Source organism: Rutilus rutilus (genome assembly GCF_951802725.1).
Source record: "Rutilus rutilus genome assembly, chromosome: 9".
In the NCBI taxonomy this organism is placed as follows: domain Eukaryota; kingdom Metazoa; phylum Chordata; class Actinopteri; order Cypriniformes; family Leuciscidae; genus Rutilus; species Rutilus rutilus.
In genome coordinates this window covers 17,337,109-17,399,549 of record NC_140223.1, presented here as the reverse complement: position 1 = coordinate 17,399,549, position 62,441 = coordinate 17,337,109, and the positions used below count along the sequence as shown (strand labels likewise).

Below are 62,441 nucleotides of genomic sequence, written 5' to 3'. Positions count from 1 at the left end.
GAAACGTTATCCAAATGAACAAAAACATAATTGGGTAGATAAAAATAACGCTAACAATTTTGCGATTAATATGGACTGTTTAACGTGACGAAATAAATGCAGCATCCTTTTTTCGGTTCCCCTGAGGCCACGCTAATATGTCTCCTCAAAGACGCTTTAAGGCTATCCAGTAACTTCTGATATGCTCGCCCTATTTGCAAGCTGCTGTCCCTCTGCTCTGCGAAATAAGCACCTTTCCCCCACAAAAAATAGCCAACTCAGAAGCCCTGACAGACAGGACAGTAAACACCTACCCTATAGGCTTGTTCGACTTGAACCGGCGCTGCACAGACCGATCGGTGAATGACATCAAAGTACCGCGAGAGCGAATAGAAAGTAGACGGCTCCTTATGCTTTTGAATTGCTCTCGCGGTACTTTGATGTCATAAACCGATCGGTCTGTGCAGCGCCGGTTGCCGGTTCAAGTCGAACAAGCCTTATATCATCGGCTTGCGTGAGATCCGCGTGCAATACCCCACCGCGTTGTGGCCTATAGGCCTACTGTCTGGCCCTGGTTGAGCATGCTAGTACCGTGGCTAAAACGCAGATTTAAGTGTGGTCGATACAGTGAAACGCGAAAGGCTCATTAAATCTGTAGGTTATGGTGATACAAGGCTCGATCGTCACAAAAAAAATATATAAATGCATTTAGAAGGACTGTAATGTTTTCAACTAGCAATTGTATTGCTTACTTATAAAATGAATCTGTGTAGGCTTTTGAATTAATAGGCTCGTTGTTATAATAATTTTCTGTAACAGTTTTTTTTTTTTTTTTGAGAAATTGACAAAAAAAGTTTAGTAGCCTATCCACTTAATAGAGGTATTTATTAATAATGATACTGATAAGTTAAGATGATTAATTATAAATATCATTATAAATGTATGTATTATTCTTCCTAATGACTTTTCTTTTCTTTTCCCTTCTTTTTGCTTATGTGCTTTTCAGAAGACAGACCCCAGTTTTGCAGTTTTTCCGGCTGTCAGGTGACTGATACAATGGTAAGTGACAACTGACCGGACAAAACAGCTCTGAGGACAAATCGCTCCTGCTGATGTTAAATACAAGATATGACCACAGCAAAGTTTTATTGTATTTCTCTTTACAAGGTTATCTAAAAACGATCTCATCATGCAACTTCAAGTCTCATTCAAGTTCATAAACTCCTTGTCCACTTCATGTCTATTGTCAGCACTAATCGTTACTCCAAATTATCGTCTTCTGGACCTCGTCCACGTTCATCGGCCTCCCGTGCAGTTACCCATTTTTGCACAAATAATGGGAAGAATTCAGGGAATGTGATCTTGGAGAAATGGTCCAGGCGTCTGCTGCTGGTGTGTTGGCCTTGTTCCATCTCTGGAGTGCAAGCGAGGTCCTTCATCACCCCCTCCTCTCATTCAGACCCTCTAAAAGTGAAGCATTAAGACTCAGTATGGCAGCTTCCTGCTCTCCCCTTTAACTTGTACACAGAGAAAACAGGATGCGTGCTGAAAAACACCAGCAGGCAGTAGATTATAGATAATGAGAGTGTATGTGTTAACGATGAGGATGTTTTGAACGGTGTCCTGACTCCTGCGATCATATTTGATGTCTGAATGTTGTTTGATTGTGATTTTGCAAATGAATCATACAAGCCTGTTAAAATGTCCAAGTCATCGTAACATCTTCAGCTTGTCATATAAATTATGTTTAAAACAAACTTGTTAGCTGGACATTCCGTGTGCATTTTACAGGGCTGCTTGAATATATTTAAATGTTCTTTGTGAAGCATCAGGGCCTTTGTAAACACAATGTTGCTAATGGAATTATATGCGCACACGCAGACATTTCTGTTCAGACTTGTGCATTTGTTTCATCTGTGGAAAAGTGTGTGTTTGGTTTATATAAAGTTTTGAGTTCTGAGCTCTTTCCCCGTTGACTAGTATAGCATGAATTTGCAGCATAACAGTCTTCAGGGCAAATCCAGACAGGACCCAGTGTTGACCTGCAATGCATACGTTCACGCACTAGTAGCAGTGGAATCCAAACACAATTTTGGTTTAATTTCCCCTGCAGTGATAAATCCTATAGTGTTTTTCCTCATGCATGGCTTTGATCATTTAACACAAGCATAACTAATGAAATTAATTATGTTTTTTTTTTTTTGTTGAATAAACTAAACATGAAACAAAAAACCCAGATGTTTTTCAAATTAGTGAAGGTCTGCTTAGACTTGTTGCATAACCCACACCAAAGCAGCACATATTTTGTCCGCCCCACAAAATATGCAATGTCAATGCCAGAGTTCATTTTGGCGCTGAGCACATTGAAGATGAATTATTAACTTATGTACACAGTCTTCCTTGATTGGTTTCTGAGAAATAACAGAATACTTGAGCAGAATTGGATTCAATTCTGTGTAGATTAATCACCATTTGAATAATAATTGAATAATTGAAGTGTGATGATTTCATTAGGATCAAGTTTGTAATACTGTAAGTCTCAATGACCTGCTCCTGATAACCGTTTTATCATTTATTGTTATTAAAAACATACTCAATGCAGTGGTGAGGCCAGAAATTTTAAAGTGAGTGGACCTTGGTGAAATAGGGTGTCCAGTTAAATTACATTATTTAAAAAAAATAAGATTAGTTCATTTATTGTCATCCAATAGTTTCAAGAAAACAACACAATCCATTCATAAAATAAGGCTTATAGCCTTTCCCTGGCCACGGATTTGAGTCTAGCGTTGAACTGTCTCAGTCAAACCACTGCCTGCTGCTGCTTCTGATTGCTTTTAGAGGGAAAAGCTGCCCATAACTGCTGGTCTAGGATCAGTTTTCTCCAGAGCATGTTGGCTTTTTGACAAATGATCCAGTATGTATCTGTATTTGGCCTCTGAAGAGCATCAAAGGTTTCTATTTACTAAAGTTATTTCTATTTACGTGTTTTTGCAGTGTTAAGCAATGTAGCCAATCACAGACATGTCTGTTGATTTCTCTAACGCATGGCCAATCAGAAGTGTTTAAATTAGAATCACTCACCACTCAAAACCATTTTTTTTTTTGTCCAGTGCTGAGTTCTGCACATTTGCAAATCTTCATTATAATAAAGTGTAGACATTATGTAAATAAGAGATTTATTGTGCAGTGTTGACAGCTTCACTGATTATAATGGAAATTCGTGAGATGGCGCCATCACGATGAACTAAGATGAGTGACAGCTTATTAGTGATTATAAAGGGACCACTCTTTGTGCGCTTTCTATGCGATGTAATCAATCCAGAATTTGAATAAAACTTTTGTTTTTCATTTTTGTACAAATTGCAAATTTCAGAAGTGATATCCGCTAAATGAATGTATTTTAACGATTATTATTGTTATGTATGCATGATTTTATCTAATTTCCCACAATTTTTTTTTAATTTGTGTCACATTTGATCGGGTGGACCAGCCGTCAATCTCAGTAGGCGAGTTCCACCCTGGCCCTTATGTAGCATCGCTCAAATCAATGTGTTTTTCAGAAATCTTTGGAATCATTTGGCGGTGTTCTCGAAAGCTTTGCAGACAGGGACAGACATAGTGAAAGTGGACACATCCTGTTGTCCCTGCTCCAAAAAACAAGCTAAAATCGAAAGTATTGATGCATGCTGGTCTTCATTTTTGTGCAATGCATCAGATGAATCCAGTATGTCAGACTGAGTGGAGTTGCTAAAATCTTTTTCTCTGAGGATGTAGGAAAATCCATTTTAAAGTTGAATTGTGCTATTAATGGTCCATTGTACAAGTAGCAAGACTTCCCCTTACAGATTTTCATATAATAGTGTTTATTTTCAGCTTGCATGTTCAATGGGAAGCAATTTTATTGCTTGTAGTTTCTGCAACCTAGCAAAAGTTTATGTCCGGAAAATATTTTCTAGCATCTAACAAACGCGTCAGTCCTGCTCAGTGAAGCACTGTGTTATATTCAAGGCTGTTGATTTCTTGTAAATGCCTGGATAATCATCCAAGACACATCCCATATTTATTCTACTGTCATCAAGCCATAACAGACAGGTTTATTGTAGTTACATTCTGAGTAAAAAGTGTCGTGAAATAACGAAAATGCAGAATTGACAACACTGACGTCAACATGACTTAGTCGCAGGCTTTCATTGATTCTATGAATTATTACTAATAATCCTGCTTTAATCCTTTGTTTATCATACTTCTGTATATAGGCCTACAAACAAAATATGTATGCTTATCTTTGTGTATATATTATGTCTATAATCTATGTGATAGATCTATATAATTGCAATATATATGCATTATGACTTGCATTATGGCTGATTAAATCAGCAATAAAAATTCTCATATCAATAAAAAATTGTATTGATCTGCTTTTTCATTCTGTTCATAATACCCAAGTGATATTGAATTTCAAAATCCTACATTTTATGTTGTGTTGAGTTTACCAAATACATTATTTATTTAAATATAAAAAAATCGCAATGTTCACTGTAGCAGTTATTGAACCACATGGTGTTGTCATAATAACAGAAAATAATCACGATTCAGACAAGCACTTAAGCATTCCCATCATGCAAAAACTCTTTTATATAAGCGAAAATAGACACAGTTAATAGTAGAATTTAGTGCGAATGTAAAATACCTCTTGACGAACAAGCCGTGCGACTTTGGAAAATACCCATTAATATTAGTGTTATATCAGTGATTTGACCTAATACATTTTTTGTTGATGGCTTTTTGGTTCACATTTTCAGTGTGCAAAGAAGTATATAGCCTACATTTGCATGTGTTTTGGAAAGCAAATACCCATTTGCAATGTCCAATGATACTACAGTAATAACAAGGAAATGATACAGCCATCACAGACATGTATCTGTGGATAAATAAGCCTGAGACAAACTCATAGTGAAATTGGGTTCGTCTCCGTGTTTTATTCTATTGGATGAACACAATATAGCATCTTAAAAATGTGACTGCCAGGAAATATGTTTATTTAGTCTTTCCCTTTTGCACACCCACACAGACAGGAATTGGAAAGGATACATAATTCCATATAATTTGATAAAGGTGTAGGCTTATCCATAACACAAGGTCCATATGAATGAAATTAATGAATACAATAAAATAATTCAAAGAATGCAAGCATTTGGAAATAAATATTAACAGCTGTCTGGCACAGTTACTGATTGTAAGGCTCAGGGAAGGAGGAGGCTGGAACTGGCGAACATTCAACAAAACTTTAAGAATAATATAAATATAAACAACAACAAAAAAGAAAAGCAGCAGCCCCTCACGGATGTGTGCAGCATAAACTAAAATAAAAAAACTTTTTTTGTCTGGTCCTCTCTCATCTTCCACTGTCATCACTCCTCCCTTTATCTTTCCGGAGCTCCTCCGTGAGACTCGAGACCAGTACATTTCAGTTATTCATGTTTTGTCAAATATTACTTACAGATGTCTCTGAAGTGAGATTGCATTTCTGGTATCGAATTCATTCTGTCATCCCTCCGTGTTGATATTGGAAGCATTACTATATGGTGTTAGTGTTATCATTTCAAATGATTGCAGGTCTGCCCTCTCGAGAAAAGACCGGGAAAATTGCTTGAGAAAAGAACGGGAAAATTGCTTGGGAAAATTCTTGGAGATCTGAGTCAGTCTGTATAGTAGCCTATAAAAAGGAGTCAGATCACTAGAGGTCAGACCAGAATGCTACCACATCTTAGTGACGTTACTAATGCTGACAAAATGAAACCAAAAGCACAAGTGCTGCACACCTTTTCCTGCTACGTGTTTTGATTAAATGTGATGTTTATTTTGTTTAGTTGAAAGCAAAACTGCAATTTATGTATATTACGCTAAATCATTGAATGCTTTCCTGTCTGTCTACTGGAAATTTTTCCCAGTGAGCAGCTAATTTCAATAGTAAAACCATTAAAACTAAGAATGATTCCAGACAACATGCATCATCCTTTCCTCTACTGTATATGCAGGATATTCAAACATGCGCACCTGTCAAATCCTTCTGCATTGACTCATCACTCCTGTAGAAATGACATCACTCAAACCGTTTAGAGAATCCCCTTCAATTCTTTTTAATTTTCTATTATTTTGTGTAATCTTGGCATCTTGAGATTTAATGAGGAAAAAAAATCCTCAGGAAAATAAACAGGAAGTTAAGTGATTTTGAAGCCGGTGGTTTGTTTTGGCATTACTTCACTAAGTAATTGGCTTATTAAAGCTCTTTTGCATCTGATAGAGCAGGAATAACAGAAACCAGAGTAAAGATACTGGAAATTCCCCCTCAAAACAGCGGATTTTCGTTCGTTTTTTTTTTTTTTTTCACATAAACAAAACAATACACAATAGGGACGCCTAGAAAAGAGCGAGCTTCAGGTTGTTTCAAACTTTTCCCCTGCATGACAAAAGAAAAGAAACCCTGGTATTTTAATGAAAAGCAGCTTACTGGTTTCATGACTGTTCTGCAATTTCAGCTGAGACAAAGCACTTGCCGTGAAATAGAAAACTAATTTCGGCAAACAATTCTATTCTATTCAAAACAGTCTGAGACCGCATTGAAAGTTTCATGATTTTGAAAACAAAGAAACTAATGCAAAATTAATTTAAAAAAAAATTCTGTCACAGTTGTGTTCTGTCCGAGTCTTGTTTTCTTTAGTCACATGTCTTTCTTTGTTCTGTTTACCCGCGTCTCATTTGTATCTATGGTTACTCTCGTTATCAGTTTGTCACACCTGTTTATTCATTATTGTCATTTGTATCATCTGTGTTACATTAATCAGTGTACATCTGTGTTTGTATTTAGTGCCATTCTGTTCAGTCAGTCCTTGTCCGATCTCCGTCGTATTTAGTGTGCGTGTACCTGCTGCCTGTCTTTGATGTAGGCTACCCGTATGATTTATATTGTTAATGAAAGTTTGCATTGGAACTTTTAATTCTCCTTCGTCTTCTTCTGCCTGCACCACACCGTGACAATTTCACTATTGCTTAAGTTACTATACAAAAGTAATTAATTACTAGCTGCTAATTACACTTTCAAGTGTAATTAGATTACTGTACTAATTACTCTCTCTAACAAGTATTGCATTATTTATTACTAATTACTTTCTGAATCCCATATAAAGTCCCTCATTAACCATACTCGTAACCTAGAGCGGAAAAACTAATTTAGAGGTGTTTAGAATCATGTGGAAAGACAGTATGTCCCGTTAGGGCTGAGCTTCTCCACAAGCTCATAGAAAATAACTAAAACAATCAAAGGCTATTAACAAATAACCTCTTGAACTAAATATGTCAACTGTTATATAATAGTAATGACTTTATGAATTTCTTCACTGAGAAAATTGAAAGCATTCAGCCTCAATTATTTATCACCCCTAAAGAACAATTGCAGTGCTTTACAACTATAGGACAGGAAGAGCTAAATAAACGTATCATTGCATCTAAACCAACAATATGTTTTTTTATATCCAATACCCACTAAATTACTGAAAGAGTTGTTACCTGTAGCAGAAGAGCTCTGGGTGCCAAGACCATTCAAGCTGGCCGTTATTAATCCTCTCATTAAGAAACCACAACTAGATCCAAATGAATTGTCAAATTACAGACCCATTTTAAATCTTCCATTTATGACAGGATTCGGGCCCCTTCATAGCACAGAAACTGTGCTTGTTAAAATTACAAAACTTATTTCTAGCTTCTGATCAATGCTGCATCTACTTGCTAGTGTTGCATTCGACACCCATTAATTCTCTTCTATAAGACTGAGCTATTACTAATTCATCCAAAAACCTGTACGCAGAATCTCTTAGAATACAATTTGCATCTAGAAGGATGTACTGTTACTTCATCCTCTAGTTAAAGACCTGGTTGTTATATTAGCAAATTGTCTTGCGAAAATCATATTTCATGTTACAAAAATAGCCTTTTCCACAGAAACATTGCTATGCTACGGAACATGCTATCTGTTTCTGATGCAGAAAAGCTAGTTCATGCATTCATGACCTCTAGACTGGATTATTGTAATGCATTAGGTGGTTGTCCTGCATCCTCAATAAACAAGCTATGGTCAGTCCAAAATGCAGCTGCTAGAGTTCTTACTTTTGGACTTTTGGTAGTACCTAGGATATCTAAGTCCACTAAAGGAGGGAGACCTTTTTGGCTCTTAAACTCTGGAATAGCCTTCCTGATAATGTTCAAAGCTCAGAGACACTCTAACCAGTTTAAATCTAGATGAATGACACATTTCTTTTACCAAACATTCACATAATGCATCTCATAACCTTGTACTCCAGTTATATCAGATCAAAAGCACATGACTATCTATTTCTTGAAATGTTATGAACATCAGCTACGCTAATTATTTTCCATTTGCTTTTCTGTTTTATCTCGGGATGCCCATCCAGAGGTAGCTAAAGATTACGCAAGCTCCAGTTTGGATCCAGCCTCTTAAGAAGACTTTAGATGCCCCAACACCTGTGAAGAGATGACGCCAACTCCTACGAGGACTTCAGATGATGCAAACTCTGAATCAACAAACACAACTGCAAACTAGCAAAATATTCCATATATTGTATTCATTATGATCACAACTTGTTATAACTGCTTTAAAGCTACAATATGTCATTCTTTTCGCCGCTAGGGGTCGCTAACCTCTTACAATAACAAAGGCATAGATTGATGACGCAGTGAATAAGCGGAATCATGGAACTTGTCGTCATGCAGATGGATCTAATAATGTTTATGGATGACTGAATACATTCATGTTTTTTAACATGAATGTTAACGATTGCTAATGAGAGACAGATATCAGCGCCATACGCGAGTCCCGCGGATATTATGAATGAGGACATTTCATTCTACCAAACTCATACAGGTCAGTTGTATTTGAGTGTGTTGAAAGTTATAATGTTATTCTGTGTTAGTTTGTTGGCTGTATGAGACTAGCAGTAAGCTAGATCAACATTAGAATAATAAACTGATCATATTTTAACATTTCATCATGTTGAACTATATAACATTGATTCGTTTTATGTACATTTGCTCACCTGTATAATAAAGTACATGCAAGAGCGACGTCTCTGTCAAGTCGAAGTTTGTCGCGGACGTGGAACTCTCGGCATCTCGAAAACGCTATGCATATTGATCCTCGTTTTATTTCTCATTTTGGCCCAAAGTCTGCTTGCCGTGGTCCATAATGTTTGAACGAAACAACAACAGCGTGCCGCTAGACGTTACGCACTACTTTGTCCACATCTGTCGCCATGGTTACTATGGCAGTACAAGCGGAAAACAGGGATAACGCGGATATTACGTCATTGACAGGCGACAAGTGAACAGGGACGGGTACTATTTAAAATTGTGAATTTCTCTGAATGTACAAATTCTTGGAAACATTTAGGAGAATGTAAGTACACAATTGAAAGAAATATATAACACTGTGCAAGTGGTTTTGGGATATTTTGATACAAAATTCTTACATATTGTACCTTTAATGAGCTCATTGCTTCTGCCTAAATGAATACATGATGTTATCTGCATGATTTGTATTATCTTAGAACTGTACATTGTGGACGTTACTTTGACACTGTCACCTCTGATAACAGATTACTCACAATTGTAATGTAGAAATATGCATTTTCTGTAAAGGTGCTTTGAAACAATATGTATTGTGAAAAGCGTTATAAATAAATGTGAATTGAATTTAACTGAATTGAAATCAACCTCGACCAATTGAACATTACAAGGATAGACATGGAACTGCTCTTTTAAATCTTTCAAATAATATACAATTTAAGAAATTATTCTTGAACTGACCAAAGTATTTAAATGGAGAAGGTTACATTAATAACTATTTAACATTAGACATTACATTTTGATGTTAAATACACAATTTTTTTTAAATTAAATTTCTCTCTATAGTCTATAGGCTACAGTATTTAATGCAATTCCATCAGAAGTAACTGTAATTAAATGACAGAAAAATTCTTTCAAAGGAAAAGTAATTCAATTACTCTTTGTTCAGTAAGTTGCTCAGATATTCTTGCTTCCATTGAAGCTCAACATCCACTTTGGATCGTTCTTAAATCCTGCTGGAGAACATGAAACAAAATGTCAACATGTAAACAGAAACACGTCTAATTGTAATATTGCTCATAGAAGTTACTAGCCTGGTAATACCAAACTCTGCTACTTCGCTTTGCTTCGTAGACAGAGTCTGGCATGGCATAATTGAAAAGCGTTTTCTTTCTCGCGGGGAGGTGCTTGTCTGAAGTTTAAAATCATTGGTTCCCGTAAGCCAATCACATAACGTTTGGTTATGGCGTGTGTTATGCGCATAAGTCAGCCGCATCTAACTTCCACTGTAAACACATGTAGTATGATGCGAAAACAAAACCATCGAGCGAAATACCGGAGTGAACATGGCTGTGAACGACCTTTGCAGATTATGTGAAGTAAATCTACGCATCCACGGTACAATCAGTGTCTTCGTCACGGCTCTCAGTCCGCCCTCTGTTCGTTGATTGGCCAGCTGTTTTCAGGCCGGAGGAAAACGGAAAGCTATCTCTCAGACTGAGTACAGAACAGGGGGGCAGGGATTTGTATTATTTTGAAGGTACCCCCGGCCGCCGCCATTGGCTTGCGGAACCCCACCTGCTGTTAGCATCCCATTGACTCCCATTCATTTTGGCGTCACTTTGACAGCGAATAACTTCACATCTGAGGCGTTTAAAGACTCCATTTGTCCATTATTTATTTCTAAAGAAACACAAAAATGTATAAAAGGCTCCATTACCTTGTAGCTTACGTTATGGCCCTGTAGAAGCAGTTTTTGTAAAAGTAGGCTAACGATTGCGTCACAGCCACGCGACTCTCTGTCGCACAGTAGGAAATTACCGTATGGACAGGAGGAGAAGCTTGCGGGCAATCGGGAGGACGTCGAGGCAAAATGACAAAGTAATTAATCAGAACACCTACAAAAAGGTTCTCCTGCTCCAAGATCATGGACAGCTCCTACTCACGCTCTCCGTCTCTGCGAGTTTCGGAAGGTAATGATTCAGATTGATCTTGGCACAGCCACTAGAATACAGACGGTTTGCTCACGTCACATCTACGTCGTCGAGCTCAGTTTGAGTCTGCGCAGTACGCTGGACCCCCAGGAAGTAAGAGTTTCTAATTGGCTTCACTTTGTCTCCGTTGAATCCAATGGGGTCGCTGTGTCCATTTCTTTTACTGTCTATGGTACAGAAGCGAAATGAAATTGAGCGGAAGCAGAGCCCGTCTACGGAGAGCCTGCCCACTCCCTATTAAGCCCTATTGTACCGAATTTTGGTTGTAGTACCACCAGAGTTCCACTGGGGGCGCTCGCCATGAGTGCAAAATGAATGGGAGTCAATGGGGCTAGACGGCTAAATTTGTCTCTTTCACCAGATTGCAGTTGAGAAATCTCAGATGTGATTGTAGATTTTGCAAGTTCAACATGGGTTTTAGGTCGAAAGTTGAATGAACGAGTACTTATGTCGTTTTGATTTCTTACAGGTTGAGTTGTTGTTGCCCATAACACGCTAGCATTCTGCTAATGACGTCAGCATTCTGACGTCATTGACATTTTGAAAGACTTTTTAAAGCAAATAAGTGACTCTAAAAAATCTAACACCCAGCAATGTGTAATTTCTTTGCATCTCCTTTCGAATACAACATTCAAATTACTAGACAAAAAATTATATCCTGAGAAAAGTGGATTTTGAGGGGTATACCGCCATAGACCTCCATTCATTCTGCACTCGTCCTGTGAGCGCCCTCATATGGAATCAGAGTGGAACTGCAACCAGTTCAGAAGCCGGAAGTGTAGTGAGAGTGAAACTTCTCGCCATATTAGACATTCTCTGGCGGAAGTAAGAAGTCTGACGTAGTCAGGCTAAGAAGTTACTGCCCTGGGCAAGAAACTGTTTTTGTGTCTGGATTTTCATGTTTTGACAGCTCTGAAAAGCAAGGCGGAGATTGATTGATCTGATTAATACATTGAGAAATGATTTATAGGTTAGATAACTTCAATTTAATAAAATATAAATCAATCAATCCTACATTGTAAAAAAATTATCGAAGTTGTAAATAAAACAAAGATTTGTCATGATCCCAGCCTGTGTTCCCCTGTCTTGTGTGAGGACTTTCGTGCTATTTCCTGTCTTGTGCCATGTTCAGTTTTTCATGTTGATTAGTCTCCCCAGGTGTGGCCTGTTACAGTAGTTCCCTTGGTTACCCTTGTGTGTTCCCATGACAATTAGCCACTCTGTTAACACTGTTATCTTGTTAACCTTGTATTCCCTTTACCCCAGTGTTTCTCTTGTTCCTTGTCTAGCGTTGCCGATATATCGTGTGCGTTTGTTGTTCATGTGCCTGGATTTATCTTGTTCCTTGTTTGGTATTATTTCAGTTATCCTGTTTCAATAAATGTTTACTGAACTTGGATCCAACGCCTCTTGTCTGCAGTAGCCACGTTACAAGATTATTGGAGAACATCTTACAAGTCTTTCTACTTCAGAATTTCACTTTGAATTAAATGTGCTACTTGCTGTTGCTTTGTGAAATATACTAGCAATTTCTTGAGGGAAATTTGTTTCCACACCAAAACAACAATAAAACAAAACATGTAAATCCCCTCCGCTATTCATGCGTTTAAGAGAAGGGAAATTAGATAAGCCATTTTCCCCAAATGTTTAATCATTGGAAACTGTTTTGCTCCCTGCCTGTTTTCTCACAATGCTCTCACGAGTCAGCGGAAGGTGGCATTTGCATGGAAGGAAAAGGCATTTTCTAACTTTTTCCCAACACCTTCATCCCTTCCTTTCATCTACGCCACAAAAAAAGTTGAAATCATAATGTAAAATTCTAAGATGGCCAATTGTTTACATCATAATTATAGAAGTATATATTATTATTATTATGTGTCTCAATGAAGTTCACACATTTGGTCTCTTTCTTGACAACAGAGCAGCACAGAGTCACATGACCAGGACACACATACGGGCCTTCAATAATTTCAGTAATTAAATGGTGTCAGCAGAGTCCCGTCAACCTGTTCTGCACTAATGAGACGTTCATCCCTCTTTTAGGCATGTGGTAATTAAAAGCTGGTTGTTTTCCAGTTTTTAAGGGCACATTCTCCACACCACCATCTGTCAAAAATATACTTTGGCGTTTCTTTCGCGGTGCCTCTTTTTTTCTGTTTTCTAATTGGATAGGAGATCAATTTGTACATTTCCATTCTCCACACACCTCTGCCTTATTTAGTTTCAGTTTTGCGTTTGCTGTTGCCTTAGATTATATTTGTCACCTGTCTGGTTTCACTAAGGTCATTAGGTATGAGGCAATTGTGCAATTAGTGTCATGCACAGGTAAACATCACATGCAGTTGAACCTGTCGAGCAACAGATGAGTGCCTCTTTCATTGACTGATATTGCATCCCTATTGCATTTTCCTCTTTTATTTGGAGAAGGGCTTTTTCACCTTTAATGGACAGAATAATGGACACTTCTCACAGATCCCTTGCCTTTATTTTTTTCAGCATGACTTTCCATGACTGTGTCTTTTATATCTCTATAGATGTTAACCTTATTTTTCAATGCAAGTAGTCATTTTCTTTGAATGCGCAAGACTTCCGATTCATTATTTGCTATACGTAAATAGCTAGAAGGCAAGGCAAGGCAAGGCAAGTTTATTTATATAGCACATTTCATACACAATGGTAATTCAAAGTGCTTTACATAAAAGGAATTAAAATAATTAAAAGAAATAAGAATAATTAAAACAGTTTAGAATAAAAAAATTAATAAAAATACAGTACAAATAGTCGGACGAACAGTGGCACAGTGCTCATTCAGTAAATGCACTGCTAAACAGATGTGTTTTGAGTCTGGATTTGAATGTGATACTATGAAGCACATCTGATCTCTTCTGGAAGCTGGTTCCAGCTGCGCCTGGCATAATAGCTAAAAGTAGACTCACCATGCTTAGAGTGAACCCTTGGTATTTCTATCTGATGTGATCCTGATGATCTGAGTGATCTGTTGGGTTTATATTCAGTGAGCCTATCTGTCTATGTATTGAGGTCCTAGGCCATTGAATGATTTATATACCAGTAATAATACTTTAAAATCAATCCTAAATGTAACTGGGAGCCAGTGTAAAGACCTGAGGACTGGTGTGATATGTTCATATTTCCTGGTTCTGCTCAGAATCCTGGCGGCAGCATTCTGTATGAGCTGCTTATGGTATTTTTGGGAAGGCCAATGAGGAGTCCATAATCCACCCTGCTGGTGATGAAATCATGAGTTTCAAGAGAGAATCAAGTTTCTCTAAGTCTTGACTGGAAACACAGCATCTAATTCTTGCAATATTTTTCAGATGATTTAGTTATTGCTTTGACATACTGAAACTAAGGCCTGACTAGAGTCACACCAAGATTCCTGACTTGATTTTTAGTTGTTTGACCCCTAGAGTGAAGGTATGAATTCACCTTGAGAACTTCATCTTTGTTTCAAAATGCAATGAATTCAGTTTTGTCTTTGTTTAACTGAAGAATGTTTTGGCACATCCAACTGTTTACTTCATCAGTGCATTGGCGCAGGGAGTCAATGGGGCTGTAATCGTTAGGCGATAGGGCTAAGTAGATCTGTGTCTCGTCTTCATAGCTGTGCAGTAACAAGAATAACAAAGTGCAGTAAACTGTAAAGCTATTTGTGCTACAAACCAGTGTGTTTAATTTTACGGTAATAAATTAAAATAATATAACTATTATCAGTTTACAATGTAATGCAGCATAAAGGAGTGTATTTGTACCGGTAAAATAACTGGAAGTGAAATGGTAAGGTGAGTATTTTACTGGAAGTAAAATGACACCGGGAAACCTTTTCACACTTCGCCCACTCTTACGTTAAAATGAGATGGATAAAGTGGCATTTCAACTCAGAACATTGGCAAAATACCCAGGTAGACCAAAATGAGTTGTTAGTCATTGTGACTCGACAGGTTCACCTTCTACACCTTAAAAAAAATCCCCTTGAGAGTGGCATCGGTTAGATAACGCTAAAAGTTAGGGGTTTGACCATGTTGTCGTGTTTTGTTCGAGCTTGGAATATCCCAAGAAAACAAAAACATTTGCACAAAAGACTTTTGACCATAATTTCTGCATTCCAACATAATGGTCAATGTCCGAAAGACAGGAAATATGTCCTTTCCCCTTGGCACGGTGCCTATACATAACAAGCTTTCACTTTCACAATTTTAACGATTTTATTTAAAGCACATTCTTTTTGTGTTGATATTTCGCAAAAATGGGAATCGTAGACTGTAGGTTGGTGTTTTCTTAGTCTCCTGTCTCTGTACATATCATGTATTGTATTATGATAATGACCTTTGTGGTGTGTCCTGTTTAGCGTCTATCAATCATCCAAACTACTTTCATTTCCAAGCTTAGGTGAAAACAGAAAGAGGTATGGGTTACAGGAATTAAACTGGATGGAAAGAACAGAAGAGTTTTCAACAGGTAAACTGTTGGTGGCTGTCCCTAGTTCCAAACAATGGCTGGTTCTTTGTGCAATTAGATTAAAGTTTCATTTCATGTTTTGCGGGCTGAACCAGTAGGTCTATGTTCAACAAGGCCATTGTAGTAGTTTCACTGAATTACTGAGTTGATAAGGATCTACTCTCCATGAGACAAATCCCTGTGTCATACACTGAGGGAATTTACTATGTCGTTTTTATGGAATGACTCACATCTGGCTGAAAAGTAAATAATGTAATGCCAAGTTTGACAGGACATGAGGATTGAGAGATCTTATAGAAAACAGGTTGTTTTATAATTCTTTGTTAAATAATACATGACTACAGTTATGCACAAGCATTTTTAATCATACATAATAACTAGTTTTCTATTAACCGCAAAAATATCACATTAGAATTTAAACTCCACAGGAACATCACATCACATGCATCACTAGCTTACCTTAAAAAGCCAATTTAATACTAATTAAATATTAGTATTATATGTAATATTATAAACACATTTAAAACGTGCAAATAAAGTTAAATAAATATAACTAAATAATTACATAATTTTCATTTTCATGCATAATCAGGGAAGTAACCTATATGCTTAAATATAATATGATATAATTGTTCAATATAATATAAAATATAAAATACATTGGTCAAATGTTGTATTTAAAGACATTGTCAGGTTTTTGATAGAGAATTGAGCTACTGATAGCAGTGTAATGCAGTTATTAATGCAGTTATTAGAGAGAGATAGAGAGAAAGAAATTAAGCATGTATGAATTACCTCCGTCTGTGCGTCTCTCAACAGTGTTCGGCAGCAGCGTCTCTTCTAATAGCGAATCTGTAAGTTTATCTGCTTCAAGAACAGCGCCGTTATTACATTGCTAGTGAAAAATGTCATAGCTTTTAAGTTGCTGATCATTCGTACGAATTCGTACGAATTGGTCGTGAGATGGCGTTGATTTACCTGATAAAATCGTCAGAGCAGCGCTGACAACACGTTTCTGTCCGAGTGTGTGTGCATCTGAGTGGGAGAGAGAGAAAGAGTAGGTCTATTTCGATAAAATGTCATTTTGTGGCAAAAAGCATGGAAATAATTTGTCTTTCGTTCAGGTCAGTGTCGTTGTGGGTTTTAATTATGTGGGCTGTAAGGACCTTTGAGATAACTGAAATCATTTTGCGAAGTGATATGGAACTAATGCGGTCAAGAGCTGCCTACTACTTTAGCCGTGCGTTTCCCTGAAAATATAATATAATATAATATAGCCTACAATGATTTATATCTGAATTTTCTCCCATATTCCTGGGACATTCCTGATGGTCATAATAAAGACTCTTTATCTGTAGCCTATGACGCACCAAAAAAACAGCCGTTTGACGAACCATTTCACTTTGAAAACAGTTAGTAAAGCAATACGTCAGGATTAATGTAAACAAAGGATGTGATTTTGAGAGCATTGCTTTTCTTTCAGATAAATATCTGGAACAAACAGTTTCTGAGCAATGCAGACCTTCGGGAAGCACTGTGTGGGTGTTGCCAACATTTTCAATTATTTATATCCAGCATGTTGTAAGACAGAACGTGTTGTGTATGGCACAAGAGCTGAGTATAGAATACAAAGGAATATAGAGATTAATTGCTCATTTTGTGCCAATACAGGTAGTGTGTTTCAAAATTGAAATGAGTAAAGAAGTCTTCACTCTTAAAGGGATAGTTCACCCAAAAATGAAAATTCTGTCACTCATCCTCATGACATACCAATCCCGTAGGACTTTCATTCATCTTTAGAACACAAATGAAGATATTTTTCATGAAATCTGAGAGATTTATGGCCCTCCATTTACAGCTACGCAACTACCACTGTGATGCTTCAAAAAGTTCATAAAGAGATCATGAAACTTATCCATATGAATTGAGCGGTTTAGTCCAGATTTTCTGAAGAGACATGATCACTTTATATGATGAACAGATTGAATTTAGGCTTTTATTCGCACATTCACGGATTGACAGAATTTTCACAGAAACTATCCCTTTAAAAATAAAGGTTCTTTATGGGCATTGATGGTACCATAAAGAACCTTTAATATCCACGGAACCAACAAGGTTATGTGGAAAAAGGTTCTTTGGATTATTAAAAAGTTTTTCACACTAAGAAAAAAAAAAGAGGTTATTTTAAGAACTGTTCACTTAATGGTTCTTTGCTGCAACAAAAATGGTTCTTCAATGGCATCACTGCGAAAACCTCCTTTTGGAACCTTTATTTGTATAAATGTAACCTATGTCAAGCCCCATGTGGAGTGAGATTGCACATTTAAAGATGACGGGCAGAAATATACACTGAGTCAGAGTGGTCAGATGAGGTTTCAATGGAGTTTCCAAAGCTGAATTCTTCTTCTTCCCAATTGTTTGTGCTTTGAGAATAAACCACAAACGTGAGGAAACTGCTCTACACCTGTGAACCCTGAAGGAGGTGAAACGTGTTTTTTCCTTTTTTTGAAAGGAGTGTACAACCATTTATAGTAATGCTCTTCTCCATTATGCCGGAACAATTATGTTGACTTGGACAGCTATTATTGTTGCACTGCGAGTGACAACCTGCAGATTGTGGTAAACATGAATTGCTTAATTTAGTGAGTAATTACACTTGTTTGGATATATGCCAGTCTCTAACCTGCATCACATCATAGATGTTTCCCTCTGCAACCTGTGTATTTACAAATATTCCACTTGGCAACCAACCATCCTTGAATTTTCCACATTTAATGAATGTTTGGACCACAGGATTTTTAATACAATATTAACCAAATCTTGTTTTAAAATCAGCTAGGGACTGTTTTGTAATTTTAGCTCTCTGTTATATTAATGCAAAATATGATGTGCAAATGGCATATCTGACTTGTGCATGTGTCCTCATCATGAAAATATGCAAAAACATCATGAAAGTCCCCACATCCCCATGCGGCGTAATGTCCCAAGCGCAAACTGGTCAGTTGACATTTCATCGACATGCTGACTTTTTTTCAGCAAGTGAATTCTTAACATAAGATTCCCCAGTACTTTTAGCAACTATAAAGTTGTTCTTGAAGCAACTATAATGCAACATGAAATGTCATTGTTTGGAATTAAAATCTCCGTTTACAAATTCCCTTTGCAAAACGTTCCAGGAGACAGTTAGTGTGTGTACAAGGGAATTAAATTAGGCCTCTAATCATATCACTGGTGATAATAATGGCTTCCAATGGGAATGTATTCTTAATTAAGTCCACCGGGAATGAATAAGTTCACAGAGTTCACAGAGAACTGCCAACTTCACAACTGTAAAACTGCATTTTGCCTGAGGAAATGCAACAATGAAGTTTTATTAGAGCATATTACACAAATGTAATAAAATTAACAGCTTTAAAATGATTAAGCTTTACTGCAGGACCAAGATTGAATATAAAAATAGCAAATGTATTCCTTCAAGACCTCACATAGCCTTGTTTTGCGTAAACCAACAACACATGTCAAAACTCATTATTATAACTCACATGTCAATAACAATTCCTTATAAGCATGCAGTGAAAAGCATGCCAAGAGGTATTATGTAAGTATTTTAATGCCTTTATTAATTAATAAAGGCATTAATTAATGCCTTATTATGCCTATAATTAATACTTTGTCAACATTTTGTCCATTACTAGAAATTCTGAGTGGGCTTGTGTTTGAACCTTTTTCTTTTCTTTTTTTTTTTTTATAAAAAAGTTTTGGTTGTTGTTGTTGTTGTTCTCTTCCTTTACATTTTGATCTTTTAAACACATGTGACCACACCTGGCAGTGATTGTATTTTTATGCTCCAGTTTTGATAACTGGCACAAAATGTCTTTAAATGTCTAAGACGGTGGATGATTTTGATCTGCCAAATTCATTCCTCTTTTTTTTTTTGGGATGAATGTCATGGAAGGTGGCAGAGTTTCTTGTCCACACATGTCATCCATTCAAAGTATTTGCATGTGGATATGAGATTTTAGAAACAAAACAATGTGATCCTTTCTGTCGAAATAGTTTGATCATAATACATTTCTAGTGATATATTTAAGTTTGCCTTGCCTGACACCATTTTGGATATTTTTTAAAACATAAGCCTAGAGTTAACTGTCTACCAGCAGGTTGTTTCGTTCAATAAACATTCCCACATGACTAGATGATGATCTTGTGCTGAACAAGTATCCTTTCATCATCTGTAAACTAGAGTTTCCCCAGTAATTTGTCTTTAAAGCAACTACCAGTACTCAGCAACAGACCAAGCTCGCAGATCAGCAGTCACACATTCCCATGACAGTCTTGTTTGATAACTAACGCAAACAGGCAAAAGTACAAAAGACTCTGGCGCCATCCAGTGTATTAAAAAGACTCTGTCGACATCCAGTGTATAAGAAAATGTCAGAGCCATTTTTGCCCTCAAATTGTTTATTAATTTGTGCGGAGACCGACTGTCAGATACAATATACAATTTTACAACTATACGTGTGAGCGTTCGATGGTGACAAAAATAATCTAAAATCTGATATAAAAGTAATGCATTGAGATAAGCATAAATACAAATAAATGAAATAGGCTAAATAAAAACAAACACACGTCCTATTTGTTATAAATTAGGCTAAATGTGATTATTATGAACAAACACATGCTATAGCCTACTACAAATAGCGTATACGTGTTTGTTCATAAATAATCACGAGTCATTGTGTAGTAGCATATAGTGATGAGAAATAAAACTCATTTCACCTAATCGACTCTTTTGAACAATTTCGCAGAACCAGTTCAAAAAACTGATTCATTTCCTACGTTACGTGATTACGCCATCACGCTACACACTCCACAGACACTCTAAAAAAAAAAAGGTTTTCTTTTAATGCTATTATGAACGTAATAGATAATAGTTTAATACATTGTGATCTCTATGTGTGTTGTTATTGTTCTGTTATGCAATACATTTTTTTTTTTTTTAATACACAATAGACATATAATGCACGCTTAATAAACAAACAACAGCTGGTCCAAAACGCAGCAGCTAGAGTTCTTACTAGAACCAGGAAGTATGACCATTATCAGTCCGGTTCTGTCAACACTGCATTGGCTCCCTATTAAACATCGTATACATTTTTAAATATTGCTGATAACTTACAAAGCGCTAAATAGTTTAGCTCCCCAGTAGCCTACTTGAGCGAGCTCTTAACTCATTAATCCTTCACGGCCAGTTGATAATACCTAGAATATCAAAATCGACTGCTGCTGGTAGATCCTTTTCCTATTTAGCACCAACACTTTGGAACATTGTCCAGGAAGCAGACACACTCTGTCAGTTCAAATCTAGACTAAAAGCACTTCTCTTTGACCTAGCATACACATAACACATTATAGACTTCTATAATTCAATGTTAGGCTGCATAGATTAGGTCAGCTGGAACCGGGAACACTTCCCATGAATCCTGATGTACTTGTTACATCATAAGAAGGATGGCGTCTACGCTAATATTAGTCTCTCTGTTTATCCCGAGGTTTACCGCAGTCCGCCGTATCCAGGCCATATCCAGATCTGATGAAGGACCTGCGCCTGGACGCGACAACAACGCAGTCCTGAAGTGTCAACTAGTCTCTCCCCTGTGAAGGCCTCCTTCCCTTCCCTTTACCTCTGTAGGCTACAGATAAAACGTTGTCGGGATAATTACGGTTCACGTGGCTACACGGAAGTGATAAATAATTCTTTATTATAATTTTTAAGGCCAGACAAGTAGTTTGTTGAGGGTTGGTTTGTAAAGAAGGACTACACGCCTGTGCACATATTCAAACGCGCATACCTATAGACTAAACACGTGATGCGTCTGCGTTCTCTCAGCGTTTTTGAGGTTTGCGCAGAGATAACCTTTTTTTTTTTAAATGTCAAAGCTTGCACCTTGGAATCTATTTCAGGGTTTGCGTTCTCGAGCCACCAGACACTGTTTTGTGCAGATGAGCGGGCCGGAGCGCGCTGAGTGTTTTCTGTTAAATGGTGCCGTGTTAGCGGCCCCTAAGTTAATAACTAATGATCTTTGCGACGGAAGTGAATCAATCAATCAATCAAAACTAACTTTAGCTGGACAATAACTTTATTCTAGAGCTGCTGTAAAGCCCAAAACTATCCCTGTTACTGTAATTTCCTATTATCTCTGTAAAACTGCTTTGAAACAATCTATATTGTTAAAAGCACTATATAAATGAAGGCGACTTGACCTGACTTGACATAATAAATGCATATTTTATAGCTTATGTCATGACCCAAACTTGTTGTCTTCGCACTTGATCACTTTTCTACTTACATGATGTATTTTTTTTTCCTACTATGGAAGTCATTGTGGTCCAGCAACTGTCTGGTTACCGACATTCTTCAAAATATGTTCATGTGTGTTCAGCAGAAGAAAGAAATTCCAACAGGTTTGAAACAACTTGAGGGTGAGTAAATGATGACAGAATTTTAATTTTTAAAGTGAACTACTTTAATAATCTAATTCATGGAATTATTAAATAATAACCCCATAATAAAGAATAACACAAGTAACAACATGCCACTTAGGCCCATCTGTGCTAATTCTGAAGGGGTCATTCTACAAGGGTATAATTGAATCTTTTTACTTAAAAAATAAAAATGATAACTTTTACTCCACAAATCTAAAAACATGAATGTGTCCACAAATCCCTCATTAACAAATAGACACAAAAAACTTTGATAGCCTATTCAACATGTCATAATCATATTTTCCAGAGACACAAAATTAGATAAATTAACCTCAAAACTGTTTCGACTGACTAAATCTCACAAATGTTGATATTCAGACGAAATGACAACATTAAAAAGTCGCGTAGGTCAAAAAATATATATAAAAAATAAGGTCGTGGCTTAATGAACATGGAAAATGTGGGCCCCGTGGTCAAACCAGTTGAGAACCACTGTCCTACAAAATCGGGTCACGTCAGTTCCTGAACGCGATGAATGACGGGATACGTTTTAGCCTCAAATTCCCCTCCGAAGCGGCGGGTAATAGATGTGAGCGTTGTACTCATAGGTTGTACCAGAGAATGTGGTTGTACTGCGCTTTACCATTTTTAGACGTCTATGTTTTTAGACCTGGGACAATCTTGCACTAACTTCCTGTTGTGTGCACGCGCTGTCAGTGACCAAGACCACATGTATGGGTATTTGGACAGGTCCACTGCTGTTTATTACGTTTTTAGTTTTATTTTCAAGAATATTTATTGTCACTTCCTGCGTCCGAATTCAGTTGCAACAATGACGTATCTCTTAAACATAAGCTAAAAATAATTGTTTTGTCTACAAAAGTTTTTGCACGTTTAAATGTTTTTTTAAAAACCATTTCTACTTCCTAGTGTGTTGATAAAATGTGAATATATTCACGCCGTAAAAATACTTTTAACTACTTTTTATTTAAAATATTTTTGCATTTTGTTCTTGGCTCATTACAAGTCGTTCGAACAGGAACGGCTCTCAGTTCAATCACTGTTACCGATTCAGTCCAATTCATAAATGAATCATTCAACCGTTCAGACGTGGAGTCATTGAAAAGATTCGACTCAAAAGAATCGGATTTCGTTATTGCAGTGGGCGTTGTAATCTGTGTACACACAGAGCGTGTGTTATTCTTTCTGAGCAAGCACAAGAAACAGCAGCGGCGCGTGCAAACATCCCGTTAACATTTAGCAACTTTTAAAATCTGATTTTTGATGTCGTGACTTCTTAGTTTTCATCCGTTTTTGCTCTCATTTATCTGGATATGGTATAAATGTTTAAAAGCTGTCGACATAACGATATAAAATGGGTTCGTCGAGCTCCACCCTTTTAAAAATCCCGAACGTCGAGGAGTTGGTGCAAGAAACGGGCTGTGAGTTGTGTTTTATTACACTGGCGTTGGTTGTTGTCACGCTTGAACGAGTTAACAACGATATAAAATAAAAATCATATCTGCACATTTGTTGCCGTTTATACTAACATTCAGGTGCATATGTTTGCTAAGATAAAAGTATCTCAAAGTTTGGGTATAAATTCGGGTGCATGTGCAAAAACTGTCCTAGATTGACAATGACAGGTGTTTAGCTCATGAGACTTTACTTCACAGTTGCAAACCACTGCTAAACAAATACACACTGGGTATTGCACAAATAGTGTATATGTCGAGCAATTTAGAAATAAAAATGCATCAATGAATGTCAGTGAGGTTTGTTAATAGAGGAGAATTGATTAAATGGTCAATTCAATTTGTATACGGTCCATTGGAATTGATGCACTCCTTCGTTGTTTGTTGAGTCATGATGCTACAGGGCTTCAGTGAAACATAATTCATAATATGTGATTTCTCTTTTCCAGTCTCGCCTGCCCACATTATTCGTCTGTATGATCGCTTCAAAGTTCTGGATAAAGAAGGACGAGGTTATCTCTGGTGAGCCTGATGTTTAGACTGATGTCTTGTCATGACACTACCTCAGTTAAGGTTTCACTTGTAACTTTAATATTTGCCTGTTCCTCCTGTCTCATTCTCACATAGTCCTCAGGATTTTGGAGCCATAAAGGAGCTGGCAATGAACCCCATAAGAGACAGAATAATAAGTGCCTTCTTCTCCCCAGGGTGAGCGAATCTTGGCATAAGCTACAAAGTAATATTTTAGAGGATTGCAAATAATTGATGTTAACATTGAAGTGTTGAATGTTGGAATCTAACATTAAGCACTATTAACTGTCAAACACAAGGCCTGAACTGTCTATTTAAGTATGATTTTCATGCTGAGCTATTATTACGGTAGGCTATAATTTATTTCAGATATCACCACCCTTAAACAACTTATAAAAACTGCCTTTTGTTTAGACTGTTAAATCTAGTTTGTTATCTGGAAATCAGTTCTGAAAGACGGCATGCCGCATGTGTAAATACAATTCTCAAAAAGCTCTTTTTCAGTTACCAAAATCATAAACAGTGATTGTATCTTGTTCATATAAACATTTATGTCATTCTCAGAAAGGAAACAGTGGACTTTAACACTTTTGTGAGGATCCTGGCGCATTTCCGGCCTGCTGACAAGAACCGACCCAAAGACCCCAATTCTCCTGAGCCCATTAATAGCAGGAGCAACAAACTCAGATGTATGTTTGCTTTCGCTTTTACCTGGTAGATTAACCACATCCTCTCAGTAAAAGAACAGATGATGTTACTATAGAGATAATGTACACTCAGATGGTCAATAATGGAGATATATCATCATGAAAGGGGTTCTTTTATGATAATGACCATCTGACAGTGCAATATCCTGTTTATTACACTGCTGTTCACCAAATAAATAAATAAATCGACGTGAAATATTAATTTGAGTTGAAATGATCTTCACATTCTTTTCAATCTTACCTGGTTCTTTATTCCTGTAGTTGCGTTTCAGTTGTATGACCAGGACAAGGATGGCAAGATTTCCAGAGATGAGCTTTTAAAGGTCAGTAGTTTCTTCATTCTGCTGTCTTCTCACAAACTGATTATGACTGACAGCAGACTGATTGACAGGTTCTCCGGGACATGCTAGGGATGCAGGTGACCGAGGAGCAGCTGGAGAGCATAGCAGACCGCACTATTCAGGAGGCAGATCTAGACCGTGATGACGCAATATCTTTTGAGGAGTTTCGTAAGGTATCGGCTAAAATTCTGCATTCACGTCTTTTATAAGCGCCAGTGGAATATGATTGCTAATACTTGTGTTTCGACCTGTTTATTGTTTTGTATCAGTCTTTGGAGAAAGTCAACATTGATCACAAGATGAGCATCCGCTTCTTGCGCTAGACTAGAGCGTCATGGGAAAGCTTCAATACCAACCATGCACGCCTCTACATCCATGTCTCAGAAAATGGAAGGAATACCGCAAGACACTGGATAGTATGACGGGATCAGCCTTTATTTGTCTTACAGGACTTTAATGCACTGGTAATGTATGCACTAAAACTGCACATTGACAAATGATTTACACTACCGTTCAAAAGTCTGGATCAGTAGCGTTATAATTAAAGTTAAAGGGATAGTTCACTTTGAAATAAAATTTTGGTATGTTTTAGCTTACCTCAAGGGCATCCAAGATGTAGGTGTCTTTTTTTCCGCAGTAGTTTCAATTTTGATATTTTTAGGTCAAACCGTTCTTGTCTGTCAGTCATATAATGCAGGTCGATGGTCACTGTCTCAAAACACAAGCACAGAGTCCAAATTAAAACAATTCCCCATCGTCCAAATTAAATAATTCCCCATCGTAAGTACACATTGATGGCCTAAGACACGAAACGAGCAGTTTGTGTGAGAAAACGAACAGTATTTATATCGTTGTTATCTCTTGAACACAGCACACGTCCAAATGATCTGACGGCGCGGGCGGGTATAGATATATAAATAGATGTCGCCTTGGCTACTGCAGTTCATTGGAACGAAACCGTAGCCAAGCGACATCTAGTGTATACATCTATACCCGCCCGCGGGTGGGTATAGATGTATACACTAGATGTCGCCTTCGCTACTGCAGTTCATTGGAACGAAACCGTAGCCAAGGCGACATCTATGTATATATCTATACCCGCCCGCGCCGTCAGATCATTTGGACGTGTGCTGTGTTCAAGAGATAACAACAATATAAATACTGTTCGTTTTCTCACACAAACCGCTCGTTTCGTGTCTTAGGCCATCAATGTGTACTTACGATGGGGAATTGTTTCATTTGGACGATGGGGAATTGTTTTAATTTGGACTCTGTGCTTGTGTTTTGAGACAGTGACCATCGACCTGCATTATATGACTGACAGACAAGAACGGTTTGACCTAAAAATATCAAAATCGAAACTACTGCGGAAACAAAGACACCTACTTCTTGGATGCCCTTGAGGTAAGCTAAAACATATCAAAAATTAATTTCAAAGTGAACTATCCCTTTAAAAGTTTTGCTGTGTTTTGCTGTGGGCAGTAGGTGGCGCCAAGTGCTTATTATTGTTTATTCAATCATGCCAGTGATACACTACTGTTCAAAAGTTTGGACTTTGAAAGAAATTAATACTTTTATTTTGCAAGGATACCTTAAATTGACCAGAAGTGACAGTAAAGACATTTATAATGTTACAAAAGATTTCTATTTCAAATAAATGCGATTCTTTTTAAATTTCTATTCACCAAAGAATCCTGAAAAATGATTTGAGAAGCAAATCAGCATATTAGAAAGATTTCAGGAGGATCATGTGACACTGAAGACTGGAGTAATGATGCTGATTTCAGCTTTGCCATCACAGGAATAAATGACGTTACTTTAAATGGTAATAATATTTCACGTTATTATTGTTTTTACTGTATTTTATTTTTTATTTTATTGTATTTTATTATTAAATAAATGCAGCCAGCTTGGTGAGCATAAAAGACTTATTTCAAAAACTTAGTGACCACAAACTTTTGAATGGTAGTGTATATTTGCATTCTGCATCTTAAAAAAAATCACTGAATTGATTAGTTAATTTTGTTATGTAATTATAACTTGCAGGTTTTCCTGCAGGGGAAAGAGTTCATAATAACATTCATAATGCCCAATGTTTAATTGTCATACATTACCATATGTGGAAAACTGTGTGTGCGTGTGTGTGAGAGAGAGAGACGTAGTATGACGATCCTAAGGTAAGATTTCACAAGTTTGAAGGTTTATTAGATGCAAATGTTTTAATCTAGATTCCTGGTGGCAAGATGGTTTTATGCATTTTTAAAAGTTCTGTCACTTTATCCTGAATCCTGATAAAAACTGGATTTGTTTTTCTGGTATTGAAATCTCAAAATATGTCTTAATTCTTTCAATGCTGCAAGGAGACAGTACCTCATCTTACTGCACTTATGCATGCTGTGCCAAAATCAGTCAAAAAGGGCTTTTTTTCATCTCTGTATTAAATGTAACTAACTTTCTAAGAGTGATATTAAAGCAATTTGCATAATATTCAAAGTATTGTTTGATATATTTTTGGACAGAAGCTTTTAAAAATTGGTGAGCTCTTCTTGTGGCACAAGCCCAATTTGTTAAGCAGTGAGCATTTTTTTTGCAACAGAAATTCATTTTGAGATGTGTTAAGTTATGGCATAATTTTTTTGAATATATCTGAACAACACTAACCTTATATAAAAGTCAAGTTAAAAGTTCAGCCGTGTTTTGCTAGGGACTGTAGGTGGCGCCAAGTGCTTATTGTTGATTCAGTGACACACCACTGTTCAAATGTTTGGATTTTGAAAGATATTAATACTTTTATTCAGCAAGGATGCATTCAGTTGATCAAAACTGACAGTAAAAACATTTATAATCTTGCAAAAAAAATCTATTTATTAAAGAATCCTGACAAAATGTATTACAATTTGCACAAAAAATATTGGTCACACTTTATATTGGGTATATTTTTAACTACTATGTACTTGCATTTTAAAAAAGTACAATGTACTTATTGTGTTCATGTTGTATTGCAAAGCACTTGTGTGCTGCTATTGAGGTGAGATTAGGTTAGGTTAGAGACAGGTTTGGTGGTATGGGTGGTTTAAGGGTGGGTTCAAATGTAAGGGAAAGGTCAACAGTGTAATTATGCGTGCAGGTAATTATAATAATATAAGTACTATGTAAAACATATATGTACGTATAATAAGTGGGAAGTATCAAATGATACATTTAAATGTTAGTACATAGTAGTTAAAGACTCCTAATATAAAGTGGGACCAAAATATTAAGCAGCACAACTGTTTTCAACATCGAAAATAATAATGTTTCTTGAAATGTAAATCAGCATATTAGAATGATTTCTGAAGGATCATGTGACACTGAAGACTGGAGAAATGATGCTGAATGGCTAATTGTAATAATATTTCACAATATTACTGTTTTTACTGTATTTTATGATCAAATAAATGCAGTCTTGGTGAGCATAAAGGACCCCTAAAAAATACATAATTACTTCTTTCAAAAACATTTAAAAAATCTTACAGACCCCAAACTTTTGACCAGTAGTGCATATTGTAGTGACCAAACACTAATACCCAATGATAGAGACCCATTTGTAGGATTTAATACATTCATCTTTCATAAATGTGCTTTATTGTTCAAGGTATTTGAAATGAAATGGATTTGTACAGCATCATGCAGCTTTAAAGTTATTATGCTTTACTCTTGGGGAAAGAGGCAAACAGCAACCAGTAAAAGGAAAGGCCAGTGCCTAAACAGAATCACAAAGAAAAAGGAGACTTATCTTAATACTGGTATGTACTTTTATATGAATCCGAGTTTTCATGATCGACCGTGAGGTTTTGTACCTGCTACTGTGATGGCCATGGTCAAACGGTACAGAAGGACGTCAGTAGTGCCTCCTTTAATGTGGATAGGCAGACCGTTATCCTCCTGTAAATGTGGATAAAACATTTGACAAAAAGTGTTTCTTCTAATCAGATATACTACTAAAATATTTGTATAATTATTCATAATGAATTTATTTTACCTTAACTTTCTACATATTTCTTTTAGTCACTGTTTGTGTAGTTATTACATAATGTTTACTAAAGATTAACAAATGTCTTTGCACTATCGATGCACAAGCTGTTGTATAACTAGATGAAGATGAAGAGCAGGAGATTCATGTTATTGATGCTGACTTTAGATGAAGAGACAGTATGCATACAGAATAACCTTCAAAATTATACAGGACAGAGCTTCCAACAGTTTGCAGTGGACCTGTTTTTTGTTCTTGCAGTTTTTATTGGATTCATTTCCATCTCTGTGCAAATGTAAGTCAGTGCACTCTCCATCCGAACTGATTAATAGTTTATGTATAGGAGTGTATTTTTGACTAAATTAGTCTTACCAGGAAAACCTTCTGGCAATCCGGCACCTTGTTTTTCATTTGCCGGACTGTTGTGCCAAACGCCCGGGTGGCTAGACGTGGAAAACTCTGAAAGAGTGAAGGAGAAATATACTCAAAGGACCAACATTTGTATATCAGCACGGTCTCATTACACTTCAAGGATGTGAGAAACCGAAGCATATTTAATGATCTTCAGTCAATCTGAGATGGACAGTCTTATGTTTAACAGCTCAAAATCCTAGATAATGTACAGTGAAAGAATTTGGTTTAGAAACAAATTTCACTCAGAAATGGCTAGTAAAATTCACAAAAAATTATAAAAAAATGACAAGTAACACTTGACGTAGAAAAAATTCACTCCTATAATCTAGTTACAACTTTAACAAACATTTTTTTTTTTTAACAGTGTATTTGGTCCCACTTGATGTTAAGTGTCTTTACCTACTATGTACTAACATTTAAATGAATCATTTTATACAATGCTCTTATTGTGTACATGTTTTATATTGTAGTTATATTAAAACATTTCTAACCTAACCTACCCATACCACCAAACCTGTCCCACCTCACCTGTATCTCACCTCAATAGCAGCATAAGTGTTATGCAATACAACATGAACACAATAAGTATACATTGTGTCTATAACAGTTTTTGAATGCAAATACATAGTAGACATTACTTAATATAAAGTGAGACCAAAATAATAATAGTAATTTACATCAGAAATAGCCTATTTCAAAAATAACCTTTCATTTTCCATTCAAGGAATCAAAATTTGTTCTTTCCCCGCAATTGACAGAATTTTCCAGCAATCCATATTTTCATTGTTATAGGAGGCGTTACTATGCATTTTCTGAAAGAGTACAGAATCTCCAGATCCAAAAATAAGCAAAGAAGAAGTAGAAACAAGTGGTTGATTGAAGCATTGCCTACGCACATGATAATCAATCATTAAACAGCATATAAATCAAAACTGCCTCCAAATCTGAATATTTTGCTTCTCATATTTTGCTTCAAATTTGTGAAAAGCATATGCTTGTCTCAGAGAACTAAACCACTTGATATGTTTATGACATATTTCATGTGTTAAAGGGATAGCTTCATCATTTACTCAGTTGTCTTCTGCTGAACACAAAAGAAGATATTTTGAAGAATGTCGGTAGCCAGACAGCTGATGGGCCCCACTGACCCATTTTATAATACCATGACTAATATGAAAGTCAATGGCTACCGTCAACTGTTTGGTTACCCATATTCTTCAAAATCTTCTTTTGTGTTCAGCAGAAGACAGAAACTCATACAGGGTTGGATCAACTTGAGGGTGAATAAATTATGACAGAATTACAATTTTTGAGTGAACTATCCCTTTAAGAACGAAACATGTGAAAGGAATGTAACATTTTATGGTTCTGAAGGTCAGATCAGCTCACGTGGAGCAGTTATGTGTCGGGGTTTCAGCCAATTGCTGCTCACCAGCACCTCGAACAAACCAATCAAAGCGTAATACACACTCTTGGTTTGGGCTGAGAATGACCCTCCCTTTTTACTTCTCTGTCCACTAGTGTGTGTGTTTGTGCATGTAGGCATGCTAAATGTGGAGAAGCTAATGGTGACATGACCTCCTGACTGTTCAAATGAGGACACGTTTAAAGCAGAAACTGAAGACAACGAGTTTACAAGCAAACTTCTGAACGCCTTATTGCCATGTAGAGTACTAGAATTTGATTAGTTAAAAAAAGAAGAAGATTTGTTTGAACAATCAAACAGTTTGAAATAAAAGGACAAACAAATGTTAGTTCATAAAGCGACCGTTGAATGAGTCTTTTCTTTAGAGGTCATTTATGGCTAGTCATTCAACAGCCACTAAAAATGCCAGAGTTTCAATCTTTACAACAACAAATTACAAAATTTGTTTGTATAAAAAATGAGACTACCACCGAATAATGTTCTCAAACAATGCCTGCAGTACAAAGAGTATCAATCTGTGGCATAGTTCCTGTTTCAGAAGTATTTTAGGAGTAGATTCTTCCCGATCACACATCTACAGCTGTCAGGGTTGCTAACCGTGGAGGAATAAAGAAGAACAGCAGTGTATTTACCAGTAAATGCCTCATGTCCGACGCTGCTCTCTGTTTAGCTTGTTGATTCTTGTCTAGTCGGGGCCCTTACAAGGACACACACATAGTTTTTGAACTGGAGCCAAGTACGGTCAGGTGGGGAAAGACAACCCTGAACAGTCAAGAAACCAGCTGATTCAGTACATGCAGTACAACACTAAACTGAAATAATATTCATGTTTCATCTTTCATATTTACAAAACACATATTTTGTCACAAACAGAACCTATCCAAAGGTCACTACCTTAAGAGATCTGAATTTCTCAGAAACATCAGCCCAAATCTATAGGCTGATTGTTTTTCACCCCGAGAATATCCATAATTACTACAGCAGATGAGCTGTTATGACATTCAATTCAATTCACAGTCATTTGTATAGCGCTTTTCACAATACACAAGCAGCTTTACAGAGAGTCCACGTTACAATTTAGAGTGATCTGTTATCAGAGGTAACTGTCTAAGTTATGCATTTCAGAAATATACATGTACAAAATGACAGTTGGCTAAAAATGTATTCATTTAAACAATGCAATACTTAAAATATTTATGGATTTTGGTTGGACTTTTGCAACTTCACCATATGAATTATTAGAATATAAAATATAATGTAATAAAACAAAACTAAGCATTTAATTTGTCTCAACTATTTTGCAACTTCACTTACCTTAAAATAGAACAATAATGAAATAATAGCCATCAGAAAATAAGCACAGATTTTTTTTTTTTTTATATATATATATCTTTGTTTCCTATTACATTATCATTATGGTTTGCATCTATCAAAGGAAATTTTAAGTGAAATTTTGCTCTGTAAAATAACATCATGTATATTTTGTATTATGGCGGAATGTGCACATTTAATAAAATTATGTTTAATTCAAAGACATCATTTGAGACAGCCAACAATATCAAATTATTGTTTTATCACTGTAAAAAAAAAAAGTTGCTGCCTTAAATTTTCAAGTACAATCAACTTGGATGTTTAATCAATTTCAACTTAAATTACATTAAACCGAGTTTAAAAATGAGTTGGATTTTGCATAACGTTTTATTGCATTTTGAAAAAAAGAAAAGAAAACTTCTTTTGATTAATTAAAAAGCAATGTAAAACCATATGTTGTCATAACTTATTGATCATATAATTTTTTACTTTTTTTTGGATACATTTTTTAGCCTGTTCGCCCTAAAGTGGGTTACAGATCTTTTTCATGAGAAACAGACAAGACACATTTACTTTCTCAAATCCTCCCCAGTCTCTTTCTACTCTTAATGCGTCGCAGTATCAGTTCCTTTTTACTCGGGCATGCAAACAGAGCATCCTCTAGTCGAGATTGTGGTGTGTATCGCTTCTGCATTATCAAGTAAAGGAAACTGAAGCTGGCACTCCGTCACAGGATTTCAAAACGGCTGGATCAACATGCGCTATGGTAAGCATTTTCTGTTATTTACAAGAGCTATATTTAACCTCAGACTCCAGTTGTTTTGAATTCTATACATAGACTTTAACTATATTGTTTCAGACAAACACATCCTCTGGGCCTGCACCGCTGCTCTGCTCACTGTCTGGGTCCTGGCGTATGATAACGGACATTGCTCTGGGATTGTCACGAGGCAGTAAGACACAACTAATCAAACGTTTTCAAACCAGTAAATCACCATAATACGTTTAGGTAACTGACTAGCAGGGACCTGCAGTCGTTTATCTGTCAGGAATGCAGAACGTTTAAAGAGAAATAGAAAAAAAAGTGCACTGCTTTTTCATTTTCAGCTCATGCAACTGGACTTGTATGCAACTCACTCTTCAGTGGCCTGGGAGTTTCTGCATAGTATGTCTTTATATTATATATATCACAACAGTGCTAGAAAAACTTTACACAACACTCACATTGATATTGAAAACTAATTGTGAAGTCTGCCTTTCGTGTTGCACATGCTATTTCATATTTTTCCATCCTCCCACAGGGTCTTAACAACAAAACCATTTGCAAAATACCTGAGACTGTTCGCAACTGGACCATCCATGGCTTATGGTTAGAAATTCATTGGATGTTCCCACATCTGCTGATCTGAAATCAAATCAAAAGGAACTCTCTGTATTTTTTCTGTTTCTCTCGCATTATTAATTTCTTTATTTTGAAATCTTGAGATTTATTCTGATCCCCCCCCCCCCAAAAACATCAGGGCCCGTATTCATAAAGAATCTTAATGCAAAGAGTAGCTCCTAGTGACAAAATTCTAAGAATATTCTTAGAAATGTGGGCGTTTACTCTTAAAATTAAAGAAAAACTCCTAGTAAAAAAAAAAGTAATTCAGAAAGCATCTTAACCCTTAAAAGAGGTCTTAAGGTCAAAATTGTTAGGAGCACGGACGAGGACTTTTAAGAGGCTTAAGAGTTTCTTTAGCAGAGGAGAACATGGCAGAAAGACGAAGAGGGAGAAGAAATGTGTTGCAGACAATGGATGACAGTGAGTTAATAAGACGCTATAGATTAGATCGTGCAGGGATCATGTTTGTGACTGATCTTTTTAGAGACACGCTAATATCTCCGACACAGCGCAGAAATGCCATAGCGCCTGAAATGAAAGTAATCACTACATTACGATATTTGGCAACTGGGAAAATTCCATGTTTGATACATTAAAACCAACATTCAAACCACCGCTTAAATAGACATGCCAGCAATCAGTGTAACTGGAAAGAGTGGAACAATTTTTATTATTCTAAGCAATCAAATAATACCTTATAGGAAATCAACAGCATAGTAAATAAAAAAAGGATTTATATACACATATATAATGTGTGTGTGTGTGTGTGAGAGAACGATCAAATAGGAAAAATTACGCATGTAAGTTCAAAGTGGAGGCTTAGAATAGACCTTTTTTTTTTTTCTTCTTGGACAACCAACCAATCACAGTCTTCAAAAGATTGTGTCATACATAGCAACGGGGTCAACCCCGCCTCCTCACTAAGATAAAAGTTTTTGTCTTTTCCTTACTCAAGAGTTGCTCTCAGATCGGTCCCGAATCGCTCTTAAGCTAAGACTCCTACATAAAAGTTTTTAAGCTAAATTAAGAGTTTTCTGAGAGGATTCTTAGAATCTTTATGAATACGGGCCCAGAAATACTTTATATTTAACTCTGTTTTTCTAACGACTCTTAGGCCTCAGCATACAGGTCACTGCTGTGACTGCTGGCCGGTATTTCATTCCCATCTTCAGGTAAACGTGTCTCAATCCTCTGTTTATTTATTATTTTAAAAAGTAAAATATAAAATTTGAATGATCATGTTTATGTTCAGGAAATTGAGCCTGAACTCACTCAGCTCTGGCCATCATTAATCAAAGGAAAACACTTCTTCTTCTTCTGGTAAACATGTCTTATGATCTTTTCATGTTTTATTATTTGTACTTTCTTAAATATGGAGTTGTTCTAGACTACTTAGGAGCAAGCAAAGATGAGCATGACTGATGTCCATCGCATATTATGCACAATGATATCTAAAGTTTTTATTTTATATTTCTTCTTCTCACTAACATTTAGATATTAAACTTATTTCAGTCGAATTAAACGGCAACAATAAAAAATAACTAGCTGATTACCTTAAAGGTCCATAGATATGTCCATCAGCAGTGTTGGGGAAAGGCAATATTGCGTTACTCCCTGAAAAAGTTACTAATCGCGTTACTTAGTTACTTTTTATGGAAAGTAATGTTACGTTACTTTTTCTAATCTGGGCCGGGCTTGCTTGATTGTTTGTTCTTTAATAACAAGAAAAACAACAACAAAAGTTCTATTTTTAGAAGAATGAAAAGGCCCTTTCACACCAAAAGTGAAATGAATAAGCCTCAGGCAGAAGGAAATGCAAAAAAAGAAGAAAGTTTAACACTCTTTTTACTCTTCAGCAATAATATAAAAAAAACAAGTAATTTAGCTTATTAGTATGGTTGAATTGGATCATCAAAGGACAGCATTGCAGGTTTGCGTGATATTCTGAGTTTGCACTTCACTGTTTTTATTCATTTTGTGGAATACTGAATCTGTTTTTGTGCAGGTGAGATGAGGAAATGCTCACATTTAGTCTAGAACCACAATAACCATCATGTTGCCGGGCACACAACGCCTCTGCAAGTCAATTTATATGTCAATAAATGGAAAAACTAAGTAACTTGCATTACTTATTTGAAAAAGTAACATATTTTGCTGTAAATGTAAAAGTTATGGGTTACTTTACTAGTTACTTGCAAAAAGTAATCTGATTACATAACGCACATTACTTGTAATGTCCCAACACTGGCTGTCAGTTTGCACTGCCATTAACACTTTCTCCGATAAGCAGTTGCGACGAGACTCGTTTTCCAATTTGTTCGTGTGAAGTTCTGCATAAAGCCTGTCTTACAGCTTGAATTGTATTCATATATTATATTATATTCATCGACACTTTTCCATAGTGAAGGTGCTGTCACAATTACTGTATAGCTTGGCCAAATTTCACAGGCGAAATCCAGTCATTGCAATAGGGGTTTTGCATGAGATTTTGCACAGATTTCATGGTCTTGCAAATTCACCACATTGGCCAACAGAAAGCTGTGAAATGTTGCTTCTTAAATGTAATAAATGTGACCGCACTTTTAAAATGACCATGAAATCAGATTGACAATTCTTATTTTTTATGGAATATTGCAGTTTTTTTTTTTTTTGTAAATGACTTATCTGTGCAAAACATTTTTTTTTAAATAATGTGCCCTTGTAATCTTTAATCAATATAACTTCCCCCTCCATCTTGCAGTGACATCTCTTCTGGCGTGAGGGCGGGACAACCTGTTACTCACATGAGATCACAGCAATACCAAACCACAACCATCCAATCGATTCCCCATGGACAAAATCAAGTCCCGGCTTGTTCGATAAGCCGTTTCATGCCTATAGGCTATCACAATAGGAAAGAAAAGACTTTTGTCTTTATAGAATATTGATTGACGTTTACGAGGGCATAGGAATTTAAAAAACATTTGCACGGGCAAATCCTTTGACAAATATTGCAGTATTTATTATATTCTTGATTTTATAATGACTTTAAGGTCACTTGTGGGAAAGTGTGTATAAACAGAACAGAGTGAACAGAGCATTTAAAACAGCAGCTCAGGTGTATTGAGAAGTGATGAGTGATTGCTTTATTTGGCAGGAGGGAGGAATGGATTAAACACGGGACGTGTGCAGGCTGCGAGGAGACCATGGGTTCACCGCTTCTTTATTTCCAAGCAGCGGTCAAGCTTCGGAAACTCTTCGACATTGATAGGTGGGTGTTATCAGCACATACAGCGTGAAATCATCTTATCATGAGCTCATCTATTTCCCTATTCCAATGGGGTTTTTTTTTTGTAGTGTCTTGGAGAGCTCTGGAATCAAAACCTCATGTGATGTGTCATATAAGGTAAGTTTTTGGATTCATCCATGAAACATGATGCATCACATTGCATACATTTATGAAACAACACTTCATCAATCTTTCCATTATGTGATCTGCAGCATGACGACATACATGGCGCCCTGACCCCGCTGTTTGGAAACAACTTTGATTTGCAATGCGTGACAGACAGTGAGGTGAGATGAGGAATGTTAAATTAAATTTAATAGTAGTCAGTAAGCAAATAAATTGAGTTGGGTTAAAAATTGACATGAAACGGAAGTTGCAATAGTGTTTTCTTACCTATTTTGATGTACAGGGTGGGCCATTTATATGGATACACCGTAATAACATGGGAATGGTTGGTGATATTAAAGTCCTGTTTGTGGCACATTAGTATATGTGATGGTCACCACCCATCTTGAGGAGTTTGCCCCCTCACATAAGCCCCTTTCACACAGAGATTCCGGAAAATACACGGATAAAGTGACCCGGGATTTGACCCGGGTTCATTTGATTTTGGTTCATTCACACTGCCAGTGATTTTCCGGAATCAGAGAGCGCATTCACACACAACCCGTGTATGTCCCGGAAAGACACGTGACATCGATGTGACTTGTAATGTCTCAGCAGCGTCTTCAGTTTGCTTATGAACTGCGATTTCTCTCTCGAGAAACCACGCTTGTGCATTTATTTCTCTGATTCGATCATAAAATTGCGCATTTCGTACCGTTTCACAGCTGGCGAACGATCCCGGCTTCAGCGTCATCACTACGACACGGCATTATTACGGCTTTTGTTCACACAGCGCGCGTCCCGGGACTGAACACGGCTGTTACTAGGTCCCCAACCCGGCATCGATCCCGGCGTTAAACCCGGGTCGTGTTTGCGTTCACACAGAAGGCGTTCCGGCAATTTGCCGGCAATTTCCCGGGTATAATGCGCTGTGTGAAAGGGGCTATATACTAATGTGCCACAAACAGGACTTTAATATCACCAACCATTCCCATGTTATTAAACAGCTTATCAAACAAGAGAAAAATGTAAGGGGGGAGGGTGGTTTCAACAAAACTTGATTTTGTTCTTTGGGAATTGGATGGTTGTAGTTTGTTATTGCGGTGATATCACTTGAGTGACAGGTTGCATCATTAAACACATCAGAGAAGAGGTGTTGCTACAAGAGGGAGGGGAAGTTATTTTGATTAAATATTACAAAGACATTCATTTAAAAAAAAAAAAAGATGTGCACAGATAATTTATAATAAATACTGCAATAATAAATAAATAAGAATTGTACATTTTAAATTTGTGGTGACTTTAAAACCTATTTTGATTGTGTAAAAACAAAACATGAATGCCAAAAAATACTGTGTACCACAGAATAATGGCAAGAAATGTGTTTCTAGTCTGGCTTGGCTTTGCGAGCATCATGCAAAAACAACATCCAGCGTGATTCACAAGGAAATAACTTTTCAGTGAATCAAAAACTTACAGCACAAGTGTAGCCAGATTACCGAAACGACTCTTATGAATAGTCAAAAAATGAGTTATATTTTTGAATCAATCTGAAATACCGCCATGTATAATTTAGCATATTCACTGAGAATTTGATCAAATATGCAAGGAATTACATTATAATGGACATATACTGAAATGAATAGGAAAATCTGTATCAACAATCAGCCCAAATTATATGAATGAATAAATGAAAAAATGACAATCAGTACTTAACCCAAAAGCATAACAGTCCTTTCCATGTTTTTAGGGTCGTGAAGCGTGGATCCAGCTGAAGATCCATCTCTTCAGGAACCAAACCCTTGGATGCCCCAAACAAGAACAAGAGGAAGTGTTCAATACATTAGCGTGGTTTAACAGCCCAGGACATCCCTGTCCAAAGAACACCACCATTTTTTACGTTCCAATTAACTATGAGAATCCTCATGAGCCCTGTAACTAAGAGAAGCTGTAGCTATAGACTTTCCCTATGTTCTCGTGTTTGACTGTCCTCTTTCAGTTCTCAGACCTGATTCACTTATTTGAAGAAAAATGCTACAGTACATAATTCCTAAAGTATTCAAACTTGGGGTATTTTCCCCAATCTCAATAAATATGCAAATTACAAGGGTTAAAGTGTTTTGAAAGACCTTTAATGTACTCAGAATATACACCAATTGTCAATGACATTAAAGGTTCAGAATGTAATGGAATATGATGTTGAATAAAGTTTGGTGGTGGAAAGACACAGTGGTTAAACTCCTGGTTTAACTGCTGGAGCTCAAATCACTCATAAGTGCAAAAAAAATTATTCCTTCTTATGGTCGATGTTCCAAATATTGGCAGGCAGTAAAATGATTTAAAATGAACAGCCAAAAGCTATTAAATATTTCATGCGAACACTCAGGATGGATGGATTTAGGAACTCACAGTTCACATTTTATTTGACATGGAATCAATTTGCCAAATGGAATCAATTTGCCAAAAGGTACGTTTCTACACCACAGATGAAACAGAAAACAGACTATCCACTAAAATCTTCGACCAATAAAAAAAAAAAAAGCTCACTGAAACTGACTAATCTGCAGCATCTGCATTCAAATAGCATTCGATATTTAAATGTGTGGTTTTCTTCACACTTCCAATTTTCCAAGAAAGCGGAGATTGAGAATCTTCAGTTGCTCATCCAGTTCCATTCTAACAATGCCGTCTTCCCCATCAATACTGAGCAGGACTCCTGTGGCCTCCCTGTCCTCTCCCAGAATCACTTTCACCTGAAGAGCACACATGTATTCATTTTAGATAAACCTTTTTTTTTCAAATGTTACAACAAACGATTATGACACACACACACACACACACACAATCACAAGGTTCTTAAGTCTGTGTTTCCAGTGAATTTAGCATGTACGGTTCAGTGGGAGGAGCGACATGCTTCAATGTAAGTGATATTCTGTGTGGCTCTGCTTCATTTCCTAAACTCCTCACTGCTCACCCCTTATCTGACAATATAGCTGCATCGATGAGGAAAAGAGATAATGGATCAAGCAAAAATTGGGCTGGTTGAGTCTCTTCACTTCAGTGTCTGTGGCATGGATTTAATTCATGAGTGATTTCAGATTGCATAAAAGGTGAATATATGCTTCACTGGTTCTTGCAGCAATTACTTTCATGGTTATGGTCTTGCAGTTCTTTAAAAATGTATAAATAAAATATAAAATGCATAACAGAACAGAGTGAAAATATATAAAAAAATATATATAAAAATGCATGTTGCATAATGTTTAACATTGTTTTTGTTCATTTGTAAGCAGTACAAAGTATATACTGGATCATAATTATCTTGCCTTTAGTAGATTGGAAAATGGTTTCATAAGTTCAGCAGTACCTTGTTGTTTTTGGTTGGTGTAACAGGTTCCAGGTGTTCACTTGAAATACTAACAACCTTCTCGTTGTCTTGCAGGAAAACAGAGCACATCCCCCCCTTTGTGAAAGAACAACAAGAAAAAAAAAAAGAAAAACTTCCATGAATGAAACACTTTTTTTCCCACGAACAAAATATGTTCAAGAGTAAACAATCAAACAAGTTAAGAACCATAAAACTGAACAGGGAATAAATCTTATCACAACATGGACACACCTGTTCCATTGCCAACATCAGCCCTGGGCATCTCAACGCAACAGATAATTATGCAAATCCAAAACCCACAAGCTTCTGCTTGTAGAATCTTTTTAACAGTCTCAGCATTCTACTTTTCAAAAAAAAAAAAAAAAAAAACCTTCACTCACAGTCACGCTTCGGATGATGCCGGTCTGATTGATGACACCTGCGTCCAGGAATGTGTCTTTCACACGCACCATGATATCTGTGGTAACCCAGTCATTGGAGGCCTGGTCGATGTTAGATCCAGGGGTGTGAGGGTTGTAGCCTCCCGGAGATGGAGCTCCAGGAGTCATGGGACTGTACCCTACCGGACTGGGACTCGGACTGGCCTGAGGAGCACAATTCAATACTGATTTATTCAAATAAAGAGTCCTTATTGCTCCAAGCTAGTGATGCACTGAAACTGATGATCAATGCTGATCAACTGAAAATATTCAGCTGAAGCAACAAAAAATAGTTTCCAGGCTCAGCCGCTTTGGAACGGCCAAAATCATTGACCAAAATAGCTACGTTTTATTCGCTTTTCTCCGGTTTTGACTGCGTCAGTGTCTATTTTGTGCACACAAGATGGATAAGCTGTAACAAGTAAAACTATAAACTTGACAAGATTTAGTCAGTGCTGTTGTCAGTTGAAACGTGAACCCATCCAAGAATCGCAAAAAGCTTTGCAAACGTAACACTACAAGTAAAATAGTGTCTAACTTTATTGCAAAAAAAAAAAAAAGTACTCAACCATGAAAATGTATTGTACTTTTTAACTATAAATAGGAATATATTAATTATACCTTGATCATGTTAGTTCATAGTGCATTAAATAAATGTTGCAATTAATGATATAACAATGAAGGGCAGAAATGACATCCAAAAAAACATTTTTTTTGATTTAGAACACAAGTCTACGATGGAGTTATCACGCATGCAAGAGTGCTGTTTTTCCGAATATCTGCACGATCGCAAATGTGACACTGATTTTATACAACAGTTCAATAAGCAACAAGTTACTGAGTAACTTTCATAGACAACACATTCTGTTTTTGCTCCGACAAAGAAAACAGAACAAACAGCAGAGCCGCTGCATCTCTGAGCAATACAGTGTTTTATTCCTCAAAGAATCTGCGTATTTGAACGAATCGGTTGAGTAAATGATTCAGTTAGGCTACCCATTCATAAATACAGTCATTTGCCATGTTAAATTAATTAGTATTTTGAATGAATCAGTTGAATGAAGGATACAACTCACTTATCAAGACAGTGAGTTGCCGCAACCTACTAGCAGTTGTTGTTTCATTGTCCTTTTTTAAAGTAGCCTATTTAAATTTTTTTTTCAATCATTTAATATTTCTAGATTAAAAATGTTACAGTATGTTTAAAACATTGATCTCTTAACATAATTTATGCAAATATAATTGCTGTGTAAATCCATTTCTGCCACATCTGAGCTGCATTAAACAGTAAGCTACATGTGTAAATCCAAATTTCAAAAAATTTCATTTGACCTGGTAATAGCTATAACATACTTTTCGTTCAGATTGAATTTGATTAAATTTAATGATCTAACATAAGAGGACACAGATATAACAATAAATAGAAAAATACTGTTCACCTCTTGCTTTATCATGGAAGCTTGTTTCCGCCACAGAATAAAACATTTAAAAAGATTATTGAGACTTTTTCTAACAATTGCGAGTTTTGCAATTTAGAATTGCGATATAAACTCACAATTCTGACTTTATAACTTGCAATTATGACTTGTTTTCGCAGTAGCGACTTCCATTCTTTATTGCTTAGTGTTATTTCAGGGTTTGAGCTCTCGACAGATTATTTTATTGTATTACATTGACTATTTAATATCACATCTAAACTTTGACTAGGCTAGGTATGTTCTCAAAGCAGACATCCCAACCTGCAAAAAGTCATTTCAGGGAGGTATCCCAAAGTTGTTTCAGGATCAGGTATCAGGTGTTTGTTGTTTTCATATAGCCTTGGCAACTAGCAGGCCTGAATAATATGCACATGAAATGAAACTTGAACTCACCTCAACTTGTCTTTTACAATCATTTAACCCGCCATGGGCAATGCTGAAGTCACTGTTACAAACTGTACACTTTTGTGTAGTCTGGCGTAAAATGTGTCTTATACTTTCGTTTTTTGTGGCATTCTCCCTCTGCCATGGCGCTCCTGTTTCTAGATACACTGAACTGATTCATTCGGTTCGGGAGAAGAGATAAAAGCCTGCCCACACTGACAATTGATTGGCTGATTTACTGAAACAGGCCGATCAGGATGCTCTCTATCTTTCATGCGCTTTATGAGGCACACACACGTAAGGTCTCTCGCTCCCTCTCCGCCGTGCGCGCGCTACATGGTTTGGAACAGTCTCTGTCTCGCATGCACGCTCTTGCTTGCTCGCTCTAGATTCCGGGAGATTTTAACTAATATGCTGGCATCAGGGGGAGCCGCTATCAATATGCGGGAGACTTGGGATGTCTGTCAAAGCATATTGTGTATTACTTTGTGCTGCTACATAACGATGTTCTAGTTGAGGTCATTTGTAGCGTAGGTAGGGCCCAAACCTATACTCAAGCCAAGGGGTCCCCAGCCCTCCAAGTCCTGCCCTGCACACATGTATATTGTATGTATACTGTATCATTTTATTTGCTTTTTTTTTTTTTAGAACAGTTGATTAATCAAAACAACAAAATATGTATAACAGTACAATTCAGATGCGTTTCTGATGTGTTTATATGTTTCTGTCGGCTGCATTTACATATCAATTTGCTCTCATATCATTCATTTAAATATGCAACTTTGTTGGCTAACGAATACATAAAAGTGACCAGCTGGATATAAACTATTGCAAATAGATGGTAACAATCATCACAATAAACATTTGGGTAGGACTTGCATGTATTTTGAGAATGTTTGAGGTACTACTAATGTTAGCGTCCTCTCAGCCTTGACAGCAAACATACTGCGGTTCTCTACTAATGCAACATCTAGTCAACAAATGTGTTACTTTATAATATGAAAACACGTACGGTGGTGTGCTGTATCGATCCACAGTTTTGTTGTCTATTGATGTGGTTTTAAATCCACATCTGATGTATCCACTCCGTGCAGGCGCCAGTGATAGTTTTTATTTTGTCCACTCTCATACCGTATAATGACAGCAATTGAAATGTTTGTATACAACATTTATACAAATAAATTGAACTAACTGATTGTTAAAGCTGCCGTCGGCAACATTTTTTTTATCAAATTCAGTGAAATTGACACTATAATCCGACAGAACAACATAAATAAGGTGGTTTTAGAAAAAAACCCGAGCTTCTAACTCCACCTGGAGCATGTTATTTGTTTTGCAAAAACCCACCGCTCCCGTCTCATCGGGTCCAATCAGCGCAGGGGGGTGTGAGATCTGACTGTCAATCACAGGTCGTGCACACGCGTCAGATTCCCTCTCCCTCGCGCAGATGCACACGACACGCCTGAAGTTCGCCTGAAGATTGTACGAAGCGTGATGGCGGAGAGAAAATCTACTAACAAGCTTCCAATTCCTCGGTTATTGCTATCTATGGATAGATTAGCCAGGGCAGCCTACCTCCGAGTCCATGGTGTTGATCAATGCTGAAGAGACGCGCGTTCACAGAAAATCAGGTACACACGCACTGACGATGGGCGGGTGCTCGTTGGTAGTGGGGGAGGGGCATGAGAGTTGTAAACATTCAAAATTTTGGCTAAGTCCACTCAATCTGCCAGACTTGCCGACTGCAGCTTTAAATAAACATTTTCAGTTTTTGGCTAAATTAAAACTTTAATTTGGTTTCAGTGATACGGTAAAAAATAAAAATAATCTGGACTCCAGACTAACTTTTCCAACTGAGACTAACTTTCTCAGTTGGTCACACCAGCACATGATTTGGACACAATCCCTTTTTTTTTTTTTGGTACAACATAGAATTAATCAGTGCATGCCGATGAACAGTTGTCTTACTCTGCATATCCTAATTTTGCACTGATGTAAAAAGACTGACAGTGGCATGAGACCTCGTGCTATCAAATTTCGTACCAGAAAAAAAATCCTGTGTAAATGACTGATAATAGGGACTGCTGATACAACGGCGTACTGTTGCGCATGTGCGAATTTCAGCCGTTTCACAACTACATCGTCACTGAAGCTGCAGACGCGCGCAAGAATTCACACTGTTGTTTTTATAAACATGATAGTCTTGAAAGTTTGTTAACATGGAGAGGTGTAACATTCGCATGTAAATGGTGAACAACAAACACAACCAAGCTAACTGCTCAGATCATGTCGTTTCAGTCATACTTCAATATGTTTACAAGACGGCAAACTCTGCAGATAAAAAAAAAAAGAAAAAAGAAAAAAAAGCACACTCGGGTTTGATTTGGGTAGTGCTAGAGCTTATATAGGCTACCTGTCTGTTTATTACATAACAACTAAAAAAAAAGTTTATATGTCATGTTTTCTAGCTAGTTTACTTCAGTTTTTTATAATACACCATACTTTCACCAAAACTGAATTAAAAACAAGTTTAAATGGGTAAATTTAAAGAGAATTTTTTTTGTGGGAAATCAAATTGTAGCGCACAGACTCTTTATAATTGTGAAATTGCTGTTTTATTTTGCACTGGCAGTTATAGGGTTAACATGGTTCGGAAAAGGCCGGGTAAAGTGAAACGAGCTGTTAGGCTGGTGCATTTTGTGTATAGAGCTGGTAAGTCCCGCCCCCTTCGCTAACCCCGCAGGTTGAAAAATCGTCAATGCAAGTGAATGGGAGAAAATAATTATTTTCTGGTCCCGCCTGAATTGTGCCATGAAGGTGAACATATGTTGTCTGTGAATTTTTTATATAATCTTTCGTGTGAAGAATGCTACAATTTAGCGGGTAGAAGTTTGATACGGTTAGACTTTGTGTGAGAGCACTTTGTGGACTACAACTCTTCGCTACTTTCGACGCGTTTAAAATGTCACCACCATTCACACACGGACACTAGCTCACAGATCCCGCTAAACATGACTGTGTCTTTGGTGCACTTCACCGCCTTCTTTCAGGGAGAGGACAAAATCGTTGAGGTTGGCGAAAACCACGGGTAAGTCAACTTTATGGGGTGACGTCACATAGGCGACATGTAGTCTTTCTCGTTATGTCTTTTCCACAACTGCTAGCCGAAGAATCATACCATATACTGTCAAACTCGTAACATGAAAGATTATATAAAAAATTCACAGACAACATATGTTCACATTCATGGCACAATTCAAACGGGACCAGAAAATAATTCTTTTCTCCCATTCACTTGCATTGACGATTTTTCAACCTAGAGGTCCAGCGGGGTTAGCGGAAGGGGCGGGACTTACCAGCTCTATAGTTGTTCTTGCGTTCCGATTAAAAGTTCAGGAACTGAGCTTCCCTTGTCTGTCGTTCTTCAGACGTTACAATATTTATTTTGCCCATCAAAAGTGTGCTTTCACTTTAATTGAGTGTGAGCAGTGCAGCAAATATAGCACGACGCTCCTCCCGGTGTGAATGCAATCATTGGTTAACATGCATGCCGAAAAAAATACGCGCTGCACACTCTTGCAATGTGAAACGGTAGTTTAACTGCTACTTCTTGACGTTCTATTGTAACCGTCTACTACAGGAGAATAGCTGATTTCACCTAGTCGATAATACGTGACAGATTAGATACATTTCTAATGAAAGTGCAGGTAGGCAGACACCGATTAAGTGCGTGACCACGTAAAATTTTAACTCGCACATTCTCAAAAAATGGTCGCATATGTCGACCATTTGGGTCCCAATCTGGAGCCCTGAAAATATTTCAGTGCATTTAGTGTAAATCAACTACTTCCTTTTTTAGCTGCCAAAACATTACCTGGTAGGCCATTGGTGATGGGGTGGGGTGGTAACTGGCGGGCGAGTGCGTGTTTTGGTATCCCACTGGGCTTGGGGCTACTTGGTGGTAACTCTGAGGGCTGGGGCTGGGCTGGTAGGACCCCTGTGGGGAGGGCGCTGCATACGGGGAGAACTGGTCGGTGTTGTACCTACAGTGCAAAAACAAACTCAGTTTAAGATGTTTGAGCCAGATCACAAGCATCTGAGCATCTGAATGAACTCTTACATGGCAGGAGTCCCAGGAGTCTGAGGGTTATACTGAGGGTTGACCTGTGGAGAGGGCACTTCTGGGTAGCCAGGAGTCTGAGGGTTGGGCGTACCACCATAGCCTTGAGGAGACGGAGAGGGCTCGTCATCATAGGCAAACTCATATTCGTCATCGGGCCTGAAAACAGAGGGAAAATTAGTTGAAGTTGGTATGTATGTGAAATTGTTTGTTTGCACTGATCGTCTCACTCTGCTTCTTACCGTGATGGTGTGTTTGGATTGTTGGGGTCCCATGCGCCGCTCTGACCTGGCGTCCTGCTGCCATCATGCAGAGGAGTCTGAGAGCCATAGTGAGGAGTACGGCTTCCTGTGAGCAATGAAAGACTTTTAAAAAAACTAAAAGTGTTGCAGAACATCAAGGTCTATAAAAATATATTGTTTCTTACCATCATGGAGGGGTGTCTGGCTACCATACATGGGAGTACGTGAGGCAGTTCCATAAATGGGCGTCTGGAAACCATACATTGGGGTTCGTAAATGGGTGGATGACTTTCCTTGTCTTTCTTTACCACCCCTGGTTCAAAGAGAGCAAAAAGATTGAGACAGAATATTCAGGGGAACAAAGTTCACAGAAGAATATTAATACTTTTATTCAGCAAATTGCTAAATAATTGATCAAAATTGACAGCTTTGCCATGAAAGGAATTAAATGTATTAAATGTATTAAAATAGGAAAAACTTTTTTCAATAATTATATTTATCAATATTACTGTTATATTACTGTATTTTTGATCAAGTTAATGCAGCCTTGGTGAATATGAGAGCATCTTTTTGTTTTTTTTAAATGTTTAAATGGTAGTGTAGATTAACAGATATCAACACACTAAAATCTACTCAGGAATCTCTGAGGTATTCAATATAAAACATTTGCTCCAGCTTTATCTATCCCTGTGCTTTCAGAGAACTCCTACAGTTGGGCATGAACTCTCAGTCACTGTTCACTGCACTAGTGTACCGGCTGACAAGAAATCCAAAAAAACATGTCAGATAAACACAAACCCGTCTGCAGTGAAATGAGGCAGAACTGAAGAAAGAAAAAAAAAAAAAACCTGTTGCAGATCCATGCCATTTTTATTTATGTTTTCTGTGTGGGAAACGGGCGGATCAAAAAAAATTATTTAAAGGGTGGCAACACTAAAGCAAATAAGCATTCTAATCATCTATACTACATTATGCTATAACTAAATATAAAATATAGCTTCAAGCGGCAATCATCAGGGTCCATGCACTGCTTACATTTACATTTTATACTGGGAAAAATCTGGGGTGGCAATGCTTTTTCTTAGGGTGGCAGTTGCCACCCCGTGCACCCTGGTAGATCCGTGTAGTGTAAATGTGTTAAGCAGAGCTGAGAGTAATTTACTATTAATGGTAGCTTGAAGCTGTGTCATAAATATGGAATAAACAAATGTAAAAGAAGAGATTTTTGTTAAAAACTGCAGATAACTGATAACATACACAGTTGTAAGACGCTGCCGGTCCACAGAAATAGTCTGGCAAGTTGAGTGGAGCTCTACCCTAGCGGTTGATTCTGTGGCATCCTTCACAACTCCAATGTAGCCTGTGGAATTGAATAAAGGTGTTTAAAAACTTGTGGCTATGGCATATGGCACTTAAGTCACACGTACCATGTATACATTTCATGGCATTCTATAACAAAATACCAAACCAAAGCAAATAGAGTTGGTTTCAAATAATTCAACCTTTGTATGGTCCCTGGGATATACGGACAGTCTGCCCAATCAGATCATTGTCTCGTCGTCCACGGCCCCGACCCATGCCACCACCTCCTCCTCCTCCACCTCTCTGCTGCTGACCTGGAGGGAAGACCAGAACACAACAGATAATGCCCAGTTAAAAACATAAGAGAAGCTTGTATCAAGATTCAAATTGCTCAAAAGGCAATCAAGATGTTGGCATTTGCAAGTGTTTAAAAGCATAATAAAAAACCTCTTGCAGTATTTGAACATGCAAACTTTTTATTAAAAACCCCAAACTTCAACCACTATGTGGCACAACTCTGTTAGTTAAATAAACACGCTTACCACCTCCGCCGGGGTGCATTGGACTGCTTATGCGTGGACTCATAGGAGCAAAGCCCCCCACTGTAAAATTGGTCACATCTCTGGGCTTTGGGAACAAAGGACAAAGACTGTTTAGGATAGGGAAGTTGGGAAAAACATAAGATTAGTCCACAGGTGTAGAACAGACCTACCTTTGAGCCACCCGCCAGAACGAGGTGACGTGCCTTACAGACAAACATGCCTCCATTTTCAACCAGCTTCTTGCAGTGAAGAAAAGCAAAGCCTCTGAAGATGTGGCGAATTTCACCTTCCCGGCCCTGACAGATTACATAAATGAGAATATTAACTTCCTTTCAGTTACACAGTAAATGTCAAAAACCTTTGTCCCAGGTCTCTGGTAGGTACCGAATGAGGTCCATCGATGACTTTCACAATATCCTTCACATGGATGTTGTTTTGCTCAGAGTCGAGAGCGACAGCAAAGCGGTTGTCCTTCCGTCTGTTCACTGCCTGGTGTCGTACGGTTAAAACTTTCCCGTGCATGTTCAGAACCTAAAAGCAAATCATTGTGAAAGAAAATGTTATCAAATAAATGCACACTTGTTGAGCATAAGATACTTTTTGGCAAAAACATTTAAAAAAAAAAAATTATCAAACATTTGAACACTAGTGTGGCAAAGTTAAACTATTTAGCTGGATAGAGTAAATAAGGTTGTGGAGAAGCAATAATGATTTTCTCAAAGCAGGCATATGTAAAAGCAGTGTGGAAACATTGGAATTACTTCCAGTGCACACACAAACATGACCAAACAGCTCAACCCTTATGCTGATCCCTGATATAACTGTTGACAGATGTAAATGCTGACTTGACATGTTATTTAATTACAAGCTTCTGGGCTATACTTATGCTGGGTACACACCAAAAGATAATCGGGCTGATTTTGGGCCGATTTTCCCCCTTCCGACAATCATATCTTTGTCTCGATTATCTTGATGGTTCTACAGGATTATCTTATCAGATTTTCCTGATAAGAGAAAAGTGTGAGGTGTGTTAAGAGTGTCCGAACCTGCTCTGAAGAATGTCAGAGGCGCCCCGATCTCGAATCGTAAATATTCAACATGTCAAATATTTACGATCAGAAATCCTGATGTGTAGGTGGGAACCCTGAGGACAAACGCACGCACGCTCTGGAGATTATCACGTGAAACTAAACAATATCCAATCAGAAAGCGAGATAATGGAAGACGGAAGCATAACAAATGCAGTCATGGTGCAGCACAAAGTGAAATTGATGTGGACAGCAAAAAAAAAAAAAAAAAAACACTGTGAAATCTGTAAAAATCATTCCAAACACTATCATCGCAATTTCTTCCTGAATATCATCCGCCATGCTTATTCTGAAGTCTCGCGAGATCTCCTGTGTTCACAGTCAAGTCTCTGGTCTCTGAAAATCTGTCCGTGTGTGGTGTGCCGTCTTTGTCACATCATGGCACACCACACACTATAGGAGCAAAACGGTTAAATCTAGGATTTTTTGTCCTCATTCTTGTGGTCTATCACATTTTGAAAATCTTATAAGATGTAAAAAATCTTTTGGAGTGTACACAGCATTAAACTACAATGCGGCCGCTTAGCGACGTTGCCAAGATGGTCACAGAGTGAACTGACTGGCCTTAAAGGAACTATGGTGAAAAGTGTGCTATTGCTGTGAAGAATCAAATCCAGCAAGTATCCAACTGGATTTTTGCTTACGTTACACTTGAACTCGTCTGTTTCTCCTGGACTTTACCTGGAAGGTCTCTCTCTCCAGCCTGACAATGACACCTACAGTTTGGGGGTCTAACTGTACCAGCTCTCCCCACTCATGCTGGCCTCCTGCATCCACACCTGATGCAGTCTCGGAGCACAGCTGCAAGTCCCGGGGCAAGACCTTCAACTGGAGCAAAAAGAGACATCACATCAGACAAAGAACACACAACATTGACAACTGTATATTGTGTGTTTTTCTGAATGGGGTATTCCATAGCACACAAGCGAAACCTACCTCATGCATGGTGAGGTCCGAGAACAGAATAACAAAGTTCTCCTCCACACGAACTATGAGGCCCGTGTCACCTTCAAAACGCCCTGCGATAACCTTCACATGGTCACCCATACGGAAGTACTTCCTCAACTCATGAGCTGGAAACTCAAGAGGGTCCTAAATAAAAACAAAGACAAGAAAGTGAAGCAGGTGGATGGATACTTTATTAATCCTTCTCGGGAAATTAGATCTGATACAATAGCAGCAACCACATTCAATCCGCACACACAGACATCATCAATCTATCTACCTTACTACATTAACTGTCACTAAAGCATTCTATACTCTACAATATATTAACTAAAAAACATGCTATATCCTATAATAATAACAACAATAATATTAAAAACAAATACACAAACAAAATTAACTAAAGCATACATCACCTATTGTAATAATACTAAGGACATAGGCAAAAAATATAAGAATAAATAAATAAATATAAATCAGACATCAGATTCAGTTATTAATTATTGCACATTAAAGAGCCTAATAGCAGCAGGCAGGAATGACTTATAATGCGGTTCAGTTTTACATTTTGGTAGAATCACCCTGCCACTGATCGTGCTCAGTCAAAACACCTCTAGGCATTGCAGAAAGGGATTTTCAGTAAAATTGAACTCTCACAATGTAAAGCTTTCGCAACACAGTTTTTTAATGACTCTAATGACACTGAAATTGCACGCTTCAAACGCCAAGAGACAATGCTTTGTGTTGATTTGCTCACCTTAAGGTCTTCATGCTTGGGCATGATGGTGATCTTGTTGCCATCCACACTCAGAATTTTGCCCTGAAGGTTGATCAACTCTCCCTCACACACCTCCACATTGTCCCCTGCCTGAAGATTGTGCTCTCGCTCCTTACCTGTAAAAAAAAAAAAAAAAAAAAAAAACACAATCTTTGTTATTCACTTTGCAAACATTTATGAACTAAGGTACAAGCTCAGTATATCGGTACGACAAAAAGTATCATTGTCAAAAATTTACAACAGTCAAAATATGAATGTATTTTTTAACCGTATAAACATTATGAAATATGCACACATACAAACATGCATAAACACACGTACATATGTATGTAAATACATTCATATACACACTGTGTATACACACACACACACGTAAGATATGCACCAATGCATCGGCCGATAAAAGCTATTAATTTTTCTATCAGCCATCAGTCGATTGTTTAAAAACAGCCTATAATCAGGGCCGATTATATCTGGTCAATTAAAGGGGTGCGGAAAAATGTGTCTGATTGCAACTCACACTGTGTATGAAGAAAATCTCTCGTGTTGAATTTAGGTCAAGTTAATGCGACAATAACGCATTAACAGCTAAAAAAAGCAGGCTCTGTTTGACCCTATGAGTCCCCCGTAGTTCAAGCCAGGGTTGCCAGGACTGTAATTTTTTCCCTATACTAAACATAATTTGTAGCGCGCCTCTCATCCAATAAATCGCAAATATCCTGTGCTTTAGTCCTGTGAAATAGTCAAATAGTCCTGTGAAAAAATTCTGTCCATTTTATCACGAAATTCAAATAAATGGCGTTTTGACGCTCTTAACATGACAGCTCGCTGTAGCGCCTCAAGCGGCAGCATGGAGTGCCAGTCTTTTCTTCCACTTTAATACAAATTATATCTAGAAAAACATGCATGAATATCAGAAGGTATGTTGAAAGATACAGTACAGCTTACCAAAATCCATATCATGTCTCATTTAATCTCTTAATCAGTGTTTCAATGGTGGAAAGATGTCAATAAAACAGCTTGTGAACAATGTCACTTAATGTTGCATTTACAACAGTAAAAAAACAGAGCTTATTTACTGTTAACTATATATGTTTGAATAAATTTGCAATGAAAACAAGTGCTTATGAAAACTACCTTATAGGACCAACTGAGTTGTATACAAACATTTTAGTTTTTATTTGAGTGTATTATATCTGAAAATAAATAGCATTTTAATATAATACCTCTGTTGTTAAATGCAACCTATATTTATAGTGTACCAAATGAGAGGGTTCTCTGTATAGTTTGCAGCATTATTTGGGAGACATCTGTTTTCGGTACCAGCATCGGCAGACAAATTCAATATCGGTGCATCTCTAATATATATATATATATATTAAAAAAACACACACACATATACACACACCCCTCACATTTTAGTATATCTTCTCAAGGGACAGTACTATAGAAATGAAAGTTGGATATATTTTAGAGTAGTCAATGTGCTGCTTGTATAGCAGGATATATTTACTGTCCTCTGAAAATAACTCAACACACAGCCATTAATGTCAAAATAGCTGGCAACAAAAGTGAGTACACCCTAAATGAACATGTCAAAACTGTGTTCAAAGTGTCAATATTTTGTGCGAGCACCACTGTTATCTAGCACTGCCTTAAACCTCCTGGGCATGGAGTTCACCAGAGCTGCACAGGTTGTTGCTGGGATCCTCTTCCACTCCTCCATTATGACATCACGGAGCTACTGGATGTTAGACACATGACGCTCCTCCACCTTCCACTTGAGGACGCCCCACAGGTGCTCAATAGGGTTCAGCCTGGAGAAATACTTGGCCACTCCATCACCTTCACCTTCAGTTTCCTCAGCAAGGCAGTCGTCATCTTGGCGGTGTGTTTGGGGTCGTTATCACTCCGATTGCTCAGTTTCTGAAGGAAGGGCATCATGTTCTACTTCAGAATGTCTCAGTATATGTTGGAATCCATGTTTCCCTCAATGAAGCACAGCTCCCCAGTACCAGCAGCACTCATGCAGCCCCAGGCCATGATGCTACCACCACCATGCTTGACTGTAGGCAAGACACAATTTTCTTAGAACTCCTTACCAGGGCGTCGCCACACATGCTGGACACCATCTGAGCCAAACAAGTTTATCTTAGTCTCAGCAGGCCACAGGACATGGTTCCAGTAATTCATGCTCTTGGACAGGTTGCTTTCAGCAAACTGTTTGCGGGCTTTCTTGTGAGCCAGCTTCAGAAGAGGCGTCCTTCTGGGACGACGGCCATGCAAACCGACTTGTTGCAGTGTGCGACGTATGATCTGAGCACGGACAAGCTGGCCTTCCGCTTCTGCAACCTCTAAAGCAATGCTGGCAGCATTCATGCGTCTGTTTTTTGAAGCCAGCTTCTGCACCTGACGCACAGCATGAGGACTAAACTTCTTTGATTGACCCTTACGAGGCCTGTTCCGAGTGGAACCCGTCTTGTAAAACCTCTGTATGACCCTGGCCTGTACTGTAACTCAGTTTCAGGGTGTTACCAATTTTCTTATAGCCTAGGGCATCTTTGTGGAGAGCAACAATTCTAATTCTCAAATCCTAGAGAGTTCTTTGCCATGAGGTGCCATGTTGAACATCCAGTGGTCAGTATGAGAGAATTGTACTCAAAGCACAAATTTTAACTGCTCTAATAAAAGATACACAAATTTCTATGGTCTGTTTTTTTCAGAGGACAGTAAATATATACTGCTATACAAGCAGCACATTGTAGTATAGTATTGTCACTTGAGAAAATATACTAAAATGTTTGCTGAAATGTGAGGGGTGTACTCACTTTTGTGAGATACACACATACATACATTTACACAGTATATGCGCATTTTCCATGCAATCATTTTTTTATTGCACGGTTGCAGAGATCTACAGTTGTCTGGTTGTCTACCTGTTGTTTCTGTGACTACTTCAAGATCAATACCCTCTGGCTGGTCCTCAAACTTCTCCAGCTCTGACAGAGTGGGTTTGACCCCATCTGTGATCTGTGCAAAAAGAGACATGGGTTGAACCAGTGTACCAATAAGGAGCGATTAGACAAGACATCCAGAACTAGAATGAGCGTGAAAGCTCTTACCACAGCTGACATGGCAAAGCTTTTGAACAGGAAGCCTTTGCGGCTGTAGCGATTGGCTTCAAATATCATGAAGTCACCGTCATGACTGACCTCACCGCCAAGAGACCTGTGGAGCAGAGCACGTGTGTCAGTGTGGCTGACATGTTTCAGTGGGTTGTGATTATGAGAGACTTACCTGATCTTTTCAGCATCAAATAGCCTCTGAGGTGGCCTCTTAAACTTCTTTCTCTTTGCAAACCAGTCTTTCTGTGAAATGACCAATAATGTCAGATCAGGTCACTAAAATGTCACAGTGGATATACACTACCTTTAAAACGTTTTTGAATGTCTCTAATGCTCACCAAAGCTGCATTTATTTGATCAAAGTACAGTAAAAACAGTAATATTATAATTCTATTATAATATTTTAAAATGTAATTTATTCCTGTAATGGCAAAGCTGAATTTTCAGCAGTCATTACTCCAGTGTCACGTGATAATTCAGAAATCATTCTAATATGCTGATTTGGTGCTCAAGAAACATTTATTTTTATCAATGTTGAAAACATTGATATATATTTATAGTAGTATAAATACACTGTGATGACATAACCCACCATACTCATCCTCGCTTTGATGCGATCCAAATCAATACGAGGAATCATTTTCAGTGAGATCGTATTCTGGCTCGGTTCAACGTAGTCCACCTGACAAAGGCAAATTATTAGATACATACATAAAACGTTCTCCTGGCACAGAGCCGTAGTGAAAACCTAAAAATGAAATTCAACTGAACCAAAAAAACACTGTTGTTTCTTAATGACCATGTAGCCAAGTGTTATGGTGTACCCACCTGGGCAATGTCATCTTTATAAAGGCCTCTCTTTAGACGAACCCAAGATTTGGGTTTAAGGTTAGTCACTTCCTTAACCACTTTCAGCACATCAGTCATCTCTTTAATGGGCACCATCTGCTGATTCCAAAAGCCCATGCGCAGGTTTCCAACACCCTCAATGGCAGCCTTGACGTGGGTCTGCTTGTACGCCTCCACATAGATATAACCTTTGACATGCTCAGGGGCCACCACTGATTTGATTTGAAGTGGCTGTGCAGAGAAACAAAGCACAACATTTTAGTACGACACACCTTCAAGCAAACATTGTTATGCTAAATGTACTGTGTGCACTGCAGTTTTCTTCTCTCTTGGCCTACAATTAAAAAAAAAAAAAAAAAAAAAAAAAAAATATTGACAGAGAAATCTAGTTTAAGAAAACCATCAAGGTGCAAGGAAAGGTTTTACACAATGCACCTAAGTTTATGTTCATAAAGTTCCGCGCCTATGGAAAACCTACCGTGTCGGTGCACTGATAAGCAATGAATTTTCGCATCAAGGCGATGGCAGTAGCTCTCTCCTCTCCAATCTACAGAGAAACAAAAGAATTAAACAGTGCACATACTGCAGCCTCATCATAGCACCCGTAAGCCATTTGTTAGATATGTCCAGAACTAACCTTACACTTAACGGTCCACAAATTAGGATCCCTGCAAGAGAACAATCTCTTAACACAAGCCCAGTGGTCTTATATGTATATAGATTTAATTCAGCACATCTAATGATCAATAAATGGATTTTTTTTTTTTTCATACTTGACCCCAGGAAGCAACTGCTGCTGGGTGATGTCATCAGAAAGATCTTCAGAGCCGCCATAGAAACTGAAGTAAACAACAGAACAAGAAATATTTAGCTCAAAGCAAAAAGGTTCATGAGGTTAAGCAACATTCCTTTAATTGCAAAACTGGCAAGTGCTGAAGTCAGTCATGCGTTTCACTAAAGTACCACGCACTGAGTACGGATGAACTCTTGTTGACTTACTGCTCGCCTCCTGAGGACTTGGCATATTTCCTCATGTAATACTCCCCCAGAGCTTCCTCACGGGAATCCCTATTGAGAAACAGCCAGTTATTTAAAATGACCTCCATTCTTTAGATTCAGCCACGCAAAAGTGTGTTTAGTGCAGTTGTCACACCTCCAGAGATTCTGCAACCTCCTTGAACCAGAGTGATCCTCATCTAAGACTGTTTGGTCAATGTTGGACACTAACGGATGAAAACAGAATAAGCAACTAAATGGCAAAAAGAAAAAATATATTGTGGCTAGAATTTTTTTTTGAAAATTCAAAAACTGCTAGTAGCTATGTTTATATGCAGTGTAATAATCCATTAATAATTTAACTACTAGTGCCTCAAGCTGAATACACCAATTCATCTCGATCCAAGTAAAATTTCTAATCAATTGAAAGAGGTGGTGCAGAACTTAAAGGGTTAGTTCACCCAAAAATTACTACTTCACCCCAAAACAATTCTGTCATCATTTACTCACCCTCAAGTTGTTCCAAACCTGTATGAATTTCTTTCTTCTGCTGAACACAAAATAATATATTTTGAAGAATATGGGTAACCAAATAGTCGATGAGCCCCATTGACTTCCATAGTGTGTAAATAGTAAATTACTATGGAAGTCAATAGGGCCCGTCATCTGTTTGGTTACAGACATTCTTCAAAATCTCTTCTTTTGTGTTCAACAGAAGAAAGAAATTCATACAGGTTTGGAACAACTTGAGGTTGAGTAAATGAGGACAGAATTTTCATTTTTGAGTGAACTATCCCTTTAATAGAACATTTTTAGAAACATATTGTTTGCAAGAAAATGTCATAAAAAGTACAATACCATTCAAAAGTTTGGGGTCGTGAGATTATTTAATGTTTTCGAAAGAAGTCTCTTATTCTCACCAAGGTTGCATTTAGTAGATAAAATTAAAGTAAAAACAGTAATATGGTGAAATATTATTACAATTTAAAATCTCTTTTATGTGAATATATTTGAAAATGTTATTTCTGTGATGCTGAATTTTCAGAATCATTACTCCAGTCTTCAGTGTCACATGATCCTTCAGAAATCATTCTAATATGCTGATTTGTTGCTCAAGAAAACGTTTCTTATCTCATTAAATAGTTGTGCTGCTTATTATTTTCATGGAAACTGTGATGCCTATTTTAATGAATATTTGATTAATAGTAAGTTCAAAAGAACAGCATTTATGCATTTATTTATTTGTAATATAAATGCATTTACTATCACTTTTAAATCAATTTAATGCATCATTGCTAAAACCTTACTGACCACAGTGACTTGAATGGTAGTGTGCATTCAGAATCTGCAATGGACTGAACTTATTCAGATTCACCTAAAGCAGTGCATATAAACACAGCTATTGAACACATGGTTGATGCATAATAAAAGTGAATATCCATGCAAACCAGAAGATTTATGCACATACCTTCAGCCTCTTCTGATCAAATCCAGTGTTGAGGGAGGAAGGGAGGAACATGAGCCATAATACAAAGTCATGTGTACACAGCAATTTCAGGCAAGGGCATAAACAGGACCAGGTAAACAGAAATAAAAAAAAAATGGAAATTACCACTGATGGGCAGGCATAGACATACGATATATATTTTTAAAGATGGAAACTACGTGATAATGATGTCATGTCATTGTTAGCTTATGCAATACAATAAGCACAATTGAATACAATCAAAATAAGGTATTGGGTTTTTTTGTTCAAAGGAGCAGTTTCAGGCAAATGACCATATATGGTTCCCTTTCAGAACTCAGTCAGTCCCCACTATACAGTCCCCTGTTTAATGAATGGTGTATTTTATAATGATCGCCTTTATTAACTTTACCCTTACTGAATATGTTGATGATGCAAAAAAAATGTACAGCAAAAAATGTATTTGCCATCCATGCTCCTTGTTTAGAAATGTAAACAAATTAAACATTTGCCAAACAGCTTTAGACGTCACAAACAGATGTTAGAGGGGTGCAGATTATGGGAATGGATTTTACCGAATGTGAAAATGATTTGAAATTAATCATTCAATTAGACAGAAAAAACAGAGAAATCTGGAGTTGGTTTACCGTTAACTGAAGGAGGCATGCACAAGAAATAAAGAATCAATGAGAGCAAGAAATACATTCAAATTACCGGCATCAGTTTATACAACATTTAATGTACAGCCCGTTGTTATTTCGTAATTTTTTAAGCTATGGATATAATATAAAGCATACAGCACATATTGGCAACACAATACCAACAGAGATTTTAACTCCACCTGCAAGTTTATATTAGGCATATGTACGGGAAACATTACATCAGCTATAAAATAAGCAGTAAATGTATATAACTAATTCAGTCATTTCAGCAAAACATGCAGATATAATTAAAAATGTCACACCTTTTTCTAAAATGTCTTCAGCACCATCCTCCCATGGATCTTCATCATCGTACTCATCATCAACATCTAGTTAAACAGAGATACATTTTTATACATATACTTTTCAGGTATGCAAAAAAGGCCAAATATGTTCAATTAGTTTAATATAAGAAATATATGTTGGTGAGAGGGTTTTCGAACCTGCTTCGTCCAAGATGAAGCCACCATGCCGAGGTTTTTTCCTGGGCCGGTCCTCATCCTCTTCTTCCTCTTCATCATATTCCTCCTCATCCTCCAAATCTTCTCCCTCCTCCTCAGCAGCCTTGTCACTGCCAGTTATACTGCCCTGATTGTGAGGGAGATTGTGATGTGAGGGATGTGCTTTTGACCGTGGTACAGGCAAATCTAGATCCGTACTCGCAGTTATTGGATAAAATAAGCTTCAAAATGGACGAGACTTTATGCAGTGCCATCTGGCTAAGACTATTTACCAATAAACTTGGAAGAGTTGGAAAAAATAAGCAAATAGACTTGGAATAAACATTACAAACATTATACATTACAAAAGACTACAAATACACACATACACATACATACCAGAGGCGTCAATTGGGTATGGCAGGGTATGGCTGCTACCATACCTTCGCTGGCTGGTCAGGTCAATGCAAGTAATATATTTTCATTGCAGGATAAACAGAGTTAAATTGCTATGCATGTCTAACATAATTTGTATTGTTAAATAAAACAGAAAAGTAAGTAAATTAAAGCGATCTGGTTGTTATTTTCATGTCACGCGAGTTCAGCGGCGCTGCCAAAGTGTCCATTTACAACATGATTGTGCAGCGTTGAGTATTGTAGCAAGTCAATCACAGGGATTTTTGATTAAAAAATAATGTCCAATCAGAGGTGTTTAAGTTACCAATAGTGAGAATCTGCTCAATATCTCTCAAAACGCTGAATGAGTTTATATATAGCAAGTTTACTAAGTTCTGCACATGCACAAATCCTCACAACAACAAAGCGGAGACACAGCGACAACTTAAAAGATTCATTGCGCAGATTCATTGATTAAAACGGGAGTTTTCGCTGAACTGACTGACAGCTTCAGTGATTATAAAGGAAGCGCTCTTTACTCACTCTCTAATTTCATCCGCAATTTGGAGAAAAGTTTTGGTTTTTCACGAGACTTTGTAACTTTTGCTACATCAGTACAAAAAAAGCTGGTCACTATTCTGCTGGCTATAGTGGTAATTTAACATCTTTTTAGATTTTTCCTGCATTGTGAAACTTTTTTACAAATGAGGACCGGTTTTACAAAGTTTTACAAATGAGGACACGCTTTGAAAGATGAACAGAAAATTTTTTTTGGACATCACATTAAAAATAACATTCAAATTGGATCATATTCAGACTTTTGAGCTTTGAAGTGCTGGAGTTGTGTTTACTTAAGTAGCCTAACGTTACTAGAAAGTGGGACTGTCACGTCGAGGGAGTAAGATTGGATAATGTCACCAGAGTCTGCCATCCCTTTGCTTATACATGTATGTGTGTATTTTTATTTATTTATATATGTATTTTTTGAAGATCAGTGGTAAAGCACGGTTCTGGCTACCATACAGACTTCCAGCTGTTTTATGATAAACACATTGAAGGAGGAGCTGTTTGCCTCACCTCATTCTCTTCCACCTCCTCAGCCTCCTCAGCCTCGCTGCTCCCAGCACTCTGATTATCGGAGAAATCACTGTCTTCGCTGTCGGACATCTCTTTGTTTTTTTCTTTCCGTGTTATCCAGGCGGGAATACTACTGGATAAACCACATAAAGTACACGTAAAATGCGATTAATAAATAATAAAGACAAATAAATGGAAGATTCGATCATCACACTTGTATGCTAGAAGAGTGTGCACAAAGCGAATGATGCGAGTCATGACGTTTACGCTGCGATTTGATTAAACACAGTATGTTAGCTCTTTACTGGCGTATGCATAACACGACTTGCATGTTTAAAACTACAGATACAGATTAATAGTCTATCTAACTTGGTCCGGTTTTCTTGCATTTTATTTGTTTACGGTGATGTGATGTGCTCTAGCTAATGCTGCTAAATCCAGCCGATAAGGTATTAGCACATGAGCTGGATAACCTACACCTTATTTTACAAATAAAACTCCGTCGTTTAATTGCGACAGTCATGTCTTAATTCATCACAAACCCCATATACCGCTAAACATATTATTAAAAACGAGTAAAAAGTCTTCTTACCCTTAAACAGCTGTCTGGTTTTGCTTCTATCAGGTAGCGAGGGCCAATGTTGTTTTCTTTCCTTAAACTTCCGCAAGCAACACGCAGAGCGCGAGCTGCACGGCGCCCTCTCGTGCTTGGGAGGAAAGCCATGTTGCTGCACGCAAAGGTTGTGGTGCAAGAACTTCACCCTGTATTTAGTTGCTGATTAACAATCAGTGCCTGTTTAAACGTGAGTTTTCCTCCTGATAACATATTTTATAGCCAACAAAGATAGGTACAAAAAAACAAACCAAAAACAAAACTAAAAACTCTGCACTCACATGCATATCAGCCCTCTCTCTGCATGTGATGTCGTGCACTCTCAAGTTATTTTTACTACTTTACTACTACTTCGCACAATTCCGTATTGTAAGAAAATTAAATAAATACTATAGAACACTTTTCAATGCAAACCTGGCTGTTACCACATGATTTTTCCTAATTTCTGCAAAAACAAAACAAACATGGTTACTGGTTTTAGGAAATGCCATTTTTTTGTATCTCTTTTGTTAGCGATAGGCTACAAAAAAAAATTTTTTGGAGGAAAGTATGTCAAAATATGTCAAAGCAAGACAAGGCAAGTTTATTTATATTGCACATTACACTGTGGCAATTCAAAGTGCTTAGCAGAAAGGAATTCAAATAATCACAAAATAAAAGCAAGGAAAATTAAACCAGTTATGCCATGTCAGCCATGTCCCTGAAATTCTTGAAGGCTGCCAAATGTCATGAAGTAGAATGCTGTGTTGCTAGCAATCAGTCAACATGTATGTGGGACTCTTAACCATGTATTGAAATATATTTAAAGTTATGTAGTTTTGTTCTCTGCAAAGTTATAGATCTGTTAAGGTCAAATTGTAGTAGCCTAAATGAAACTTTTCAGATTGCAGCAACTTTATAAAGTTTTGCTGGTGGGCATGAATCATAGTATTTTTATGTTTGTGGTGGCTGCAGATGTTCTGCATATTCCGGGTTGCATTATGCATGTGTGCTGCTTTTTCTATATGCGAACATCATGGTCGAACTGCTGATCATCAAATAAACCA

General features: G+C 37.4%; 4 protein-coding genes across 4 annotated transcripts; 2 read left to right on the top strand and 2 right to left on the bottom strand.

Moving 5' to 3' along the window:
- Positions 1-23,228: 23,228 nt before the first annotated feature.
- Positions 23,229-27,614, top strand: chp2 (calcineurin-like EF-hand protein 2). Its single transcript, XM_084418989.1, has 8 exons — positions 23,229-23,515; positions 23,998-24,070; positions 24,176-24,256; positions 24,644-24,768; positions 25,048-25,109; positions 25,178-25,300; positions 25,397-25,685; positions 26,585-27,614. Exons 1-7 carry the CDS (start codon positions 23,449-23,451, stop codon positions 25,448-25,450), a joined length of 585 nt encoding a protein of 194 aa, XP_084275115.1. The 5' UTR covers positions 23,229-23,448; the 3' UTR covers positions 25,451-25,685; positions 26,585-27,614.
- A 1,096-nt stretch (positions 27,615-28,710) lies between these two features.
- Positions 28,711-31,736, bottom strand: cox7a1 (cytochrome c oxidase subunit 7A1). The gene is made up of 4 exons (XM_084418990.1): positions 31,612-31,736; positions 29,512-29,598; positions 28,967-29,051; positions 28,711-28,869 (listed from the first exon to the last, which is right to left on the bottom strand). Exons 1-4 carry the CDS (start codon positions 31,624-31,626, stop codon positions 28,811-28,813), a joined length of 246 nt encoding a protein of 81 aa, XP_084275116.1. The 5' UTR covers positions 31,627-31,736; the 3' UTR covers positions 28,711-28,810.
- Positions 31,737-32,918: 1,182 nt separating this feature from the next.
- On the top strand, positions 32,919-39,272 carry rnaset2l (ribonuclease T2, like). The gene is made up of 10 exons (XM_084418988.1): positions 32,919-33,056; positions 33,150-33,243; positions 33,398-33,455; positions 33,592-33,659; positions 34,789-34,846; positions 34,927-34,994; positions 36,811-36,924; positions 37,011-37,059; positions 37,155-37,229; positions 38,798-39,272. Exons 1-10 carry the CDS (start codon positions 33,047-33,049, stop codon positions 38,987-38,989), a joined length of 786 nt encoding a protein of 261 aa, XP_084275114.1. The 5' UTR covers positions 32,919-33,046; the 3' UTR covers positions 38,990-39,272.
- Positions 39,273-39,435: 163 nt separating this feature from the next.
- supt5h (SPT5 homolog, DSIF elongation factor subunit) lies at positions 39,436-61,495 on the bottom strand. Its single transcript, XM_084418991.1, has 30 exons — positions 61,375-61,495; positions 60,783-60,915; positions 59,313-59,457; positions 59,133-59,198; positions 58,172-58,183; positions 56,861-56,930; positions 56,707-56,775; positions 56,481-56,546; positions 56,345-56,375; positions 56,186-56,254; positions 55,687-55,938; positions 55,451-55,540; positions 55,031-55,101; positions 54,856-54,961; positions 54,670-54,763; positions 51,713-51,849; positions 50,947-51,102; positions 50,692-50,838; positions 49,307-49,453; positions 49,093-49,218; positions 48,923-49,007; positions 48,581-48,694; positions 48,336-48,438; positions 47,264-47,391; positions 47,079-47,184; positions 46,837-46,995; positions 46,591-46,759; positions 40,816-41,019; positions 40,415-40,510; positions 39,436-39,800 (listed from the first exon to the last, which is right to left on the bottom strand). Exons 2-30 carry the CDS (start codon positions 60,870-60,872, stop codon positions 39,660-39,662), a joined length of 3,249 nt encoding a protein of 1,082 aa, XP_084275117.1. The 5' UTR covers positions 60,873-60,915; positions 61,375-61,495; the 3' UTR covers positions 39,436-39,659.
- Positions 61,496-62,441: the final 946 nt, after the last annotated feature.

Bases quoted from the DNA above. Each gene is read 5' to 3' on its own strand.
- chp2 (XM_084418989.1), top strand. From the start codon at position 23,449: ATGGGTTCGTCGAGCTCCACCCTTTTAAAAATCCCGAACGTCGAGGAG. The intron at 24,769-25,047 runs GTATGTTTGCTT...TTATTCCTGTAG, and splicing joins CAGGAGCAACAAACTCAGAT to TTGCGTTTCAGTTGTATGAC. The intron at 25,110-25,177 runs GTCAGTAGTTTC...ACTGATTGACAG, and splicing joins CCAGAGATGAGCTTTTAAAG to GTTCTCCGGGACATGCTAGG.
- cox7a1 (XM_084418990.1), bottom strand. The intron at 29,052-29,511 runs GTAAGACTAATT...CCACATTTACAG, and splicing joins ATTGCCAGAAGGTTTTCCTG to GAGGATAACGGTCTGCCTAT. The intron at 28,870-28,966 runs GTACAAAACCTC...GATTCTGTTTAG, and splicing joins CATGGCCATCACAGTAGCAG to GCACTGGCCTTTCCTTTTAC.
- rnaset2l (XM_084418988.1), top strand. The intron at 33,456-33,591 runs GTATGTCTTTAT...ATCCTCCCACAG, and splicing joins GGCCTGGGAGTTTCTGCATA to GGTCTTAACAACAAAACCAT. The intron at 34,847-34,926 runs GTAAACGTGTCT...GTTTATGTTCAG, and splicing joins TATTTCATTCCCATCTTCAG to GAAATTGAGCCTGAACTCAC.
- supt5h (XM_084418991.1), bottom strand. From the start codon at position 60,872: ATGTCCGACAGCGAAGACAGTGATTTCTCCGATAATCAGAGTGCTGGG. The intron at 47,185-47,263 runs GTAAGAAACAAT...CATTGCTCACAG, and splicing joins CCAGACACCCCTCCATGATG to GAAGCCGTACTCCTCACTAT. The intron at 41,020-46,590 runs GTAATGTTTTGG...TGTGCTCCTCAG, and splicing joins CATCACCAATGGCCTACCAG to GCCAGTCCGAGTCCCAGTCC.